This window comes from Spinacia oleracea, chromosome 1 (assembly GCF_020520425.1).
Source record: "Spinacia oleracea cultivar Varoflay chromosome 1, BTI_SOV_V1, whole genome shotgun sequence".
NCBI classification, from domain to species: Eukaryota; Viridiplantae; Streptophyta; class Magnoliopsida; order Caryophyllales; family Amaranthaceae; genus Spinacia; species Spinacia oleracea.
Window position 1 is genome coordinate 68,345,590 of NC_079487.1, and position 72,089 is coordinate 68,417,678.

At 40.5% G+C, this 72,089-nt stretch overlaps 6 protein-coding genes across 6 annotated transcripts; 2 read left to right on the forward strand and 4 right to left on the reverse strand.

The window, feature by feature from the left end:
- Positions 1–1,487: 1,487 nt before the first annotated feature.
- On the forward strand, positions 1,488–2,460 carry LOC110789791 (uncharacterized). The gene is made up of 4 exons (XM_021994492.2): positions 1,488–1,597; positions 1,683–1,775; positions 2,042–2,173; positions 2,296–2,460. The coding sequence occupies exons 1-4, from the start codon at positions 1,577–1,579 to the stop codon at positions 2,452–2,454; spliced, it is 405 nt and encodes a 134-aa protein (XP_021850184.2). The 5' UTR covers positions 1,488–1,576; the 3' UTR covers positions 2,455–2,460.
- An 18,223-nt stretch (positions 2,461–20,683) lies between these two features.
- Positions 20,684–43,874, reverse strand: LOC130465926 (uncharacterized). Its single transcript, XM_056834716.1, has 2 exons — positions 43,676–43,874; positions 20,684–21,753 (listed from the first exon to the last, which is right to left on the reverse strand). Exon 2 carries the CDS (start codon positions 21,666–21,668, stop codon positions 20,862–20,864), a length of 807 nt encoding a protein of 268 aa, XP_056690694.1. The 5' UTR covers positions 21,669–21,753; positions 43,676–43,874; the 3' UTR covers positions 20,684–20,861.
- Positions 28,138–29,735, reverse strand: LOC110791024 (uncharacterized). Its single transcript, XM_021995788.2, has 3 exons — positions 29,259–29,735; positions 29,042–29,146; positions 28,138–28,940 (listed from the first exon to the last, which is right to left on the reverse strand). The coding sequence occupies exons 2-3, from the start codon at positions 29,117–29,119 to the stop codon at positions 28,362–28,364; spliced, it is 657 nt and encodes a 218-aa protein (XP_021851480.2). The 5' UTR covers positions 29,120–29,146; positions 29,259–29,735; the 3' UTR covers positions 28,138–28,361.
- LOC130465419 (protein FAR1-RELATED SEQUENCE 6-like) lies at positions 29,495–30,271 on the reverse strand. The gene has a single exon (XM_056834164.1). It carries the CDS (start codon positions 30,269–30,271, stop codon positions 29,495–29,497), a length of 777 nt encoding a protein of 258 aa, XP_056690142.1.
- Positions 41,315–43,738, reverse strand: LOC110778154 (protein FAR-RED IMPAIRED RESPONSE 1-like). Its single transcript, XM_056834165.1, has 3 exons — positions 43,676–43,738; positions 41,590–43,212; positions 41,315–41,356 (listed from the first exon to the last, which is right to left on the reverse strand). The coding sequence occupies exons 1-3, from the start codon at positions 43,736–43,738 to the stop codon at positions 41,315–41,317; spliced, it is 1,728 nt and encodes a 575-aa protein (XP_056690143.1).
- Positions 43,875–44,767: 893 nt separating the features above from the next.
- Positions 44,768–49,429, forward strand: LOC110789795 (NADPH:quinone oxidoreductase). The gene is made up of 3 exons (XM_021994498.2): positions 44,768–44,927; positions 45,010–45,201; positions 48,992–49,429. Exons 1-3 carry the CDS (start codon positions 44,828–44,830, stop codon positions 49,294–49,296), a joined length of 597 nt encoding a protein of 198 aa, XP_021850190.1. The 5' UTR covers positions 44,768–44,827; the 3' UTR covers positions 49,297–49,429.
- Positions 49,430–72,089: the final 22,660 nt, after the last annotated feature.

Below are 72,089 nucleotides of genomic sequence, written 5' to 3' on the forward strand. Positions count from 1 at the left end.
AATCTATTCCTTTTATAATCTTTCCAGACTGTTGATGTTGTGTACGCGGATCCTCATCCCCTTTACGGCAGGGAGGGTAGACGGTCTCCCGCAGTAGAGGTTGCTGAGATGGTAGCACATATGACTTCTTCAGAATGGAGACGCACCCTAGCTCAGGAGGTCACAGAGATGGTATGGGAAGTAAACGCTTTCCTCAATTTTATGTTGATGTTAGTGATTAATAGCCATAAATGTTTTAGGGTTTCAAATAGTACTCATAAATGTCTTTAGGTGTACCATATGAATGATATTGATGTTGTTTGGTACTCTCTGTAGTGGGATAATTATCAAATATTGATTGTTTGGTATCGTCTCCACTAGATAATCTTGGTGTTAGTGATAAATAGGCATACATGTTTAACTAGTAAAAAAAAGTACTCACCAAGGTCTGGAGGAGTCATGTCTGTGTTTATGAATTACTTTACTTTTTTTTCAGTTTAGGTTATGGGGCAGCTTGCTCCATTATTGCAAGATCGTCGGGGCGTATCCCGTGGGGGGGTCATTGAAAGAGGAATGAGGTCATATCATGCTACCGATCATTTGACGATAGATGTTGATGGTGTGGCTATGCCGGTGGATAAGTCTGTCAATAAGGTGCTTACAGAGTTGGATGCCGATGACGATTCCGATGTGGAGTTGCAACCGTCTGATGGGGGACGTGTATTTGTGGGCCCTCATGGGAGTGTGCCAGTTATGAATCCCCTAGACCCGGTCAGCCACGGTGATGTACCTTTGGTCCACACTGCTGATGATGTTGGTGTAGTAGCAACTGAGCCAGAAACAAGCAAGCACCCGGTCGACCAGCTACATCAGCACGGACAGGTTCAAGCTGGTGACGGGCCACCTTCAGATGGAATGTCATCGGAGAAGGTGGGACAGCTGGGTGTAGGTGAAGACAAAGAGAATGTTGAAGACAATGGTGAGGAGAATGTTGAGGAGCCGGAAGAGGAGGATGGTGGCGTCAAGGATGGGGGGCCGAATAACAGGGATGATGACGATGATGAGGGACCGGCTAATGGTCCTGTGCAAGGAACGGTTGCATCATCGCCCTTGGAGAACATCGCTCAAGAGAACCCCTCTGAAGATAAGAACAGTGAAGAGAACACCAGTCAAGATAACCCCACTGAAGGGAAGACCACTGATGAGAATCTCCAACCTGATGACCAAGAACGACCACGGGAGAAATTGATCCTAAGGATTCCGAGAACAAATCCGAAAACACGCAATCGGCAGACGCGAGTACGAATGACAAAACTTGAGAGAAGTACGTTCTACAACTTTTACTCATGTAACACTTAAGTACGTTGTATACACTAATGTACGTTGTATATTTATGTAATGATAATCACTTGTATCTGTATTTTATGTTTGCAGGGGGGCCATGCTTATCGAGTGTGATGGTAATGATGAAAATCGGATGATGTGCTACTCGGTTGTGCGTACTAGGGAGTACGTGCATTCCCAGTACGTTCGGGCCGTTGCAAACATATACAACAGGGAATGGGCTCTGGAATACCCAACGAATTCTCGCAGAATCATGCTGGACTCCTCATTTGCGGTATGTTTTCCTAATATTCACCATTAATGAAATCAATAAAGTAAGCGTACGAGGTTGCTTAGTTATTGGTTGTTGTGCTTTACAGTATCAGAAATTAAAGACGAGGGAAACATATGCTGGTCTACTGAAGAAGTGGTCCACCCCTCTCCAGAAGATTGTGTCAGCTGATATATCTGTGGTAAGTCTAATTAGTCTTTTTACTCCATGTTTAGATGTCTGATTACTCTGGTTGGTAATATATGCCAACAACATGTGTCTGACTATTTTCGGACTAATAACTACATGCCTTTTACGTTGAATGATTGCTCTCTATTTGGTCAGTTCGGGATCTGTCTTCTTTTTGAGGAACGTCCTAGTACAATTTGTTATTTTAGTTTTTGGTGTATTAATTGTCCGCGACACACAGGTATGCGATTTGTAAGAATTTGTAATTATCATGTCCAGGTCTATGTTCCAGTTGTGGACAACGGACATTGGTGGTGTGTTGCTTTTGCACTGAAAGACCAGAAGATATGGTTCATTGACAGCATGTATACTAATCCTTCTTCCGAGCATTCTGGGGATGTTAAAAAATTGGTATCTAATCATGTGATATGTAGTTTTTACTTAGTTTTTACTTAACCTGGTTTGGTGGGAGTTTAAGAACATCGAGTTCACTCATTTTATTGTACTAACATAATACGGTCTCCTCATTCCAGATAGCAGCTGTGGAGTACGTTCTACATTGGAGGGACACGCAGTATAATGCAGCTCTTGTTTGGAAGTTGAAGCAAATGCATACTTGGCCCTTGGACTCCATTAGCTTCCCTGACTACAACGACAAGTACTGTTTATGCTACCTTTTCATCGTCGAGTAACCACCTTAAGTCTTACTGATATGTTTTGTTTGGCTTTGTAGTCATGCGTGTGTAGACACCTACTTTTGTCCCCATTCCCGCAAGGGAAAGGTTCGATGATGAAAGCATAAAAACTCCACTTGACAACGCATCTCCTATAAAATAAACGAATCTCGATTCCCCATTTCATTTCACCCGAAACCTGCTATTTATGGAAACCTGCTAAAAATAGTAATTGTCGTAAAAGGTAGCTTCTAAAAGTGGCAAAACATAAAAGATAGAAACCTGTCAGAATTAGGTGTTGCATTCCAACATAAATCCTAAATGAGATAGAAAACTGCGAGAATCCTATTCCTAATATGATTCGGAAATAAGAGTTACGTATTAATTAAAATCCTAACGAGCCTAGAGTTCGTAACGGGCCCAGACGCATTCCGTCATAAAATTGATACGCGCTAAAAGACTCGATTAAGTCTCAAACTCTACGGATTTCAGGAATCTGAATCTGACCAAAGAATTCTGCCATACCCTATTTTCAACGCCCAGCCCTGGGCGCCGAAAATTCCAGCGCCCAGAGTTGGGCGCCGAAAGTACCTGGGACGGATTCTTTTCCTAATCCGTTTCGTATTCAAATTCCTGAAAAACTATCTTTTTACGCCACTTTTTCATATAAATAGACCCCTAAATTCGACGTGAAAGAACACACAACAACACACAATTATATTCTGAGTATTGACTCCAACCCTTTAGCCTAAGCCTCTCGCTGCGAAACTGTTCACGCGTTCTGTCGCAATCGATCCATAAATCGAACAGAACGTATCCTGTCCCATAATTGAGATTCTTAAATAAAAAGGAGAAATAGCAAAGTCAAAGTGGTTAGTTTTCTGAGAACCGTGACGCACCTCTCAAGGGTGCGTCGTAATGTGTCCCTTTTCGATGATTTAACTGCTTTCCTCGCCCTTTTTATGAACTGTTAAACTAACCTAATCTGATTGTTCTATCACGCCTAACAAATATAATATTTTTGGGAAATCGGATTATCATGCTAGGTCCTTTAATGCTACTTAAATCAGATAATCACGATCGAATTAGTGTTATACGTTGCATATTGCTAAAATCAACTCAGATTAGTTTAATAGTTAACGCATGTCCCTTCAATTATTTATGCTGAGCTAGTAAGGATATCCTGCCTCTGGAGTTATCGACGAGCGAAGTACTCCTCTCGGTAGTTACAGTCCCCCGAACTCTCAATCTCTACCTTGCGGGTGTATATTGAGAGATCCCCACACCAGGGATCACAAGGGAACCTACGGCCGTCGTGGTCAAACATAATTGCACTCCCTTTATGTCACGATAACCGGGTTTTGTCAGTTTTTCTCATTGTCGTTAAAAACTGAATGGCGACTCCTATATTACTAGTCAATTGGGTGTATACTCACAGGAAATCCAATTACACTTTATTGAATAAAAAGATTCGTCACACCCACGAGGGACAAGGTCACGCATTAGCCTCGCGCTTTTTCGACCCCCTCACAGTGGCGACTCCACTGGGGATAGTGAAGGAAATACTCGTGCTTGTAGATAATCAAAATAGCCGAAGGGTGAAACGATCCTACCCCGCTTTTATTTCCCCATCAAGTTGGGACGACCTGAAAATCAGCATATTAATGTGAACGGGCAGAACATCATAACGAATCTCGGCTCCCTCGGGAGTTGGGACTAAGGATACCTTTTTTCGCCAATAGGGGGGTGCATACGCCGCGCATGTTTCCCACTCGGTACTTGTGCAGGTAGTACACCTATCCCGAACCCAATCGCTCGCCCATTAGGTCCCTCTCGCCTGCATGCCCCCTTGGCTTGCACTTGCGGGTTGGCCTCTTGAGCGAAATTCGTCTGTTGAAGACACTACCTCGACCGTGGCATGTGTTGGATCTACGATAGAAGCGGTACCAAGCCAGGCGCAAATAAACTACCCATAGAAGCCTATCATAAACTACGTGGCATATTTAATTTTCAAATCCATATTTGTAATGTAGTTATGTGTAGCGAAATATGTGATTGTGTGTGACAAACTATCCTAGAAAACCAACGACCTTAAAAATTGCCCAAACATTCATAGACTAATTTGCCAAAGAGTTATACCAAAACACGTGTTCCGCAAACCCGAATGATCGCCACAAAATAAGCGACGCTCGGGATGGCCTGTAACGAATCCCACAAACGCTGTTACGCGTAAAGGGCGTTAATAGGCAAGCACGCAAGTCGAAGTCGCATAAACAGAAGACAGAAAACGAGAACCAGCCAGGGACGCATTTTCAACGCCCCTGGCTGGGCGCCAGAATTTCTCACGCCCCTAGCTGGGCGCTGAAGTTGCTGCCTGGCCTTTTGGTCAGGCACAACAGCCTCGGTGCCCGCGCATGAAAAAATATACGTAGCAAAAAAAAACTTTTCGTAAAAATTGCTGCAGGGGCGTATGAAAAGGCACTCGACTCTAAAAGAGACTAAAAAAAAAAATAACTCTTTGTGTCGTTGTTAGGCCTCCTACGACGACAATGCTCGGCACCAAAACCGAGCACGCTAATTAAACGACCTTGAATGTCACATGGGAAAAATATTCAAAAAATAATGTTCGAATAAAGTCTTCAAGAAAAAAAAAATGTTCAAATAAATCCGAGTCTAGACTAGGCTATGCCAAAATACAATCCAAATCCTAAGTCTTAGTTGTCTCATCCATAGAATCGGTCCTAATGCTTGGTGACGTTCTGCAAGTTAAAAGGTTAAACCATATTGAGTCTCCCTTCCTAACATTGAAATCAATGAGCACCCATATGTAATTGTCATCCCTTGCTAAGAATCCACGGCCTCAATACTCTCTCTCACCAATAAAAATAATATATAGTATTTGCAAAATGGAAACAGTCACATTCTGGAAATCATTCCCCCATGGTCGCACAACCCCGAAAGTGAACCTAAGGTGTCCATACCATTAGCAAAAAATTAATGGCCTCAAGGCTTATAATCACATTGGGTCACGACTATCATAGTCCTCTCGAGCCACTCGCTCCTTGAAATACTACTAAGTACGGACTAAAAGATTTTCCACGAATGCAACATGACCAACCATTAAAATACCCAAATCGGCATACCATAAGGCTACCATTGGGGTAAAGCAATACACACTAAGAGAGAAGCCGCACTAATGATTCTAGTCTTACAAAAATAAAAATTCGATCTCCCCAATTAACTACCTTGCCAACATTAAGCAAAATGGCGCATGACAAATGAACATCCAAGGGTTAAAATCTAAAGTGTCAACCAACGAAAGTTATGGTCCAATTAGCCTAAGTCTGAGAGTCGCTTGGTCAAGTATTATAGGCTTACGCCATGTCATTATTTTGAGCCTAGGCCACCTCCTTGTATTCATACACGGGTTATAATCAGAAAGATTAATGAAAGTTTGAGTCTAAATCACAACTTCCAATTAAATCCCAGAAACTGGAATCTGAAAAGAAGCAAACAATTATTTTCGATGTAATTCTTTCGTTAAATTTCCATAAGGTAAAAACAACATTTTGAATCAACGCTATTTGCATATTTTAAGAAACGACTAAATACGCTTGCAAAGTAAGACAATTTAAAAGGTCTACCCTAGGCCCACTAAAGCTAAAGGTCCACCCTAGGCCTACTAAAGTTAAAGGTCCACTATAGGCCTACCAAACGAGGCTCACTCAGTCTCACCCCGTAACTCAAAGACCACAACCATCTACCTTTTAGCCCAAACAAAAAATTGATTGAAGGATTTATGTTGGGGAGAAATCCCAAGCAAAAAGGAAAAAATAGAAAGAGAAAAGGGAGAGCGAAAAGAGCAAGCCACAAAATGCTTAAAAAAGAGAGAGAAAAGGGAGAGCAAAAAGAGCGAGCCATGAAATACTTAGTCCGTACCTCCCAAAGTGCGGAATTTACCCAAGCAAGTGAAGGAAAAGAATTGAGTCAACCAATCCAAATCATAAAATTCTACGATGTCTACCCTTTCCAATCCTTATGTTCTTAGACGCTTTCTCTCTGGGGCCCCTGTTCAGCTCATTTAACCCATCCATGTTCTCATTGCCATAACCCAAGAAAACATTACCTCGACTCTTGCAAACCATGCACGGCCATTGACACGTGCGTCATACTCATTATTCCCAAAGCCCAAACCTGCTCTTACACCACCATTAGCATAATAACCATATAACTTGTTTGGATACATCCTGTTGATATACATGTGAGCCGTCCCCATGCTGCTCATTGGCCTTGGTTGATGTAAACTCGTGACACTAGCACGAAGCTGCAAATTGTGAGCCCTAGCAGATATAATCCTCATGCTTGACCAACACCTATACAAATTCTCCTATCTCATCCAACCAACTTTCAAGCCGTCTTGAGTCACAAACAAAAAAAAAGGAAACAAATGAAAAGTGCAAAAAATAATAAAATGTGAATAATAAAAAAGAAACTTTGCAAAAGCGCCTCTAAAGTTAGTCTAAAAAGAAAAAAATAAAGAAGCATTCAGCGCACCAAAAAATATCCGCCCAGAAACCATTTTCAGCGCCCAGAGCTGGGCGCCGAAATCTTTAGCGCCCAAGCCTGGGCGCCGAATCTCTCTGCTTGCTGAAAAATTTGTCCAGAAGTGCTCGTCATTTTATCCGCACATGCACGGAAAAATAACGAACACTTGGAGGGGTACAACACGTATTCAGGTATACGTACCAAAAAAAAAACACACATGAAAAGAAAATACATGTACTCAAAAATATAAAACAAATTTTTTGGCTTACGGCAAGGCAGCAGATTTAAATAATAATAAAATTCACTTATTTTACCGTTTCAAATAATATGTTTCCACCTCAGAACATACTTGTTCAAAATCGGCATTCTATGAAACCATTTTCTAGGCTAAGAACTACGCAAGACCTGATTCCAAATTAAATCTATTTAAGGCGGATACGTAGGCAATCCATGATTCGGTCCAACACATTTGCAAAATTATTAAAGCCTATAGAATGACAAGAATAAAAATAGAAGTCCCTTATTGAAATTTAATTACTTGCAACCCAAGTCGAAAGAAAAATTTAAGTCAAAGGAAGAATCCAAGTCACCAAGATGCCAAAATTAATGAGCACACATCGAAAAATAATAAAGGCACGTACCCTTGCCAGAAGGAGCACTCACACTCCTAGGCACTTAGCCAAGACTCAAAAGATCGCTCTGCCTCAATTGAATTTGAATGGGGTCTAGCGCAAGCGTCCATGACCTCTAAAGTACTCGACTTGACCCTCCCTAAAGCGAACTAACTCACTTAAAGACTTTCTTTCACCACTAGACACAGTCATAATCGCCAACAAGTAGTAAAGGCAGTAAGCTTGCAATAAAGAGAATTGTTCTACGGCATTGCCCCATCGTTCCTTCGAACTCAGGGCACCCGTTCATGGTAATTCAAATGCTTGCGAATCCCCTTTGAAAAAAAACAGACATTGTCAATAGGACTTGGCACTTAACCAAGGCTCACCCTACTTAAACGTATGACACGAGCATCTAAAATCGAAATCTAAAAGCATTATTAACGGGAAGACATAATAGCAATTGGGGGCTAAAAATTGAAATGAAAGAGCTAGGGAAAGAACTAAATATACCTTGACCTTTTGTGCAGACATACACCAAGTAAATCTAAGTCTATTTGAAAACGGTTTATATTCCCGCAATCCTGGAAAAGATGGCCCTAAAAGCCTAAAGCATATGCCAAACGGGCATAAGTAATATCTTGACGCCCGCACCCTGGCTTCCAGCAAATCCTTAGACAACATTCCAAAAATCGTAACAGTATTTTGATTCACTCATGTAATCCTGTACGAACCCTTCTATAAGTCAACCTATTTAGGACACCTCGGATTGTACACAGTAGGACTCGGATTTCAAATAATTTTCAAAGGCTTCTTCGAACATAATAAAGTGTCGTTGGTTTAAGCTAAGTATGCGTTTATCTCAATATTGCAAGTGAGTCAAAAGATTTTTAAATATGATTATGGGTAAAGAAAGGCACCTAGCTATTGGTCAAGGCACACTTCGACATGTGACTACCTTGACCATGGCAATGTCGCACAATACGACATTTGCAAGAGAAGTAGCAAAATCACTACTCGAACGTACCTCGCACTAAACGAGTCTGGTTCAAACTATTCATGATCCGTGTCACTATGAATGCATAAAGACGTATGCAAAGCATTAGAGCACCAAGCCAATCCCGTGGCTACAATTGGGGGCTTGAGAAAAACACTCTAAAATGCTCGAAATGACGATTTTATCGCAAATTCTCGACGCTAATGCTATACATACATCATAGGGGCACAATCCTAAGATTTGATCGTGTAAAACGAACCTTAGAATGGCTACAACCCCTCCCAAATTCTAAGCGCTACTTAGAATATATAAAGTCACCCCACTAACAAGGGTAACTGAAAATCGCGAGTCACCAAAACTCGATCAAACCACTGCACATAACGCTCGCCCTATAAAGCGCCCGTTACACAGTCTACATCGTTCTAAAGCAAAAGCGAAATAAAAAAAAATCATCAAAAAAAACTGCCAAAGTTCTGCCCAGAGATCATTTTCAACGCCCAGAGCTGGGCGCCGATATCTTTAACGCCCCAGCCTGGGCGCTGAATATCTCTGCTCGCTAAATCTTGCCCTGATATAAAAACAAGAAAGAAACACCTATGAATCCTCGCATCGAACGAAGTAATAAGCCGTGCAAACCCGCGCAGAAGGTGCTACACTTATTCGAGCACCTGAACAAGGCATGATGAAATACTCCAAATGATATCCCAACACCTGGAAGAATGTTCTAAGACACGCCGTTAGGCCACACAAGCCTACGTCGCACCATAAGTTCAACCGTCCCACGGTACAAGTCTAAAAGAAGAGTAAGGCATGTTGCACTAATGTAGGCACGACCAAGAGCACGTGTAAAAGAGGTAAAGACTACTTATCGCCCAAATTCAAAATGCAAGCCACACGACTTCTACATTAAGGATTAAAGGTAGCAAAATATTACCTACCACGGAAGGGATAGCTCGCACCTACACGAGCGGAACCCCAAGGCATCTTTCTCGAAAGAACCTACAAAAATCGTACGCCAAAAGAAAGCATCCCAACATGCATACTTGGGAGCTCCAAGCTACGAAACAACCATAGCAAAATAAAAAAAAAAAGGTCTCGAAGCAAATGTTTGAACAATCGAAAGGGCACGATGTTCAAGCCCACTTCATGAATGGGCCTGAACCCTATCAAGCTTCTAAGCAAACTATTCAAAATCAGTCAATGCTCACAAAAAAATGATTCAAACAAACTGATTAATGGACCGCACACAACGGCCATTCTATGAACTCTCGTTCGCACATACATATCGTCATTCTAAGTATCGAACATTCACGAACGCGTTCGAAAGGAAAAATATACAACAACAAGAGTGGTCAAAGTCTTACGCCTCAAGGTATGTTCCTCGGGCCAAATAGACTCGCCCAACTATTGCAATAACTGTACGCCTTAAAGAGCAACAGTTCCTTAAAATAATCGCCCCAAAACGACAAGCACCGTAGTCCACCAATCGGCTACGGCTTCTCAAGAAAATCATGACGTTCTAAAAACAAAGAAAAAACAAAAGAAAAGACAATACATAGAACTTCCAAGTGAAATAAACGAATGAACAAGAGGCCAACTGTGTCATCAAAAGACCAGCCCAAACAACACTTTCAACGCCCCACCTGGGCGTGAATTATTTCAACACCCAGGCCTGGGCGCCGAAGATGATTCCAGACTCAAAAAGGCCCTAACTTCTATTGGGCCCGGCCGCATCCATTTGACTCGAAAATTGCCGATTTCCTTACTGAAAGTCGCACCTCACGACTTTGTCAAGAGTAGCACACCACTACAAAGGTCGCTCGCACTTACGAGCACAATCCCAAACACGATCAAAGACATTACAGAATGCGTATCCCCAAAGAACCTCTTTGACAAGAAATGACCGTCAAGCACGAGTGCTTGGGGGCTCGAGAGAAAATATATTATGTAAAGTTAAAACAATATTCCCAGACTAACGTTGTACGACCCGTGTTTGGATGTCTCAAAAAATAAAACCGGTTTACGACCTCAAGACAAAGGTCGACGTTGATACTTATACATAGTCCCCGAATCAAGGACCCAGGTAGTGGCAAAATTGAGCCGAAAAGACTAGCTCAAAACCATGAAAAGGTGATGACCACGAGACTATGGTCCATCTAAACACATTGTCAACCCACATTCAGGTTATAACTAAATCCGAGCATCCCTCGAAAGAATTCGCTCTTGCAAAGAATGAATAAAAAGAAATTCTCAAAAGAAATCACAAAGGGACTTGCCCACCTCAATCAGGCAAGATCGCGCCACGAACCGCGCGAGTCCCCAAATCGAAAAGAAAACGAATTCAGGGACGTCCACCCTCAGCGGACAGGGCTCGCCCACCCTCAGCGGGCGGGGTCTGCGTCACTAACCGCGCAGGTCCTCAGATTTCGAAAAAATAAAGTCTTCAAATTTAAAATAGGCTCGTCATCTTCAGCCGGCGGGGTCTATGGCGCAAACCACGTAGGTCCTTATTTTCAAAAAAGCAAAACAAATTTCAAAATAGATTCGTCCACTTCTATCGGACGGGGTGTCCACCCTTAGCGGACAGGTTCGCCATCTTCAGCCGGCGGGGTCTACGTCACAAACCGCGTAGGTCCTTATTTTCAAAACATCAAAACAGATTCGTCCATTTCTATCGGACGGGGCGTCCACCCTCAGCGGACAGGCTCGCCCACCTTCAGCGGGCGGGGTCTACGTCACAAACCACGTAGTTCCTTATTTTCAAAACATCAAAACAGATTCGTCCACTTCTATCGGACGGGGCGTCCACCCTCAGCGGACAAGCTCGCCCACCTTCAGCGGGCGGGGTCTGCGTCACTAACCGCGTAGGTCCTTAGTCGCTGCAGCGATAACTTTTTTCGGTTTTCCCTTTTTCCAAAAATTAAAGGATTGGTTTTCCGTTTTTCCAAAAAAGAATGATGTGCTGGATTTTCCTTCGTTTTACATCCCATAAAAACAAGGGGGTTTTCTCGTTTAGCTAGCCCTAAAAATGAGAATCTTTAAAAACGTTTTACCTCGTGATTGGGCTTGGCCAGGCCCAATTACACTTTATAGCTTTGATTTCGAAAAACTCTGTAGCTACTCCCAATGACAAAGTGAGGGAGTTTCTACGCACCTTTAGATTCTTCCAATGACAAAGTGAGGAAGTTTCTATACTATCAGTTGACAAATCCCAATGACACGTGAGGGATATGTCGACACTTCAAGTGATGACCCTTAAGTCAAATGTTATCACTCGGGGGCTCGTGAGACCCTCGCAAAACAGGTCACATACACCATGGCTTGTGTGACGCACTCCGTCTAATACTTTGACCATCGTCTTACTCCAAGACTCAGTCAAAGTGGGGGCTAACTGTAGACACCTACTTTTGTCCCCGTTCCCGCAAGGGAAAGGTTCGATGATGAAAGCATAAAAACTCCACTTGACAACGCATCTCCTATAAAATAAACGAATCTCGATTCCCCATTTCATTTCACCCGAAACCTGCTATTTATGGAAACCTGCTAAAAATAGTAATTGCCGTAAAAGGTAGCTTCTAAAAGTGGCAAATCATAAAAGATAGAAACCTGTCAGAATTAGGTGTTGCATTCCAACATAAATCCTAAATGAGATAGAAAACTGCGAGAATCCTATTCCTAATATGATTCGGAAATAAGAGTTACGTATTAATTAAAATCCTAACGAGCCTAGAGTTCGTAACAGGCCCAGACGCATTCCGTCATAAAATTGATACGCGCTAAAAGACTCGATTAAGTCTCAAACTCTACGGATTTCAGGAATCCGAATCTGACCAAAGAATTCTGCCATACCCTATTTTCAATGCCCAGCCCTGGGCGCCGAAAATTCCAGCGCCCAGAGCTGGGCGCCGAAAGTACCTGGGACGGATTCTTTTCCTAATCCATTTCGTATTCAAATTCCTGAAAAACTATCTTTTTACGCCACTTTTTCCTATAAATAGACCCCTAAATTCGACGTGAAAGAACACACAACAACACACAATTATATTCTGAGTATTGACTCCAACCCTTAGCCTAAGCCTCTCGCTGCGAAACTGTTCACGCGTTCTGTCGCAATCGATCCATAAATCGAACAGAACGTATCCTGTCCCATAATTGAGATTCGTTAAATAAAAAGGAGAAATAGCAAAGTCAAAGTGGTTAGTTTTCTGAGAACCGTGACGCACCTCTCAAGGGTGCGTCGTAATGTGTCCCTTTTCGATGATTTAACTGCTTTCCTCGCCCTTTTTATGAACTGTTAAACTAACCTAATCTGATTGTTCTATCACGCCTAACAAATATAATATTTTTGGGAAATCGGATTATCATGCTAGGTCCCTTAATGCTACTTAAATCAGATAATCACGATCGAATTAGTGTTATACGTTGCATATTGCTAAAATCAACTCAGATTAGTTTAATAGTTAACGCATGTCCCTTCAATTATTTATGCTGAGCTAGTAAGGATATCCTGCCTCTGGAGTTATCGACGAGCGAAGTACTCCTCTCGGTAGTTACAGTCCCCCGAACTCTCAATCTCTACCTTGCGGGTGTATATTGAGAGATCCCCACACCAGGGATCACAAGGGAACCTACGGCCGTCGTGGTCAAACATAATTGCACTCCCTTTATGTCACGATAACCGGGTTTTGTCAGTTTTTCTCATTGTCGTTAAAAACCGAATGGCGACTCCTATATTACTAGTCAATTGGGTGTATACTCACAGGAAATCCAATTACACTTGATTGAATAAAAAGAATCGTCACACCCACGAGGGACAAGGTCACGCATTAGCCTCGCGCTTTTTCGACCCCCTCACAGCGTGTGGAATAGTAATGCTTATGGCTATCCAGGAAAGTGCAAGGGCATTTACAAAGACGATGCAAGTGGTAAGTCCTCTACTACTGTAACTGTAAGTGCTATACCCCCACACTATAAACTTACAATTGTCTTTTCAAACTTGTTTTGGGACAGGGGGACATCAATGTAGCTCGGAAGGCACTGTTTTTGTCTCACTTGAATTCAGATTTCAACTCTTGCCGCCCGCTTCTTCCCCAAATCGTTGCAACCCACTGCCCAGTTCGTTGATGTTTGGTCGTGCTTCATCTGCTAACGTTTAGGGTTTTAACCGAAAAAACAAGTGCACACTTATCTGGTCATTTTTTGAAATGTGATTAACGCGTGAACTAAATCATAGTTGTTGTCTTTTGATACTCACATTATTATTCCTAGGAGATGGGATACATTGCTTGCAGGTATGTTTTGTAAGTTATGTGGTATGCTTTGTATCGTGCATTAAAGATCTACAATACGAGTTTGGTACGTGTTGTGGTACTTAATAGGTTGTTTGGTACCGTTATTGGAAAAGTTTGGGTACAATCTACGAGTTTTTGGTACAGCCTGAACTTTGTTCCAGTTTTGCATGGTACCAAGCATAAATTGAGTACCAAACAAGATCAGATATGTACCACTCGAACATTAGTAATTGTTGCTACAAAAGTTGGATTAAGAGTTAGACAAAATAGTATGCAAACACGGTGACCTCAGTAATCAAATTTTGCGGTGTTTATGAATTTAGTCAATAACTAGTTTTCATTTCAGCAGTGTTTATTGTTATAAAGGATAAAAAGGTTATATCAAGTCCTAAGTCAGGTCCGACCCGTTCGACAGGCTGGTAATTTGGTATCGAAATACAATTTTGACACATTAGTTTTTTTTGATACATAAGTACTGGCACACGAGTTGAGATATTAAGAGTAAAATTAACGGTTGCTACAAACGTAATGGTTAACAATAGTTCGATACTTCCGCACGAATTTCTACATTTTGTATAATTCATCCTGTAATCCATCGGACGACTAGGATCTGGAACCTTACCTATTAACAATCCAAAAAAACAAGAGCATTATATATATTTATGCAGATCGTGTAAAGTAGTTTCCATTATTTAAAGCGAAGAGGGTAATACGAATCATGGATTACATTATCCGCCGTTACCATTGGGTAACATGATTCTGGGCGGTTCTTTGTAAATGAACTCCTATTTAATTTTCGGCAACAGGTAATATTAATCATATTAGCAAAATCTATTAATCGAATGTTATCTGGGTTACAGTTTGGTATACTTCTTGTATTTGTTTCGGACTCTTCTGAATACTAATATGAGATAAAAACGTACAATCCCTTGGTTTGGTACATTATCAGCCGTAAATTATCACCCGTTTGGTATCAAGTTCGGTAGTTGGGTTTTTATTGTGGTTAATTCTTGTTAATTTGAATTTGAAAATTGAAAAATGTGATCTTGTGTATTGTTTGTAGAGTAATCTGGAATCAACACATAAAAAAATGTTTAAACTAACCAAATCACACATTTACAATGGCCATATACAACACATAAACATATGTTTAAACTAACCAAATCACACATTTACATTCACATTAACCAAATCAAAGAAAACATTATGCTGAAGGAGGATGTCAAACACACAGGGTAATTAAAAAAATAACTAAAGCAATACATTTGAGAAATATGAAACAATCACACAGCTAACACTATGGCATTGAAATAATAGTATGCAAATGGCCAGACTTCCAGGACATTACATGCCACCACACTGAATCCTCCAAATGTAGTTTGCATTCCCCACACTTGTGTCGAAATTATTGAAATCAATGTCACTCGGTACATTAAGTAGTGGTTCCCTAGGGTTCAAGGTATTTGACCCCTCCCTCCACAGGTCACAGACGCACTTATATTTAAACCTTGTGTAAGTGCCATTTGTTTCTTTGTACTCTAGGGTTTCATAGTATCGAAAATTAAGGGTACGTACTCTTTCGGAGAATTTCCAATCAAAGTCGGGGCGGTAGTATTGATTGATCAATTCCATGGCCCACTTCTTGCATGCGAACACTGAATTAGCCCTAGTTGGCTTGTCCATCTTAGACCATATGACACCCATTATATTAGCATCTCCGGCAACAATTTTGACGCTCTTGGACTGTGCACATCCGTGTTGGTCTGGTTCAACCACCGCATAGCCATTCTTTTCCGCGAGGTCGATCTCGAATTGTTGTATGAGGTCGTGTTTGCGAGCAGTTTTGTGTTGTTTCGTATAATCGAAACGGTAATGGTGGTTAGGACAGACTCTGGGGTAATAATTTGGCGGAATTTCCATTTTCGAATGAAATGCTTTGTGAAGACAATAAAGTTTATGGAAATAACCCTCACAGGAAGTGTTATTTATAGAGCGCCTGTTTTAACCGTCACATAACTGCCACCTTATCCATTTAATAAAAAAAACACCCATATTTCGTTATGCTAACCTTACACTAAACCTTAAATTTGAAAAAATAATACGTTTGGTACCTCTGTCGCAATATAAACAGTACCAAACATGTGTTGTTCATTGGTTTGGTACTAATTTACTCAATGGTACCATATGCCTACGGAATAAAGGTGATCGTAGACCATGACCTCGACGAAATTATACCATGACCTTTGAAACTGTTAGTGTTATTTGTCGTTCGTTATTAAAAACCTAATTATCATTATACAAATTTAATAAAAATACTTCATTTTAGCAATCATAGTTATTAAACCAAATCACACCTTTACATTACAATAACATAATCTAAAGGAGGATGACAAACACATCAAATCACACTTCACACTAGGGCATTTAAATAAAATTAAGCAATACATAAGATGAAAAGAAAACAATCACACACCTAAAACTATGGCATTGAAATAACAGAAGGAAAATGGGTAGAGAATTCCAAGACATTACATGGTACCACACTGAATCCTCCAATTGTAGTTTGCATTGTCCACACTTTGATCGAAATTATTGAAATCAATGTCACTCGGTACATTGAGCAGTGTTTCCCTAGGGTTCAAGGTATTTGATGCTTCCTTCCACAGGTCACAGACGCACTTATATTTAATCCTTGTGTAAGTGCCATTTGTTTCTTTGTACTCTAGGATCTCATAGTATCGAAAATTAACGGTACGTACTCTTTCGGAGAATCTGCAATCGAAGTTGGGGCGGTAGTATTGATTGATCAGTTCCATGGCCCACTTCTTGCATGCGAACACTGAATTAGCCCTAGTTGGCTTGTCCATCTTAGACCATATGATACCCATTACATTCTCATCTCCTGCAACAATATCGACGCTCCTGGGCTGTTCATCACCGTGTTGGTCTGGTTCAACCACCGCATAGCCATACTTTTCCGCGAGGTCGATCTCGAATTCTTGTATGAGATCTGGTTTGCGAGCAGTTTTGTGTTGTGCGACATGATCATAACGGTAATGGTGGTTAGGGCAGACTTTGGGGTATGCATTTGGTGGAATTTCCATTTTGCAAATGAAATGCTTTGTGAAGAGATGTGAAGAGAGAATAAAGTTTTTGAAAATCTCCCTCATAGTAAGTGTTATTTATAGAGGATTTGATGTAACGGTCACAAAACTGCCACCTCTTCGGTTTTATATTATTTAGATAATCAACCGTCACAATATACTCACACTTATTGACGCCAACATTTACACTAAACAAACCTTATATCTTCTTCAAACTGCTGGCGATTCATTGTCAGTTATGATATTCAATTCGCGCGATTTTCAACCTAATACGCTTTAAAATTTCAGCTTTATTAAAGACCCCCAAAGAAATTACCAGACAACGTCCCTTCGTTACACTAAATGTTGAAGAAAAAATAGGATTGTCGAGTATTAAGTAGCCCGTACGAATATTTAGGGTTGTCGAGTACAAAGGCGTTATCGAAAATTACAATAAAATTACCCACAAATGGTAATTACATAATATGGTTCATTAAATAGTTGCAAACACTTAACATAGTTGCAATCACTTATCATAAGACACACTTACAAACATCTGTAAACCCTAATTTCATAATCAGAAAGACGCACTAAAATTCTAATCATGTGTGTAACTCACACAGTTGTACACAATATGGCAATTTTTAAAATAACATTTACAATTTACACTGCGTCACACTAACTTACTATTAATATGTACTACTTATAATGCGTCACACCTTACTTTAGCAAACATACGGAATTGCGTTAATGAAGGGAATAATCAGTCTCACGGAGCAAGTGTAGGGGACTTGATACGCTCAATTCCTATATTAAGATCAATCACCCTTTGTTCTGCGTCATCATATTGCTCAATGATTTCTTTCATATGGTCAAAAAGATCCCCATGACCACCAATACGCAGCGCCTGGTGTAGCGATGTAAAGAAATGACGTTGCATGGATTTGAGTCGATGTATATGTTCTTTGCAATTTCGTATCCCATTCTCCATTACCTTGTTCATTTCATCAACGCCTTGCTCCACATCGTCATAGCTTTGTAGCAAATCCTTGAAAAGGGTCTCAGCCCGATTATTCCCTTCCCACCTCATTCTTATCATTGTTGATTTTATGCAGTCACGTTGAGTTTTTTTCGCTTCCTTGATTTGTTGAACCTTTGCATTAATTTCTGCCATGGAACGTTCTTCCGCCGTGGGTCTATGAGGGACGCCAGACCATCTTGAGTTTGCGGACGATGCCATTTTATTATCGTATTTCTCCAATGCATGCACTCTTTAAACGTGAATGTGTTCTCCTATTTATAGAAGACGATCCCTGGGTCCGTCCTTATCCAAATAATGTGGAAATTAATAACTACCTTTATCATATTAATGAAACTGCCTTTCTATATGTAACTACCCATCGGGGGTATGGTGCGCAATACCCGCCTACCTAACTTAAAAACTACCACGCCAAGTTTGTCATTGTTTTATCCCCATAAAGTACCATTCCCAAGGCTATGCTGTCTCAACCTCCTAAATCCAGAGTCCCAAACAATCCACACTCTCAACGGTTGTTTATTAACTATACCTTTTGTATAAGACATATATGTTTCATGTATTTATGGTCCAAGTGTGATACGGAGTATTTATAAGTGTGTATATGAATAAGTTTGTATTGTTTTGTTTGAGTACATACTGGTAAAAAAAGTATGCGGGAATAAATCATCGTATACCAAACCTAGTTAATTGGTAGTTTGGGGTTCCAAACGTAAAGATTTAAAGTTCATTTACTAACTTACGTAAAAACGTTAGGAAATGTGAGTCACATTAATTACTTTCAACCACTGTAAGTAATGGCTATCAACTACCTGTTCTAATTTAACTTCATTTAATCTTCTCCCTTTATACAAACTTATAGCCATAAGTGTTTTCCCCCTCAATCAATAGCCAATTTCTCATTACTACCTTTTAGCATGAAGAAACTGAAGTCGATTTCGAGTAGGGTTGCGCAAAACCAGATCTCTGGGACTTGCCAAAATTACCTTTCACATCCAAATTGTGTTTTTTATTTCAATCCACCAAAATCAACAAACGTCCCTGAGTTGGACTACAACAACACCTCGTACTACGTCGACATGGAAGACTTAGAAATGCTTTTTCCGTTAGATGAAGCAATTAAGACGGACTTGAATTTTCAAGTTACTGCTGTCATGGACAAATTGCCGTACACCCATGAAAATTTCCCTTGTGCCATCATGGCAACAACTGAAGGGAATGCTGCTGCAGCTCACCGTCCTTTAATCGTAGACCAACCGCACATGCATTTGGGCTTCTGGAGGTTTCTCGACTGGTGCTCCAACCAACTGAGGGAACAACTTGACTGGAAGTTGTACCCAACGGAGCTTCTTGCAGTCGTTGACCCCGTCCCAGACATAGATGTCCAGGATCTACCAATTTATAACATCCCCGCCTTCGACGCACACATTTTCATTGCATCCTACTCAGACACTATTCACATTATGAGGGCGGAGGACTTTTTCTATAGCCTAAATGTCAGAGTGAGCCGGCGATTTTTTTGGGGCATGTCTCGTGCCTACACAGACATTTCTGTTGAGGGACAAAAGAAATTCGAGGGGGTACCAAATACGATCCCACGCGGTTTGATTGTGTCAATATGGAACGCTAAGTCCATGACAAGGCCATCGTCCAAGGCGACATTCTTGGAACTGTTTGCAACCCACCACCCGGCTCTCTTGATTGTCACTGAAGCCAGGATAAGCGACGAACACTGTCAGGAACTGATAAATACCCTACCAGGAAAGTACGAGAGTGCAGTGTTCGATAACATAGATCAGTGTGGAGGGGTGGTTCTTATGTGGCGCGTTAACGATCTATTCGTATCTTATAAAGAAGATGATTCCACGGCAGAAAGCGGCTTGTTCAACTTCACATTTGAGGTAAAAAGCGTACAACACCCCTCTTTCTACATACTCTACTTAGATTAAATGCCCTTTGAAACGACATTGATTACTTTAACATGAAATTTGACCTTAGTCTAAGAGTTTAGTACCGTAATAAAGTCGAAAAGGGTTCCATTCCCGTGCATGTAGTTGTACCTTTCTACTAATTTTCTTAATAACTTTTACGAATGTGGTACCAAACACAAACTACACTAGTATCATCTTTGCAATCCACCTTAATATTTCTGGACACTTTTAGATTGTGCGATGGTCTCTCCAAAATAATGTTGTGGGTAGGTAGCTAAGTAAGTACAAGAGTATATAAGTTCAAATGAAGACCCACCCAATTATATTCAATACGTTTCCTAATTCGACGTCTACTATGTAACTCATACTTACAAAAAGTAGCCCGTACGTCGGAGTTGGGTCTATGAAGATGGCAAGGATTGAGGGTGAGTCAACTACAACAATTATAAACAACTAGGGTTCTTATTATATTGGTTTGTATTCGTAGTCGGCTATATTCTTATAATCAGTGTTGTGTAAGCTGAAGAATTAACTTCCTTAAGTGTTGTATTATGATATATAATGTTAGAATTTGTATTAAATTGAACAAGGTGTATTTATTAGTAATGCTAGACTATCATGACAAGTGTAATGTTAATAACATATTAATTGTGAACTCATATAAATTCACATAAAATACGAATTGTCTATTTGGTACTACCGTGTGTACCAAATACCGATTACATAGTACAAATACAGTCCTAGGGCCTTACTGAAAACGACCAAAAAATACAAGCTTTTGGGAGAATTTTGCAAACCTAGGGCTAAAGTAATAACACTTTTAGAATAAAAAACATAAACTTACCGAGGACACACCCATTACGTAATGTTTGTGTATCCCAAACCGCATCATTTGGTACCCATATTAGCGAAGTGTAGGTACCAATTAGCATCAAATTTCTTCACTTGCGTCGCTGTTAGAACTATCGTACTCATCAGCTGAGTCAGGGTGAAAGTAGACCATGTCCTCGTCGTGATAATATATCTTAGAACATCTCCAAGCGAAGGCCATTTCCATCTGCTTATCGTAATGAGCAGGGTAGTTATGCGTAGAGTAAAAAGGGTTTTCAAGGAGTAAATCCAACTCACTCATCGTCTCCAACCCATTCAGATCTATCATTTCGTTCTTGAAATGGAGGTAGTTGTCTTCATCGTAAGAGAGGTAGTAAAAAAGATCCTCGTTTTCGAAATTCATCCACTCGAACATGGTCTCCCTTTCTTTAAAGCCCATGTATTTCCGACCAAGCACTAGTAGGCCGAATGGACCCGACTCTGTCTCATGTACCTGTAACCTGTAATTGACCTCATCCAACCACCCTTTCAAGGGCTTGAAAATCTCAAAGAATTTGACAAGGTAGCGGTAGAAAAGATCATTTTCCATGCATTTAAGGATGATTTTTTGTTTGTTTAAGTTAAAACTAAAACCCATCTTATACGAATCTAGTAAGTAATATAAAAAACAGTACGCCTCTTTCCTGAAGCGTCTTGCACTAACTATCTTGAGAGGTGTGAGGTACGGCCATTTAGGGTTGAAGTCTATTCCACCTATAGCTTCATCCCCGTTCCTGGACACAGCTGCTAGAAGGTGGGGGAAGACAAGGCTTTCAGCCCTTTTACGTACCGTGTGGATCCCGACGACGTCCTTTACGTCGCGTTGGCCGGAATCAGCCATGACCTTTAACACTTCGTCACTATCCATTACCTTGGCCTTTCCCTTCTCCCTGGCTGTGTACCTCCTAGTCCTTGGTGTTTCTTCCTGTTCAGGTGCCTTGCCTTTTCCCTTACTGCAAATATATTTACACAAATGTACCATACCAAGCGATTTAGTACACACTCCATATTAGTAAAGTACGATCGACATTAATAAACTAAACTAAATAAATGTCAATGGTGTAATATAAACATAAACACAACAAGAAAGCCGTATTTATCACATATTTGTCTTTAACAGAACAAGGTCATACATTAGCAGAAGTTACCTTTTATTTTCTTTCCGAGTAGGACCACCCGCCATGACTGGAAGTAGTTTCTAGTTAAATCTCTATAGAAAGTTGGATGCAAAATGAAATAAAACCTAGGAATGCCTCGTTTTAATTATAGAAGTACAAGATAAGGAATGCAACAATGAATGATTACCTTTGTTGGTGGTTGGGGTTTAAGTCCAAGTACAACATTAATAAATGGTTGTTGGCGTAACTAGAGTATATTAATGAAAAGACATAAAATAAACTTACTTGTGTAATGTACTATTCACATAAAAAATGAGGAAAAAATACAAGGTAAAAGTATCTGAATTTGTATTGTTTATGTTTTTTAAAATTATTAGGGGAAATGCAATAACTACAACGTACTTTAACACCAACGTCCGTAATTAAAGTTACCAGTTGCCCTATTTATCACTAACGACTAACTGACTTGAGGTCCTCCCCTACAATCAAACCCGAAGTCCCCCACTACTGTTTATCAAAGGAAGCCTAATGCCAAAATCACCAACCCAAAACGTTTTAAAACAATGTGTAAGCAATGAAACGTCCCCAACCAGGAACCTCCTATATCATCCTCGCGAAGCAATGTACTTCTCCCCGGCTGCGGGTATGCGATATGAGTTGGATATAAATCGGACCTTTTACTTTCAGACCTATGACGAGATCATAGGGGAAGAGGAGTGGAACCCCGTTGATAGGGACACTATCGTACGGGCAATATTTTCAAAAACATCGGACAGAGAAGGATTTCCTGGTAGGTTCATGCTAACGGAGAACAACCGTGTATTACCATTCCACCTCCCCACTCCCGAAGACTCGGCTGGTCGTATTCCAGATGGTTTGTTAGCTTACATAGAGTGGGAAGCTAGGAGTAGGGTCGAGTTCGAGGCGTTTGAGGTAATCCCTTATAATTACTTACCTTTCATTGATCCCATTCCAGTACTACATATTGACCAAACACCGGTATACACTGTACCAATCAAAAAACCCCCTATATTTTTTGGTTCTTACACCGATGGACTTCATGTCATGAAAAACTCTAACTACATTCACTCAATTGACGTTGATGTCTTCTTTCGTGAAGGGAAGCTGTATAAAAAGGGTTACCACCATATTCACTTGGGATCAACAGAACAATACGTCGGTCATACAACACCGACACTACTGGCAAAGGGATTGTTAGTGGTCATTTGGAATGCTAGAGGTGTAACCAGGCCTTCGTTCAAGGAACACTTCTATCGCATATTTTCCCAACTTACACCGTCCATTATCATCGTGACCGAGTCAAGAATAAATGAACCTCAACTACTGCTTATCGCACAAACACTGTCTGGGACGTACCAACATGACTTATTCGGTCCCGAAGGACGAGCCGGGGGTGTTGTTATGTTTTGGTCTGTCAACCAAGTCCACCCATCGATTACGTACCGGCATGATCCCGTTTGTCGAATGGGGGGAACAAAACCTAAACACCTTGCGTCGTTACAATTTCATGTAAGTGTCTTCCGTTTTACAAAGACAGGTAGTATCAGATAAGGTTCCAAACGACGGTTTGGTACACCAACAATAACTACATGGTGTACCAAACCATTCAGTTTCGGCCATGCATTTTCGATCCATAGAAAACTCATCTGACCGAGAAAACACGTATTTTGGGGTATTACTATACCAAACGAGGGCATATAAAACACCAAATGTTTGATATTGTACAAATGGGGGTTACAAGGAAGGAATGTATGTTTGTGGTTCATTGTAGCTCAATAATGTTTGATAAAACAACTAACAATTTGTTCCTTTTATTCCTACGTAGGCTGTGATCCCGGGAACGACTTCCCGAGCAAAACGACGTCTATTGATGTGCTAAGCTTAGCAGACAAACAGACCCAATGAAAGGTAATAATAGCTTTCCCTAATCCATAAAAACTAAAAACAGTCCCCCAATTAACGCGAAAAAAACTTACAAGAATACGACACACAGATATAATTTATATACGAAAGATATTGATGAAATTGTCCAACTCTTAAAATACGCTTTTTATTGATTATTACGATCTTTTACAAAGGAAACGTCGATTTACTTTGCGAGGAGAAAATACACAAAAACTATAAGACAAACGACGAATAATTTATACAACATCCAAATGCATGATTCAATCTTGTCGAGGCGGTGGAGAACGCGGTCCAGCCCAACATCAACAAGACGCGATGGCAGCATGTTTTCCTCTGTTATTAAATTGTGATCTTCAACCCACCGGAACCACCCACAAAATCGACATTTAAAATATAATTTATGTGGATTTGTGGTTTTCTGTGAAATCCTAAGTTCAGTTATGCAAGTGATGCATGTTGGACAACTAATCGTCTCGCACCAGAGCATCTTCCGGCCATCTACGCATCCCACGTTTGCCGGCGGTGACCTTAGGGAATTAGAACTATGAGACATTAGGAACAACCCGGCGTTATTTGATTTTAAATTAATTAAAATGAGGTAGGAAGTGGCCAATTTCTTGTGGCTTATATAGCTGTGGTGGTCAAAGTCAAAGATTCTTTGACAAGCTTCCAACAGTTTTGAATTTTTACTGAGGGAGGCGGGAAAATTCCCGTTCAATGTTTCAAATTGATTTTGGAATTCTCCTATTATTACGTTGTTTGGGATAGGCCATTTCGTACGTTTGGGAGCTTAATTTAGAATTAGTTTTTAATGTATCGTATTTGTTATTGGTTAATTAATCGTATTGGTTAATTAATCGTATTGGTAAATTATTCGTATTGGTTAAGGGACTGAATGTGTACCCGGTCGAGAAGTCGCCCCAATCTCATCTGGGTCCAGGGTTGAAAATCTAACCAATGACGGTATAAATCCGAACACGCTCACAAACCTTAGTAGTGTTAAGAACCGGATAGTTGATTTCCAAAACCCATTCAATCCGATTACCTTAGATTTACCTAATTCATTCACGTAGGAGGTAATTATCATTTAATAACCACATATGTATATAATTATGTAGTAATAGTCTTACTAAGTGTAATGTATGGTCGTATGCGTACAGATCGTGGTCATCATGAAATCATAAAATTTCAATTTTCGTATTTGCATAAATTAATAACACTTGATATTTTGAATATAAATATCAGGATAACATCATCGAACATCATAACATACGTAAATTAAGACAACCATGTAATCTTACATTGTTATATTGTTACGTAAACACATTTTATTCTAAAACGTGAGAATTTTCAATTTTAAACACTTGATATTTTGAATATAAATATCAGGATAACATCATCGAACATCAAAAAATACGTAAATTAAGACAACCATGTAATCTTACATTGTTATATTGTTTCGTAAACACATTTTATTCTAAAACGTGAGAATTTTCAATTTTAAACACATATTCTAAGACATAAACACATTATATTGTAAGATGTAAACAACTTATTAATGAGGTATTAGTACTAATAAAAGTTCAAAAATGTAATCATTAATTATATTACTAATATTGGGTTTGGAGTAATTTGAAATATGAGTTAACAATGTTCGGACACCCGACCTAGTGTCGAATAGGTCACGGCAAATTAAAGACCTATAATATCCGTCTTTTAACACATTAAAGTACCCTACACCCTATACCTTCAAACATATCACTAACTCGTACATAACCCTAAATTCCGATTCTTAGTAGTCTACTGTTCCATACCGACAATATTAGTGTGCCAAACTACTTATGCTAACGAAACCAAATTTCCCTAAAATCCAATTCTTAGTGGTCTACTGTTACATACCGACAATATTAGTGTCCTACAAGTCATAGTAACGACAACACATAACCCTAAAATCCGATTCTTAGTAGTCTGTTGTTCCATACCGACAATATTAGTGTCCCAAACTACTGAATCAAACGAAAACATCACCAAATTCGGATAAATTGTGTTCAACATTCAAATATTGATTTCACTCAACAATAAGAACAATTATGCAGATAACGTTAAATTGCAGTAGTTTGCATTTAGTGGAAAAGTACTCTGAGCGGTACCAAGTAATAAGATCAGTAAACCTGGTGGTACCAAACGACGTAATAACTTTTTAACCCACCTAGGTTGTTAGGAATTTATTGCACTACGTTTTTTCACCGACAACGTTGGTGTAGTATTCACTTCCCTTTATAGTTGACAACTACTTCCAGTGGGGACTCCTCAAACCAACCCGCTTCATACCATTTCGTTTCTCCTTCTAGCTGTTCAAACCCTAATTATTTCCAAATTCTCCACCGGCAAACCTGCCAAAAATGGACAAAGGCAAATCTATCCTTGTTTGTGATAGCAGCCGAGCACTACTCTGCCACCCAAAAGCCATAATGTACTTCGAGCAGCCAAAATCTTCAAACGGGCCTGAATTGAACTACAACACCACTTACTACTCCATCGACGTCGAAGACGCAGAAATGGGTCTCCGTGTGCCGCATGCAATCAAAACTGACCTGAATATCCAGCTTTATTGTGCCGTTAGTAAGTTGCCTTACCACCCTGTTATTTTCCCTTGTTCTGTGATGGTCACCCCTGCAGGTAAAATCCAGCCTGCACACCACCCTCTAATTACGGACCACCCTAATATGCATCTAGGGTTTTGGGCCTACTTAGATTGGTGTTCCAACCGGCTTGCTGCACAAGGGTCGTGGTTGTTGTAACCGAACAACCTCCTCGTTGTGGTAGACCCTAGACCAGCTGTAGTTGTGGACGACCTCCCTTTGTACAATTTCCCTGATTCCAGGAGCCACGTTTTCATTGCATCCAACGCTCACGCTATTCATGTTATGAGTGTGGAACATACGTTTACTGGGGTGGAAATTACTGTTGTTCCAAGGTATTTTCAGACCAAACCACGGGCTTACACTGAGGTGTGCTTAGAGGGAAAGACTATGGTTGGGACGGAGGTACCCGCCTTGATACCACGAGGTACGGTGGTCATTGCATGGAACGCCCTATCCATGACCAGACCCTCATTCAGAGCCACCTTCTTTGAGATGTTTGCAAGGCACCATCCATCACTCATGGTCGCTACTGAAGCCCGAATAAGTAACAACGACTGCAGGGAGCTAATTAGCAACTTACCAGGAGAATATCAATCCAAATGGTTTGAGAATCAATGCGGAGGGGTAGTCCTTATGTGGCGGGGAAACGACTTGTTACCAAACTACAATGAATCTGATTTGGGTTCGGCCAACCTCCTGTTTACTGTCTTATTTGAGGTACTTCATTTAATTTCTTATTTCGGTTCCCAACGCTTTGTTTTACACCGTCTGGTACTTCCATTAGGGTACCAAACAGGTATGCTTACTGCATTGGGTTGACTCCTTAGTACCAAACAGGTGTACATAGTACTGCATTACAATGCATACCGGTACATTATGGGTGAGTATGGTACCGTTATGGGTGAGTATGGTACCGCTACCGCTATTATTATGTCTCATACAAACTATATAATGTAGACAATTAGAAACCATTTAACTTGATTGTAATCGTTTATTTGATTTATGCAGTCGGTGAAGCCCCAGAAGCAACCACTTGCGCGTAAATTGGAACTGTAAGCGCCAGAGCCTGGAGCTATTATACACAAATTTCCCCATCAGTGTGTGTGTAGTACTTATTATGTAGGGTGGTTTTTACCTAAAGTATAAGAACTTAGTTAGGTACTAGCTTAACTACGGCGTAGTATTTATCGGCATAGTATTCATCACCATGACGTTTTTGGTTATAAGGTTTGGGTAGATTTTTCTATCCTACTTCTATGGCGTAATAGTAACAGGTAAGTTATTTGTTGTTGTTCAGACATTGCCTACCTTTAGCTCGTCGGATATGTAATAGGTGTATTTTTTAGTTTCAACCTAGACGGCGCTGCCTTCCATGTAATATTTTGCGGATGATGCTTTTCGTATTACTAGTCTTATTCTTCTTTATTTTTAAAAACGTATTATTCGTCTTTATTTTTTTTTTAAAAAGTACTGGTGTTACGACAAGATGTAGTACCCCTATAACTTTAACAAATGGTCGTTCTATAACAGGTACCGCAAAAACACTAACACAAATACTGTAAAACATAGCAAACACGAAGTAGGGTACCAAATTACCGAATTATACATGGTTTAGTACATCTTGCATGTACTAATTCAGAGTTCTGTGTCAATAATGAAAATTCAGTTTACGAAAGTATCTAAAGTAACCTTATTTAAGTTACGACATCCTGTAAACCCCAAATTGGGTTACAAATTGAATCATATGGTTACAGAGGAATGCACATATGGTAACACGCCATAATTCGGACTTATTGGATGGAAGTCAATCAACTTCAAATAACGTACCACAAAGGTAGATTTATTGGGTGGATTTCACCATGGAAATCAATTCTAATTCTTCGTAAGGTCATGACAACCGAGCAGGTCTTGAGTGAATACTGGATTACCACTGGCGCCATGTATAGAATGCGTTCCACACCCACCCTCATTGACTAAAAAACCCGGATTGGACTGCAACAAGTGTTTAGTAGTTGGTTGATAACTACGGTGATCCCCATGGGAGGTTTCGTTCACAACCTGGAAACTATGCCGGTGCTGGTTTTGATTTGCAGGCATACAATGACTCCCGGCCTCTTGATAATTTCCACCTCTACTGCTGCTGTTAATGGTGAAGTAACGAATGGAACCAGCATTCTGGGACATTTGCGACATCTGAGATAGTTGCACTCCACTCAAGTTTTGCGACATTTGCACACCATTAATGTTCTGGGACATGTGTAAACCTGATAGGTTTTGGGCAATTGGACCACCAGATATGTTTTGTGACATTGATATACCACAACGGTCTTGGGACAAAAGTACGTCACCACCCTCCGGGGTCATACGAATCCCACCCACAGACATGCGAATTTCTGTCTGTCCTGAGGGAAACAAATTTGTGGCAACAACTCCACTTACTCTTCCAGATGACTGTATACATGTCAAACGCTAATAAATACAAGCTAAATGTTGTTGACGGTTAATAAACATTTAATAACATGAGTGGTACAAAAGGACACGAAAAAAATCACCTGAAACTGTTGAACAGATACCCCATTGTTGTAGTTCTGCTGAGGGTATACCATAGTCCCCCTTACTTGCCCAGCCATTTGAGGCGGGTAATCAGCACTATACCCCTGGAAATATCACAAACTCAAATCAATATTTGTTTAAATAGAATATCACAAACTCACAAACTCACATCAATATTTGTTTAAGTTTAATTTGTAGAGTATGTGATTCACTCACATATTGATCGTGGGATCCCCAACCAGGATGGAAGGTGTTTGGCGGCTACAAGTAGTTGTGTTGAGGAAGGCAAGTGTTCTGACAATTGCTGGTTTCTGGAAAGTCTTGTGGTACAACACTCTTGTTTTTCCTGACTTGCTTCCTTGCGGGGTTTTTATTCTCACCTGGTTGTAAAAATCTTTGTTCACGAGTCCTGTGAGCCTTTAAACCACCGCGCGGAACATGATCTTTAACCATTACAGGGGGGTAAGTGTGGTAGTATCATCCCCAACGCTGTTTGGAGGTTTGTTAACGGAGCCTGGTGTTGTAGGACAAACAATCGCCATCCTGTTCCCCCCGGAAGTCAGTGCACCAGCTTCGTTATCACCAACTGCTAAAAGAGCATCACTCTCATCAAGACGTAACACAATATTCATAATACCTTCTATGACCAAATCCAACTTCTGCTCGGAAAGTGATCCACGGAGGGCAGCAGGTTCCACCGCATGCATAATCCGGTCATAGCGCTTAACTTCTTCTGTTTTCTCAGGATCATGATAAGCAACCTTCACAAGAGTGTGCTTGCGTTGTATATCTTTCCTCCATCGGTCAACTATATATCCAGCAGGCACATTTTCCACATCCTCCACGTCCAACACCTTAATGATGTGCCTACACATAATGCCGTGGCACTCGAAATGTTTGCAGTCACACTTTGCAAATGAGGTCTCCTTGTTGAACATCACGACGTATATACGCTTCCGGCCTACCAAAGATATTTCCTTTCTCAAGAACTTGGACCATACCCATACTTTGTCAGACACCGTATGCTCAACCTCCACATGAAAAACTACTTTCGAAGTAATAGGTGTTACGTAACATACCCGCATACATTGGATCTGGACTTCAACGAACTTCGCATCCGTATATAGTTTCTGGAACTTCCTCTCCACAGCAAACTCTCCAACCAAAGACCGAGTAAAACGACAGCAGTTCACATCAGCAGCTTTTTCATCATTGGCCCTACTTTCCATGGCCTTGCAGTACCTAGGAGCAAACTGATATAATCTTGTATTCTTCTTCAAGTACCCGTCGAAGAAACTATTAATACTCTCTGTGAGGGGGTCGAAAAAGCGCGAGGCTAATGCGTGACCTGTCCCTCATGGGTGTGACGATTCTTTTTATTCAATCAAGTGTAGTTGGATTTCCTGTGAGTATACACCCAATTGACTAGTAATATAGGAGTCGTCATTCAGTTTTTAACGACAATGAGAAAAACTGACAAAAACCGGTTATCGTGACATAAAGGGAGTGCAATTATGTTTGACCACGACGGCCGTAGGTTCCCTTGTGATCCCTGGTGTGGGGATCTCTCAATATACACCCGCAAGGTAGAGATTGAGGGTTCGGGGGACTGTAACTACCGAGAGGAGTAATTCGCTCGTCGATAACTCCAAAGACAGGACATCCTTACTAGCTCAGCATAAATAATTGAAAGGACATGCGTTAACTATTAAACTAATCTGTGTTGATTTTAGCAATATGCAACATATAATACTAATCCGATCGTGATTATCTGATTTAAATAGCATTAAGGGACCTAGCATGATAATCCGATTTCCCAAAAATATTATATTTGTTAGGCGTGATAGAACAATCATATTAGGTTAGTTTAACAGTTCATAAAAAGGGCGAGGAAAGCAGTTAAATCATCGAAAAGGGACACATCACGACGCACCCTTGAGAGGTGCGTCACGGTTCTCAGAAAACTAACCACTTTGACTTTGCTATTTCTCCTTTTTATTTAACGAATCTCAGTTATGGGACAGGATACGTTCTGTTCGATTTATGGATCGATTGCGACAGAACGCGTGAACAGTTTCGCAGCGAGAGGCTTAGGCTAAGGGTTAGAGTCAATACTCAGAATATATTATGTCTTGTTGTGTGTTCTTTCATGTCGAAACTAGGGGCCTATTTATAGGAAAAAGTGGCGTAGAAAGATAGTTTTTCAGGAATTTGAATAAGAAACGGATTAGGAAAAGAATCCGTCCCAGGTACTTTCGGCGCCCAGCTCTGGGCGCTGGAATTTTCGGCACCCAGGGCTGGGTGTTGAAAATAGGGTCTGGCAGTTTTGTTTAGTCAGATTCGGATTCCTAAAATCCGTAGAGTTTAAGATTAATTTGAGTCTTTTAGCGCGTATCAATTTTATGACGGAATGCGTCCGGGCCCGTTACGAACTCTAGGCTCGTTAGGATTTTAATTAATACGTAACTCTTATTTCCGAATTCTATTAGGAATAGGATTCTCGCGGTTTTCTATCTCATTTAGGATTTACGTTGGAGTGCAACACCTAATTCTGACAGGTTTCTATCTTTTATGATTTGCCACTTTTAGAAGCTACCTTTTACGGCAGTTTACTATTTTTAGCAGGTTTCCATAAATAGCAGGTTTCGGGTGAAATGAAATGGGGAATCGAGATTCGTTTATTTTATAGGAGATGCGTTGTCAAGTGGAGTTTTTATGCTTTCATCATCGAATCTTTCCCTTGCGGGAACGGGGACAAAAGTAGGTGTCTACAGTTAGCCCCCACTTTGACTGAGTCTTGGAGTAAGACGATGGTCAAAGTATTAGACGGAGTGCGTCACACAAGCCATGGTGTATGTGACCTGTTTTGCGAGGGTCTCACGAGCAACCGAGTGATAACATTTGACTTAAGGGTCATCACTTGAAGTGTCGACATATCCCTCACGTGTCATTGGGATTTATCAACTGATAGTATAGAAACTTCCTCACTTTGTCATTGGAAGGATCTAAAGATGCGTAGAAACTCCCTCACTTTGTCAATGGGAGTAGCTACAGAGTTTTTCGAAATCAAAGCTATAAAGTGTAATTGGGCCTGGCCAAGCCCAATCACGAGGTAAAACGTTTTTAAAGATTCTCATTTTCAGGGCTAGCTAAACGAGAAAACCCCCTTGTTTTTATAGGACGTAAAACGAAGGAAAATCCAGCACATCGTTCTTTTTTGGAAAAACGGAAAACCAATCCTTTAATTTTTGGAAAAAGGGAAAACCAATCCTTTAATTTTTGGAAAAAGGGAAAACCAATCCTTTAATTTTTGGAAAAAGGGAAAACTGATCCTTTATTTTTTGGAAAAAGGGAAAACCGATCCTTTAATTTTTGGAAAAAGGGAAAACCGATCCTTTAATTTTCGGAAAAAGGGAAAACCGATCCTTTAATTTTCGGATAAAGGGAAAACCGATCCTTTAATTTTCGGAAAAAGGGAAAACCGATCCTTTAATTTTCGGAAAAAGGGAAAACCGATAAAAGTTATCGCTGCAGCGACTAAGGACCTGCGCTGTTAGTGACGCAGACCCCGCCTGCTGAAGGTGGGCGAGCCTGTCCGCTGAGGGTGGACCCCCCGTCCGATAGAAGTGGACGAATCTGTTTTGATGTTTTTGAAAATAAGGACCTACGCGGTTTGTGGCGTAGACCCCGACGGCTGAAGATGGCGAACCTGTCCGCTGAGGGTGGACGCCCCGTCCGATAGAAGTGGACGAATCTGTTTTGAAATTTATTTTGCTTTTTTGAAAATAAGGACCTACGCGGTTTGTGATGTAGACCCCGCCGACTGAAGATGGCGAGCCTATTTTAAATTTGAAGATTTTATTTCTTTCGAAAACTGAGGACCTGCGCGGCTAGTGACGCAGACCCCGCCCGCTGAGGGTGGGCGAGCCCTGTCCGCTGAGGGTGGACGCCCCGCTCGCTGGAGGTGAGCGAACCTAAATTCGTCTTCTCGATTTGGGATTCGCGTGCTGCGATCTTGCCCGATTGAGGTGGGCAAGTCCCCATTTCATTTCTTTTCTTGTGATTTCTTTTGAGAATTTCTTTTCATTTATTCTTGCAGGAGCGAATTCTTCCGAGGGATGCTCGGATTTAGTTGTAACCTGAATGTGGGTTGACAATGTGTTTAGATGGACCATAGTCTCGTGGTCATCTTCTTTCATGGTTTTGAGCTAGTCTTTATGGCTCAATTTTGCCATTACCTGGGTCCTTGATTGGGGGACCATGTATAAGCATCAACGGCGACCTTTGTCTTGAGGTCGTAAACCGGTTTTTTTTTCTTTTGAGATTACCCAAACACGGGACTTTGTACAACGTATTCTGGGAATTAACTTTGCATACCCTTTTTTTGATATATATTTTTTCTTTTGAGCCACCAAGTACTCGTGCTTGGCGGTCAGTTCTTGTCAAAGAGGTTCTTTGGGGATACGCATTTTGTAATGTCCTTGATCGTGTTTTGGGATCGTGCTAGTAAGTGCGAGCGATCTTTGTAGTGGTGTGCTACTTTGACAAAATCGTGAGGTGCGATTTTCGGCAATTTTCAAGTCGAATGAGTATGGCAGGGCCCACTAGAAGTTAGGGCCTTTTTTGAGCATGGGTACATTTTTGGCGCCCAGGCCTGGGCGTTGAAATAATTCACGCCCAGGTGGGGCGTTGAAAGTGTTGTTCGGGCTGGTCTTTTGATGACACAGTTGGCCTCTTGTTCATTCGTTTATTTTACTTGGAAGTTCTATGTATTCTCTTTTCTTTTGTTTTTTTCTTTGTTTTTAGAACGTGATGATTTTCTTGAGAAGCCGTAGCCGATTGGTGGACTACGGTGCTTGTCGCTTTGGGGCGATTATTTTAAGGAACTGTTGCTCTTAAGGTGTACAATTATTGCAATAGTCGGGCGAGTCTATATGGCCCGAGGAACATACCTTGAGGTGTAAGAATTTGATCGCTCTTATATTTTTTGAACGTGTTCGTGAATGATGATATGTATGTGCGAACGAGCGTTCATAGAATGGCCGTTGTGTGCGGTCCATTAATCAGTTTGCTTGAATCATTTTTTTTTGAGCAATGACTGATTTTGAATAGTTTGCTTAGAAGCTTGATAGGGGTCAGGTCCATTCATGAAGTGGTCTCAAACATCGTGCCCTTTTGATTGTTCAAACATTTTCTTCGAGATTTATTATTTTTCCATGGTTGTTTCGTAGCTTGGAGCCCCCAAGTATGCATGTTGGGATGCTTCCTGTTGGCGTACGATTTTGTAGGTTCTTTCGAGAAAGATGCCTTGGGGTTCCGCTCGTGTAGGTGCGAGCTATCCCTTTCGTGGTAGGTAATATTTTGCTACCTTTAATCCTTAATGTAGAAGTCGTGTGGCTTGCATTTTGAATTTGGGCGATAAGTAGTCTTTGCCTCTTTTACACATGCTCTTGGCCGTGCACGTGTTAGTGCAATATGCCTTACTCTCTCTCTTTTAGACTTGTACCATGGGATGGTTGAACTTATGGTGCGACGTAAGCTTGTGTGGCCTAACAACCTGTATTAGAACATTTCTCCAGGTGTTGGGATATCATTATTTTTTGCATTGGAGTACTTTCATCACGCCTCGTTCAGGTGCTCGAACAAGTGTAGCACCTTCCGCGTGGGTTTGCACGGCTTATCACTTCGTTCGATGCGAGGATTCATATGTGTTTTTTTTATTTTTATATCTGGGCAAAACTTGGCTAGCAGAAAGGTTCAGCGCCCAGGCTGGGGCGTTAAAGATATCGGTGCCCAGCTCTGGGCGTTGAAAATGATTTCTGGGCAGAACTTTGACAGTATTTTTTCTTTCGCTTTTGCTTTGGAACGATGTAGACTGTGTAACGGGCGTTTTATAGGGTGAGCGTTATGTGCAGTGGTTTGATCGGAGTTTTGGTGACTCGCGATTTTCAGTTACCCTTGTTAGTGGGGTGACTTTATATATTCTAAGTAGTGCTTAGAATTTGGGAGGGGTTGTAGCCATTCTAAGGTTTGTTTTTCACAATTTAAAGCTTAGGGTTGTGCCCCTATGATGTATGTATAGCATTAGCGCCGAGAATTTGCGATAAAATCGTCATTTCGAGCATTTTTAGAGTGTTTTTCTCAAGCCCCCAATTGTAGCTACGGGATTGGCTTGGTGCTATAATGCTTTGCATACGTTTTTATGCATTCATGGTGACACGGATCATGAATAGTTTGAACTAGACTCGTTTAGTGCGAGGTATGTTCGAGATGTGATTTTGCTACTTCTCTTGTAAATGTCGTATTGTGCGACATTGCCATGGTCAAGGTAGTCACATGTTGAAGTGTGCCTTGACCAAAAGCTAGGTGCCTTTCTTTACCCATAATCGTATTTAGAAATCTTTTGACTCACTTGCAACATTGAGATAAACGCATACTCAGCTTAAACCAATGACACTTTATTATGTTCGAGGAAGTCTTTGACAATCATTTGAAAATTATTTAAAATCCGAGTCCTACTGTGTACAATCCGAGGTGTCCTAAGTAGGTTGACTTATAAAAGGGTTCATACAGGATTACATGAGTGAATCAAAATACTGTTACGATTTTTGGAATGTTGTCTAAGGATTTGCTGGAAGCCAGGGTGCGGGCGTCAAGATATACTTGTGCCCGTTTGGCATATGCTTTAGGCTTTTAGGGCCATCTTTTCCAGGATTGCGGGAATATAAACCATTTTCAAATTGACTTAGATTTACTTGGTGTATGTCCGTGCAAAAGGTCAAGGTATATTTAGTTCTTTCCCTAGCTTTTTCAATTTAATTTTTAGCCCCCAGTTGCTATTATGTCTTCCCATTAATGATGCTTTTAGATTTCGATTTTAGATGCCCGTGTCATATGTCTGAGTAGGGTGAGCCTTGGTTAAGTGCCAAGTCCTATTGACAATGTACCATTTTTTTTTTTTTCAAAGGGGATTAGCAAGCATTTGAATTACCATGAACGGGTGCCCTGAGTTCGAAGGGACGATGGGGCGATGCCGTAGAACGATCCTCTTTATTGCAAGCTTACTGCCCTTACTACTTGTTGGCGATCATGACTGTGTCTAGTGGTGAAAGAAGGTTTTTAAGCGAATTAGTTCGCTTTAGGGAGGGTCAAGTCGAGTACTTTAGAGGTCATGGGCGCTTGCGCTAGCCCCCATTCAATTGAGGCAGAGCGATCTTTTGAGTCTTGGCTATGCGCCTAGGAGTGTGAGTGCTCCTTCTGGCAAGGTACGTGCCTTTATTATTTTTCGATGTGTGCTCATTAATTTTGGCATCTTGGTAACTTGGATTCTTCCTTTGACTTAAATTTTTCTTTCGACTTGGGTTGCAAGTAATTAAATTTCAACAAGGGATTTCTATTTTTATTCTTGTTATTCTACAGGATTTAATATTTTTGCAAATTGGTTGGACCGAATCATGGATTTCCTACGTATCCGCCTTAAATAATTTTAATTTGGAATCAGGTCTTGCGTAGTTCTTAGCCTAGAAAATGGTTTCTTAGAATGCCGAATTCGATACGTATGTTCTGAGGTGGAAACATATTGTTTGAAACGGTAGAATAAGTGAAGTTTATTTTTATCTTAATCTGCTGCCTTGTCGTAAGCCAAAAAAATTGTTTTATATTTTTTTTGATTGAGTACATGTATTTCTTTGGTGGTACGTATATCTGAATACGTGTTGTACCCCTCCAAGTGTTCGTTTTTTTCCGTGTATGTGCGGATAAAATGACGAGCACTTTTGGACAAAATTTGGCAGGCAGAGAGATTCAGTGCCCAGGCTGGGGCGCTAAAGATTTCGGCGCCCAACTGTGGGCGCTGAAAATTATTTCTGGGCGGATCTTTTTTTGGTGCGCTAAATGCTTCTTTTCCCTTTTTTAGACGAACTTTAAAGGCGCTTTGCAAAGTATATATTTTTATTATTATTATTATTTTTGTGAAGCGTTAAGTGTAGAATGTACTTTTCATTTGTCTTCTTTTTTTTATTCGTGACTCAAGACGGCTTGAAAGACGGGTTGAATGAGATAGGATAAGTTGTATAGGTATTAGTCGAGCATGAGGATTACTTCTACCAAGGCCAATGAATAGCATGGGGATGGCTCAAGGGTATATCAACAGGATGTATCCAAACAAGTTATACGGTCATTGTGCTAATGGTGGTGTAGGAGCAAGTTTTGGAAATAATGGGTATGACGCATGTGTCAATGGCCGTGTGTGGTTTGCAGTTGACAACAAGTTCAAGAACAAGAGTCGAGGTAATGGTTTCTTGGGTTATGGCAATGAGAACATGGATGGGTTAGATGAGCTGAACAGGGGCCCAGAGCAAAGGCGTCTAAGAGCATAAGGATTGGAAAGGGTAGACATCGTAGAATTTTATGATTTGGATTGGTTGACTCAATTCTTTTCCTTCGTTTACTTAGGTAAATGTTGCACTACGGGATAAGTATTCCCTGGCCTGCTCTTTTCGCTCTCCCTTTTCTCTTTCTATTTTTTCTTTCCTAACATAAATTCTTCAATTTTTAATTTGGGCTAAAATGTAGAGGGTTGTGGTCTTTGAGTCACGAGGCGAGACTGAGTGAGCCTCGTTTGGTAGGCATATAGTGGACCTTTAATTTTAGTAGGCCTAGGGTGGACCTTTAAATTGTCTTACTTTGCAAGCGTATTTAGTCGTTTCTTAAAATATGCAAATAGCGTAGATTCAAAATGTTTTTTTTACCTTATTGAATTTTAACGAAAGAATTACATCGAAAGTAATTTTTTGTTTGTTTGAGATTCCAGTTTCTGGGATTTAATTGGAAGTTGTGATTTAGACTCAAACTTTCATTAATCTTTCTGATTATAACCCGTGTATGAATACAAGGAGGTGGCCTCGACTCAAAATAATGACGTGGCGTAAGCCTATAATACTTGACCAAGCAACTTTCAGACTTAGGCTAATTGGACCATAACTTTCGTTGGTTGACACTTTAGATCTTAACCCTTGGGTGTTCATTTGTCATGCGCCATTTTGTTTAATGTTGGCAAGGTAGTTAATTGGGGAGATCGAATTTTTATTTTTTGCAAGACTAGAATCATTAGTGCGGCTTCCCTCTTAGTGTGTATTGCTTTTACCCCAATGGTAGCCTTATGGTATGCCGATTTGGGTATTTTCATGGTTGGTCATGTTGCATTCATGGAAAATCTTTTAGTCCGTACTTAGTAGTATTTCAAGGAGTGAGTGACTCGAGAGGACTATGATAGTCGTGACCCAATGTGATCCTAAGCCTTGAGGCTATTAATTTTTGCTAACGGTATTGACACCTTAGGTTCACTTTGGGGGTTGTGCGACTATGGGGGAATGATTTTCAGAACGTGACTGTTTCCATTTTGCAACTACTATAATATTATTTTTATTGGTGAGAGAGAGTATTGAGGTTACATATGGGTGCTCATTGATTTAAATGTTAGGAAGGGAGACTCAATATGGTTTAACCTTTTAATTTGCAGAACGACACCAAGCATTAGGACCGATTCTATAGATAAGACAACTAACACTTAGGATTTAGATTGTACTTCGGCATAGCCTAGTCTAGACTCGGATTTATTTGAACATTTATTTTTTCTTGAAGACTTTATTCGAACATTATTTTTTGAATATTTTGCCTATGTGACATTCATAATTACTAGCATGTTCGGTTTTTAGTGCCGAGCATTGTCGTCGTAGGAGGCCTAACAACGACGCAAAGAGTTATTAATTTTTTACGAGTCGCTTTTGAAATTGAGTGCTTTTCTTACGCCCTCGTAGCAATTTTTTCGAAAAGTTTTTTTTTGCTACGTATTTTCTTCATGCGTGGGCACCGAGGCTGATGTGCCTGACCAAAAGTCCAGGCAGCAACTTCAGCGCCCAGCAGAGGGTGTGAGAAATATTGGCGCCCAGCCAGGGGCGCTGAAAATGCGTCCCTGACTGGTACTCGTTTTCGGTTCGCGTATATTCTTTTGTTTTGTGCGACTTAATTTTGCGTGATTGCCTAATAACGTCCTTTACGCGTTGTGCGGCGTTGTGGGATCCGTTAAAGGCCATCCCGAGCGTCGCTTATTTTTGTGGCGATCGTTCGAGTTTGCGGAACACGTATTGTGGTATAACTCTTTGGCCAATTGGTTTATGAATGTTTGGGCAGTTTTTAAGGTCGTTGGTTTTCTAGGATAGTTTATCACACACAATCACATATTTCGCTACACATAACTACATTACAAACATGGATTTGAAAATTAAATATGCCACGTAGTTTATGATAGGCTTCTATGGGTATTTTATTTGCGCCTGGCTTGGTACCGCTTCTATCGTAGATCCAACACATGCCCCGGTCGAGGTAGTGTCTTCAACAGACGAATTTCGCTCAAGAGGCCAACCCGCAAGTGCAAGCCAAGGGGGCATGCAGGCGAGAGGGACCTAATGGGCGAGCGATTGGGTTCGGGATAGGTGTACTACCTGCACAAGTACCGAGTGGGAAACATGCGCGGCGTATGCACCCCCCTATTGGCGAAAAAAAGGTATCCTTAGTCCCAACTCCCGAGGGAGCCGAGATTCGTTATGATGTTCTGCCCGTTCACATTAATATGCTGATTCTTCAGGTCGTCCCAACTTGATGGGGAAATAAACGCGGGGTAGGATCGTTTCACCCTTCGGCTATTTTGATTACCTACAAGCACGAGTATTTCCTTCACTATCCCCAGTGGAGTCGCCACTGTGAGGGGGTCGAAAAAGCGCGAGGCTAATGCGTGACCTGTCCCTCGTGGGTGTGACGATTCTTTTTATTCAATCAAGTGTAGTTGGATTTCCTGTGAGTATACACCCAATGGACTAGTAATATAGGAGTCGCCATTCAGTTTTTAACGACAATGAGAAAAACTGACAAAACCCGGTTATCGTGACATAAAGGGAGTGCAATTATGTTTGACCACGACGGCCGTAGGTTCCCTTGTGATCCTTGGTGTGGGGATCTCTCAATATACACCCGCAAGGTAGAGATTGAGGGTTCGGGGGACTGTAACTACCAAGAGGAGTACGTAATTCGCTCGTCGATAACTCTAGAGGCAGGATATCCTTACTAGCTCAGCATAAATAATTGAAGGGACATGCGTTAACTATTAAACTAATCTGTGTTGATTTTAGCAATATGCAACATATAATACTAATCCGATCGTGATTATCTGATTTAAATAGCATTAAGGGACCTAGCATGATAATCCGATTTCCCAAAAATATTATATTTGTTAGGCGTGATAGAACAATCATATTAGGTTAGTTTAACAGTTCATAAAAAGGGCGAGGAAAGCAGTTAAATCATCGAAAAGGGACACATCACGACGCACCCTTGAGAGGTGCGTCACGGTTCTCAGAAAACTAACCACTTTGACTTTGCTATTTCTCCTTTTTATTTAACGAATCTCAGTTATGGGACAGGATACGTTCTGTTCGATTTATGGATCGATTGCGACAGAACGCGTGAACAGTTTCGCAGCGAGAGGCTTAGGCTAAGGGTTAGAGTCAATACTCAGAATATATTATGTCTTGTTGTGTGTTCTTTCACGTCGAAACTAGGGGCCTATTTATAGGAAAAAGTGGCGTAGAAAGATAGTTTTTCAGGAATTTGAATACGAAACGGATTAGGAAAAGAATCCGTCCCAGGTACTTTCGGCGCCCAGCTCTGGGCGCTGGAATTTTCGGCGCCCAGGGCTGGGTGTTGAAAATAGGGTCTGGCAGTTTTGTTTAGTCAGATTCGGATTCCTAAAATCCGTGGAGTTTGAGATTAATTTGAGTCTTTTAGCGCGTATCAATTTTATGACGGAATGCGTCTGGGCCCGTTACGAACTCTAGGCTCGTTAGGATTTAAATTAATACGTAACTCTTATTTCCGAATTCTATTAGGAATAGGATTCTCGCGGTTTTCTATCTCATTTAGGATTTACGTTGGAGTGCAACACCTAATTCTGACAGGTTTCTATCTTTTATGATTTGCCACTTTTAGAAGCTACCTTTTACGGCAGTTTACTATTTTTAGCAGGTTTCCATAAGTAGCAGGTTTCGGGTGAAATGAAATGGGGAATCGAGATTCGTTTATTTTATAGGAGATGTGTTGTCAAGTGGAGTTTTTATGCTTTCATCATCGAACCTTTCCCTTGCGGGAACGGGGACAAAAGTAGGTGTTTACACTCTCAACCCTCTGAGTCGTCTGCATCCCCGCCCAAAAAATATGCTTCACATATGCAGGTATCCACATTTCTCGCTGATTATACAACCCTATACATTTAAAAAAGGTCATTAGGTAAATTAACAACAAAGGAATAGAACATGAAAGACATTCTCACCAAAGACAATGCCATATATGAAATACCTACCACATTGCACATGTAAATCAAATATTTATTGCAGTTTGGTACATAATTAAATGAAAACGTGTACCAATCCAAAATGTTATCGCTGTTTCGTATGATTATACTTTACCATATCACGATTAGAATTAAAAGTAGTACCAAACCATGATAAATACCTACTAGCCACTTGTCGCTTTCCTTAGCCTCCTTCAGCTTGAAAGTTTCCACCACTTCAGCCCAACCTTCTTCGAATTCAACAGGGGTCAAACTGTTGTATATGACATTCTGTAGGGCAACTTTTATTTGGGGAAAATCAGTCATCGAACCCAATTTTCGGCTGAACTTCTGCATAATATGCCACATACACCAACGATGTCTGGTTTTAGGCATTGGCATTGCTATTCTAATTGCCTTCCTCATAGCCGCATCCTGGTCGGTCATAATAGCAGCGGGAGCTTTACCCCCCATACAAGACAACCATGCCCTAAAGAGCCAAACGAACGTTTCCGCGGTTTCATGAGACACTAATGCACATCCAAGCAAAATTGTTTGCCCATGGTGATTCACCCCAACAAAGTTCGAAAATGGCAACTCATACTTGTTTGTCAAGTACGTGGAGTCAAAACAAACGACATCCCCAAAATACTCATACGCGGCTCTGCTACTAGCATCAACCCACATTACGTCCTGCAACTTCCCTGTTTTATCAAGCCGGTGGAGATGGAAAAAATTTCGATTATCCTTTGTCATATTATCTAAATAATTTATCATTGCAACAGCATCCCCATCTCGTAGCCTCAATCGCATCCTCCTATTCAAAATATTATGCACGTCTTTCTTCGTAAAACCAATATTCTCTACACCATTCCTTCTTCCCGCTAAGTTATTGAAAATCTGAGCCACAGGTGCACCTGAATCGTGATCATTTTCAATCTGTTTCAGGATTGTCTGAGTTATTTTCCTGACCCGGAACATGGATATATGGTTGGACTTGGTAGGAGTGGGAATGTGGTTCAAATGTTTTGTAACAACACTCTTCACAACCCATAAATTCTCTTTGGTCCGAGCACCATATAGCATAACAGGGCAACTACACTTCTTCGTCTTCCTCTTAAGAATTGGTTCCTCTACGCAGGTAACTACCCTTCCATTCACCATCCTCCGGTATTTTGGCCGTCCATGACACTCACACCTCCAAACATAGGTCCTCAGGGAATTCGATTTGCCCGTTTCACTGTCTTTTACCCCGCTCTTATTCCCTCCCATACACACTACACCAAAACCTTGTTGCTCCCCATAGGATCGAAAATAGTTATTCAATGCTTCCCAATTAGGAAAAGACATTCCAACAGAAGGGGTCGGTAGAACGGGACCTTTGTTCCGCTTCGTAGGAGTTGTATACATATCTGCGTTAATGGTTGAAACCCCATCTCCATCACCAGGGCCGCCAATGTCTTCATCCTCCATACAAGTAGTGTTTCGCCCTACTCCCATTTCTCCGAATTCATCATAATTATCATCATTAACCTCATTCAGGTCATCATCATTTTCAATACACAATTCTTCATCTAATTCATCTCCGTCATCTAATGCTTCGTCATAATCATCCACAACATCATCCTCGTCATCTTCCCAACGTTCTTCACCAACTTCTACGTCCCCAACTCCCCCATCTTCAGACTCTACACCATCACCTACCCCATCATCTTCGTCAAACCCATCATCACTACAATATTCCCCTACATCATCCAACAACTCTTCCTCCCCATCCAATTCAAGAACCTACATAATGAAATTTATTGTGTTTAATTTGGAGTATGGTACAGGCTTCCGATACCAAACCTTAAAAATGTTTACCAATGAGTTCGTGTTCCCCATTGCCTTTTCCTCTTTTAACAAAATGTTTTCCGTAATTTCACAATTTATCAATAAACAATACCCTAAATTTTATTCCAATCATCGTTGAAATCCTAATTATTATTCCAATCATCTTTATCCTAATTTTTTCCCCCATATTTCGTAACCAAATTCAAACCGTAATTTCAACATTACTCAAATTTATAACATGGATAATCAACAAATTCATACCATAAATAATTCTCAGTCTCTACTCACTGAATTGAATGACTTCATTTAAATAAATATTTCGAATTTATTTTTCCACTAATAGTTGAATGCATTTATTGTATGAATAAATGAAATATTTGGTTTAGTTACAACTAATTACGGAAACTTGGAAACATACCTGGTTTAATTGCAACCTCCTTTTGCTTCCAACCACTCCTTCACCCTCCTTAGAAGTTCTCATTACCGCCGCCTACCAATTTTTGGCCAAATCGCCAACTTATCCACGCCTACTTCATGACAAACACCATACACAAGGTGAGCCCAGCTTCCACATTCGAGGGCTTCATTCATACGGATTTCAAATTTTTAATCAAACAAACCAGATCTGAAAGATAATTATGAAATTGGGGGAAGAAATTAAACAGAATAGAAATTAAAGTTTACGAAAAAAAATATGCAAATTATTTCACCATTTTTGCCGCCTAAATTTTCATCAGTGACATTGGCGCAATTGGGGAAATTTTCACTCTCTCTCTACAATTTCACCAAAATATCATGGCGCTTACATTTAACCCCCATTTCCATTTTATTTTCTAACTTTTTTTTTTTTTGCAAGGTAAGATGAATAGCCTTACCGGGTCGGAACCCCGCACGGGTCAACCCGCCCGGGTTAGCAGGCTAGACACTTTGAGAGTGGGGGGAGTGATAAGGGGAACCCTCCCTCAAAGTGCCCCTAGTGGGGATTGAACCCCCAACCTTTTGGTTGGAAGGTGGAATCCTTTCCACTAGGCCAAGACACATTTGGTTTCGTTTCTAACTTAAATGACCCCACTTCTGATTTTACTATTATTCTATTGCTAGTATACCATTTAAATGGTATACCTAGTATACACAAAGAATTCCTCGACATAGACAGTGAGCAGCAGGAGGTTTTCTGAATCTATACTGGGTATACCATTAAAATGGTATACTAAGGTCAAAATAGTAACTTCAGTCGGTATATTAAGGGCTAAATGGTAAGTTCAAGTAAAAAATTGAGTCTGGCCCACGAAAAATAACATTTATCTTTGACTTGTGAGTACCAAACTATGTTGTTTGGAACCAAATAAAACTGAAACCACGTTAGCAAACTATATTGTTTGGTGTCGCATGAGAAAATACAACTGCTTTTCTTATATCAAACTATGTGGTTTGGTACTAAATAAAAATGCAGAATATTAGTATACCATTTCAATGGTATACCCCAGTATAGATTAAGACTTCCTCGAGCAGCAGCGAAGGTGTCTATCCCAAGATAAAAACACCTTCACAATTCCAAGAGCTAATAATAATGGAGGCCGCAGCAGCAGCACTTAAACCAGTCATCAATGTTGCCGCCATTTGTGGCTCCCTTCGCAAAGCTTCCTACAACAGAGGTCTCCTTCGAGCAGGTTCCCTCTCTTTATCTCTCCTCTTCCACAAACAAATTCTGAAATCAAATTTTAATGGCAGAATTTTAAATTTTGAAATCAGCGATGAAGTTAAGTACGGAATCAATCGAAGGAATGAAGATTAATTACATCGATATTTCGCCGTTACCGTTAATCAACACCGATCTCGAGGTCGACGGTACTTATCCGCCCGTTGTTGAAGCTTTTCGCCAGAAAATTCTGGAAGCTGATAGTATTCTCTTTGCTTCTCCTGAGTACAATTACTCTGTTGCTAGTATGTTTTTCTATTTCCCCCCATTTTTTTATTTTATTCTTTATCATTAATTCTTGCAATTTTACCAAATGTTCCAGTGTTCTATCTCAAATTGATACAATTACTTGATGGTTCTATATTTTAAGTCTAGTAAATGTGTGTTTGGTGAAATTTTGATTTTAAGATTAGTGCCAAAGTTGGTTGAGTTGGGATGATTAATCTGCATCATGGCTTCACTGAAACATTGTGGCTCCCTATAGAATAAAAATTTGCCAAAAATGATTATGTTCTTTTTTTTTTCTCTGGTTATTCCACTGAAACATTTTTAAGGGTTTAGTATTCATGACTTATGATATCATGGAGCTTTGGAATTTCTTTGGTTGATCGGTAATCATGAAAGGGCGTTTATCATAATATATTTTTTGATGATTTCCTTACAGTGCTGGATTAGTGCTAATGAGTCTTTTATGGATTTACTTATCAATTGGCGTAGGAATATCAGCATTGTTTAATTAGTTGGTGGGAAGGTTTTGTTTGACCGATACTTTTACACTATAATTTTGGATTATATATGTTACTTTTGCTTGTCTGTTTCTTTTGTGGAATAATTTTTTCCGATTCTGTTTAGTGATAACAGCTAATGGGCTAGGATAATGGTTAAAATGATTAGAAATCTACATTAATATTATTCTTGATAATGGTCAAGTTTGTTAAGTTGTCCATTAGGTAGAGCAGAAAGTTGGAAGATTACTGGTGATGCCATATGATGGGGCCTTGGTCAAAATGGTATGAGAATATTATGTAAAATAACTTTGGATGGAGATATTTGAGTAAGAATTCAACATTCCATCACTAATCCTTTAGTAAAATGCAATGCATTATAACTGGGAGGCGGCTTAGACTTTGGCACCAAGAATGTCACAAAGGTTAAAATTCATGTGCAATTTGACAGCATAGTAATTTGAAAACCAGGTTGTTTGTTTTACACTAAACTAGTTTTTGTTCCCGTTCTACGCACGGGCTATATTAGGAAACTCAATTAAAAAAAAATGGTAAATTGACGTACCAAAATGATTAAGATATAAATGTATAATAATTCACTGAAAACTTTCACTAATAATTTTGATAGTACGTAGACAAACTAAAATTTTCAAGATATATTGGGTGGAAGCGTTACTTTTATGGAATATATTATGAGCTCCCATAAGGCCACAAATACATTCTTAATTAGGAGTATATCTTTTTATCCAAAGAGTTTTTAAAAAATGAGAATAAGAGAAATATGCTAGTTGGAGTAACTAAGTTAATCATATGTATTCTTTGTATTAAACCAAAGAAATCCACGAATCTTCAATATGCTAAGAAATTCACCGTTGTTGGTTGTTGGATTAAAAATTATGTTTCGGTTGCCAAGTATACATGGAGTTTCGCACCCTAACCTTTGCATCACAAACAAGAAAACTACCAAAAAGGAAAATGACCTAAGAATTAAGAGTTGTTGATCAAGCTAATCAAACATGATATGTCAAAATTCTGGAAAATATCAAAGACTAAACCAATTTTTTTAAACTCGAAATTGTGCTTATAGAGTTAGTTGTATGGTAGTAGTAGATGTCATATAGATTTCAAAAAAAAAATGCATCCATGTTTATCGGTTTTTAAGTCGTTTGTAAAAGAACTTGAAATATGATGACGATTGAGGCAAGTCAAGCAACGGGATGCAAAGAAGATGCACCGTTGATTTAAATGGGCTAAGAAATTAATATAATGATAACATTAACTAATACCAACCTCATTAGCAGAAATATTTTTCCAGAAAACAATCGGGTGGGCATGATTAGAAGTTCATAACATAGTTTTAACTTCCACCCATCTATAGGAAAATAATGAAATTCTTCACAATGAAGAAATTTAGCAAAATAAGTCACGGAGGAATGTCAGTCTATCAAAAATTGTAAACATGTAGGTTTAATAAATAGTCAAATTCTTGGCTATGTATTCTTGGCCACGTGTCTTCTAAGTGGTGATGATTATGTGTTCTCCACGTGTCTTCAAAATAGTGTTGCTTACGTGTCATTAAGATGGAGTTGGTTTTCTTTTATAAATACTAGGTATTGATTATATGAACTCTAGTTCTATTGCTTTTCTTCATCAACAAATACCTTATTACTTCTTATAAGATTCCCATATTTAATTAGTGCTTTGAGAAATAATTTTAGAAGTTATGCCTCATTATTTTCTGGGTTCTGTAAACACGTTGTTTAATAAAGGATGGATGAAATGCTTCAAATTTATCGTTGTCAGCTTGTCACCATGTTAAGGGGCTCGATTACGTCTGTGCATGACACCGCTGTTTCTCTTCTCTGCAAAGTGCAAACATAAACACCCTTCTTTCTGCAGCTGAGTATTAGCTTAAACAAACTCTACTCAAACCCTTAGACTTGGATACATCTAAACTAACTTTGTCAATCAGGCATTAGAGTGTCTCTGTTCCTATTCTACTTGAGTCACTGCTGGAGTTCCATAAAAAATGTTGATTCTTGGAGATTTCTTAACCTTCCTATCTCAGTCATGTACGTACAACATATCTGAAAGACTGAAACTTCTGTAGCTGGAGAGTTTGTCGCCTATTTTCCTTTTGGCTGTAAGATTGTATTGACATGTAGGGGGTGCAAAATTGCCTTCTGTAGTTCTTTGTAAGCCCAATTGTTTTTCTTAGTTTGCAAATTGCCGTAGATGTTCTATCTTTGAGCGATGCAAGCTAGGAGTTTATTCACCCATATATCTTTTTTGTATCACTGAGCTGGTTGCTCAATTTCAAACTTTGAATAGTGGTTTTATCCACTTACATAATTTTTCAAACCCATAATGCCAATTAATCAGGGGCCTGACTTTTTCTACCTGACACGACTGGTCCGTTTCCCTATTGACATTCTAGCAGTTTGAAAGCAAATCCAAATTTTTCTGACTTCAGTTTAATTCCGCAGACAAATGATACTGATATCTGACGAAGCACTCTATAGTCCATAATTTACAAGTTTCTAGTTGTTGTAGAAACTTTCACAAGTATAGATTGGCACATGTTTTACTTACGTGGTAGTTCATTCATTGTTAAACAAATTGATACACTTCCTACTTTGAGATAAAATATGCATACTTCAATAAACTTCCCAAACAACTATTGGTTTGCTGCAGCATCTTGCTCTAAATGCCATCTTTTTACTTCGGAATTCCTTACTACTGAGTCACCAAATCACTGGAGTGATGACTGGTGAAATTCTAGATTTGGGATTTATTATTTAGTGGTTATAACTTTTCAGTTTTTGTATGCGTAAGTGCGTAACTATGCCGAATATCTGCATCTTTCGAGAGGCTTGATTCTTTATTATTTAGTGGTCTAGATGAAGTTTGATTGATTGTGATTTGGAGATACAGAAAAGTAAAGATATTCAAGCTTTCGAGAGGTTTGATTCTCTGCCAATTAAACAAATAAAAGCTATTAACCACTTAATATGCTGCTTCCTAAAGTGACCCTACTCATAATGATGCTTAGCACTTTCATCTATTCCAGATTCCATCCCCTGATTTTTTTTTTCAAGTACAAACTTACAGGGGTCTAGAGGGAAGGTTGAAATATTTGAACCCCCCCCCCCCCGCTCTACCCACTACTAATTTCTTGGAATTGGTCAAAGATTACGATGGCCAAGGAATAGATTTTTGGATCATGGTTTATGCAGGCTCCGTCACAATGGTGCTGCAATTTTCCCTTATTGATGCTAAAGTTTTGGCATACCTTTATTCATGTTTTCAGCTCCTTTGAAGAATGCAATAGATTGGTCATCTAGACCACCAAATGTGTGGGCAGGTAAGCCTGCTGCAATCATAAGTAGTGGAGGAGGTTTTGGTGGGGGTCGAGCTCAATATCATCTGCGGCAAATTGGAGTTTTTCTTGATCTTCACTTCATCAACAAGCCGGAGTTTTTCTTGAATGCATTCCAACCTCCTGCCAAGTTTGACATTGAGGGTAATTTGATTGATGCAGATGCTGAAGAAAGGATAAAGAAAGTTCTTTTAGCGTTGCAAGCATTCACACTACTTCATAAAGGGAAATGCTGAACATCAATTGTACTTCTTTAGTTCTCTTAATTTAAGTGTATAACTGAATTCATTTGGAAGTGTGTTGTTATCTGTTTTACGAGTAACATGAGAATGAAATTTATTTGATGCAGTTTGAATGCCGAGTTGCCTACACCAATCTAGTTTAGTGTCTTGTACAAGTACCCATTCTAGATTGAAAAAAAATGCACTAATTAATTGTTATTTTGAACACTGCGCCCGATGACATTCATCCGGCAGGTATGGGTTGATATTGGGAAGGTCAAGACATTAAGAGCATCAATAGTGGTGCTATCTCTTATTTTCCCACTCTTAGTCTATCTCCTCATCCACCTCATTACCACTCTTATTAAAAGTTAGCTATTAAAAATCCCAAGAAATACACTAACTCTTATACACTACCTCTTATTTAATTTTTTCACATTTTAAATTTACTTTTATAACAAAAATTCAAAAAATTAAGCATGATATCCCACAATGTGCCACCTCAACCCCTTCTTATTTTCTAAGAGCTACCTCTTATTTAGAGGAAGTCTCCATCAACCTCTAAATAAGAGGAAGCTAAGAGTTACCTTGTTTTTTCTAAGAGGTAGCTCTTAACATTTCTCTCTCCTTAAGAGGGGGTTAAGAGTCATCTATAATTGATGCTCTAACATAATTATCTTAGGTGGGGCTATGACAGGAGTGGTGTTATAGGAAGTTACGGAGTTACGAAAGCTGAATAGTTTTCTTCTTTAAAGCCAGACCTTAAAATTGCTTATTAGAGCATCTTTAATGGTAAGCTAATTTGATAATTAGCTTGTTATGCCACATAAGATTTCAAGCTATTTCATTGTTTAGCTAATTTTTACTCCAATGACTAGCAACTACTCCCTCCGTCTCTTTTTGTTTTTTACGTTTCCTTTTTTGGTGTTTCAAAATGTTCTTTACATTTCCTTTTATATTATTACATAAATGATTTAATATTATATCAAAATTTGTACCCAATTATTATATTAACCAATTAAATCAATTGATTCATTTAATCCCTCACACTTTTTCCATAAAGACATTAACTTTTTCTCATTTTCCCCATATCAGAATTTTGATAAGAGTGAAAACATTATAAATAAACGTAATTTTCCTCGTTTACATGAAAAACTTAGAAGAATCTCAATGCACATTAATTAGTCGTTAAAACGCGTATTAAATACCAAACGTAAAAAACAAAAAGAGACGGAGGGAGTAGCTTGTTATTTAAATTGGTCCCATTTGACCCACTTGTCAATTAATTACTTGGCAACATTTGGTAGCTAGTTGTCAAGCAAATTAGCTTGTTTAAACTAATTTGCTTGGCCAGACTAATTTATTATTTTCACTTCAATGGTCTAGCTATTAGCTTGAAACTTTTATAAATTTCAAGTTAGTCCCTAGCTACAACCATTGGAGATGCTCTTAGTGCATTCTGTAACTGCCATTTATTTAATACTCTATACCTAGGATTGTATATATATATATATATATATATATAGCAAGGCAACAGTCCTCTAATTCTCTCTTAATTTTAACATGGTATCATAGCAATAAGGCTACAGATCCATCTTTTCTCTGCCCCTTTTTTTTTTTTTTTTTTTTTTTCTTTTTCCTTTTAATCTCTCATCCATCTTTTTTTTTTTCTTTGGCTCTTTATACAAGGTCCCAAATTTCAGTTTGGATTCAACTTTCAGATAAATAAAATGGCTGGTGGGAGCAACACAAAGGCACCGATGTTGATTCATAACACCTCATCAATATATTATCTACACCCATCAGAAGGATCAGGTATGTCAATTACCAAATACGTTTTTACGGGTGACAATTTTGATGTATGGGATAAGGCTATCATGAATGGTTTGGAAGGAAAGAATAAACAAGGTTTTGTTAATGGTGAAATTTCTAAGCCTACTGATGAAACATCTGCCGAATTTGTTGCTTGGAGATCAAATAACTCAACAATTTGTGGATGGATGTTTAATTCTATTGATATATCTATCCAACCTAGTGTTGCTGGGCATAAAATTGCACTTGAGATGTGGACTGATTTAAAAGAACGCTATTTTGTTGTCAATGGACCACATATTCATCAACTAAAAACTGAATATACTACTCTTCGTCAAAAGGGTATGACTGTTGTGACTTATTACAACAAGTTTAAAGCCCTTTGGGATGAGTTGTATAGTGGAGAAGACATTACTTGTGGGTGTACTTGTGATGCAGCAGCTAAACTTCGTGCTCGAATGGAACGCGATAAGACCCATGACTTTCTTATGGGATTAGATGATGAACAATATGGTCCAATTCGGGCTTAGATTTCGGGGATGGACCTATTCTCAGAACTCAACAAGGCATTTGCTTTGATTACTCAAGAGGAACGTCATCAGAATATCCGTTGCCGTGACGAGAAAACAGAATTGTTGAGTTTTACTGTACAATCCACCACAACCCCTCTGTCACAACCCACTATCGTAACACCGCAGTTTGCAACCTGCAAATCCACCTCACATGATTGGTGATTATTGCGGTAAGCAGGGTCATACTTATGATTATTGTGATCAAAGAATCGGTTATCCTAATGGAGGGGGGCAGAGGTCGAGGCAAGGGTCGAGGTCGCGGTAAGGGGGGAGGACGCAGTCAGGATAACAACAATAACACAAGTGGCACACCAAGAGCCAATGCAGCCACTTCATACATCAGTTGCATTTCTTCATCCAATGCTGCTATTTTCACTCAAGATCAAGTGCAACGTCTTCTCACCTTGATTGATAACTCTCCAGCATCCGACAAGTTAAATGGTAAGACATCATTTGACGATATGTGGTTATTGAAGGAAATAATGCCCTTGGTCCAAGTATGCATTTAATGTTAAGTCTAATAAATGCGGTTCAGTATTAATTAACAAGTTAATAATTCAGTGAGATCAAGTGAGCTGAATGCCTAGCTAGAGGCCGCTTCAGTTCAAGTGGAATTAATTATATTAATCCACAACTTACTCTTGGCTGAACCCTTAGGGTCAAACAAATAGTACGTAAACGGATCAAGTATTTAATGGAATTAAATACTCCATCTATGATATTCGGAATCGACGGATCTTGGTTTCAGTGGGAGCTGAGATCGTCAAAGGCAAGAAATGAATACTCCGGAAACGATGATATTGCCGGAAACGGAAATATGGATCGTACCGGAAATATAAATATTATCCAAGTCGTAGATATTGCCGGAAACGGAAACATGGTACGTATCGGAAAATATTATCGGAAATGGAAATATTGCCGGAATCGGAAATATTACCGGAAACGGAAGTATTGTCAGAATCGGAAATATTATCGGAATCGGAAAATAATTCCGGAAACGGAAATATTAAATATTTGTTCGAAACGGAAATTAATTCTGGAATCGAAAATATTAAATATTGTTCGTATCGGAAATGAGACTTGCTAGACGAAGGCCCAGCACGAAGCCAGGCCTACGCCCAGCAAGCCAAGCGCCCAAACACATGCTGCCAAGCCACGCCAGGCCCAGCGCAAGGCCAGGCCCAGCAATGGCCTTGGCCCGCGCGGAGCTGCGACATGGGCTGCGACGAGTGGGCTGGGGCCGTGCGTGGGCCGTAAGGCCTGCGTGCGGTGCTAGCGTATTACTCGAAGTGTGTTACTCGAATCCTAAGGCTACCGGGATTCGTCATATGATTAAATCTAATCCTAAAAGATTTAGTTTATTTAATTAGAGTCCTAGTAGGATTATAATTAAATAAAATTAGTATCCTAATAGGATTCCAAGTCCTTTTCCATAACTCTATAAATAGGTGACTAGGGTCACAATTTACAAGATACAATTTCAAGTATTCAAACAATAAAAAGCTAAGATTTTTAAGTAGAAAAATCAGCCATATTCTTGCCCTATTAGCCGAAAATATATAGTACCTTAAGGGCGATTCTAGTTGGTCAATCTTAAGGCGGATCCGGACGTGCTGTGGACTATCTACGGAGGGACGACACTTGGAGTCCTAAAGACTTGTTCTTGTTCGGTTCGGGCGCAGCTAGGGAGGGCACGCTACAAAGTGTATGCATCTGAATTATGCTAAATGATTATGTGTAAATAATATGTTTCCTGGCATTAAGGTTTTCCGCATGATTTATGTTTTGTCATATGTATCATAACCTAACAGTTATTGGATAGTGGCGCATCCCATCATATGACTGGTACTCTGTCATATATATTCGATTGTGTTGATTTACCTTCTCAACCAGTGAGTCTTCCTGATGGGGTGCAAACTGTTGCTATTAAGCAAGGGAGTGTCTGTTTGAGTGCAGACTTGGTGCTCAAAAATGTATTATATGTTCCAAACATTAAATGCAGCTTAATTTCTATTGGCAAATTAATTTTGGATTCGAATTGCACCGTAAAATTTACTAACAAACTGTGCATTATTCAGGACCGCAATACGAGGACGCCGATTAGAACGGGTGAGCTTAGAAATGGGGTGTATTATTTTCAGCCTGTGGCACAAGACGTTCAAGCTCATGCAACTACTGCGGATACTACCTTGCTTCTTCATCAGCGTCTTGGACATCCTTCAAGTTTGATAATGTCTTTCATTTCTAGTTCTAGTAGAAATTGCAAAATAAAGAAGATTTTAGATGCTTGTGATGTTTGTTATCGTGCTAAACAAACTCGTACCGTCTTTCCCATTAGTGATAATAAAAATCCTGAACGTTTTGGTTTGATACATTGTGATCTTTGGGGTCCATATACAAAATCTTCTTCTACTGGCTCTCATTATTTTCTCACTCTTGTTGATGATAATTCTCGTGCTGTGTGGGTATATTTAATGAAAGAAAAAACCGAGGTACCAGGTTGCTTTCGTAATTTTTTTGCTACGGTTAATACGCAGTTTGGCAAGATTATAAAATTGGTACGATCTGATAACGGAACAGAGTTCAAGCCATTACTTCCATTCTTTCCTGAACAAGGAGTAATTTTTCAAACAACACGTGTAGGAACTCCTCAACAAAATGGACGAGTAGAAAGGAAACATCATAACATTTTAGAGGTGGCTCGAGCACTAAGTTTTCAAGCATCGTTGCCAATAGGTTTTTGGGCAGACTGTGTACAAGCTGCTGTACACCTTATAAATAGAACACCTACTAGATTGTTACAAGGTAAGACCCCATATGAAGTCTTATTTGGTTCTTTGCCTAATCTGGATTTATTGAAGGTGTTTGGGTGCTTGTGCTATGTTCATAATAAGCAACGTCCCAAAGATAAATTTGGTTCTCGTAGTAGAAAATGTGTGTTTTTTGGGGTACCCTTTTAGTAAAAAAGGGTGGAAGTTCTTTGATTTAGAGACAAAAGAATTTTTTGTATCACGTGATGTTCATTTTCATGAAGATAAATTCCCCTTTGCTCATGTATCTGCTGATACTTCTACACTTCCTACTACTGGTAATGTATATGATTTGGATGTTGGTTTTGGGTTAGTCGACAAGGGGAGTACTTCTACTACCCAGTTTTTGCCCACAGTGGAGCTCACGACTGCATCTCAGCAACAATAACACACTAATGTTCAGCAGCCTATAAGTCCAACCAATCAGTCTAATAACATGCCAGTCCATCACAATAACCCCACACAACAAGTAAGTCCCCAACGCACAACATCAAATACTTCTGCTCTTGACAATGCTACTACCTCATCTAATCTACATAGTACACCTATTGATACTAGAGAACCCACTTCAGTTGATGAGAGTCCAATTGATGATCTTCCTCCTTGGGTTCGACGTCCGCCTTCTTGGTTGTCAGATTATATTTGTCATCCTCGGCTCGCACTACAAATCCCATTTCTACTTCAACAAATCTTCCTCCTTCGGCTTCCTCAGGTATGCGTTATCCTATCGCCAATTATGTTTAGTATAATAAATTTTCTGATAGCCATAGAAAGTTCTTAGCTGTTGTATCTACTAATGAAGAGCCCATAAGATATTAACAAGCAGTATGTGAATCTTGATGGCGCCAAGCAATGCAAGCTGAGATAGATGCTCTTGAAAGAAATCACACATGGGACATTACTAAATTACCTCTTGGCAAGAAATCCATTGGTAATAAATGGGTTTATAGGACCAAATTTCACTCCAACGGCAAATTTGAGAGATATAAACCTCGTCTAGTGGTTCTTGGTAATCATAAAAAACCAGGAGAGGATTTTGGTGATACTTACGCTCCTGTTGCTAAGATGGTCAGTGTTCGCACCTTTCTTGCAGTGGCGGTTGCCAAAAATTGGGAGATTCATCAACTTGACGTCAACAATGCATTCTTACACGGTGATTTACAAGAAGAAGTGTATATGAAACTACCCCAAGGCTTTTCTCATACTTCTTCTAACAAAGTGTGTCGTCTCCGAAAGTCTTTATATGGTCTTCGTCAGTCCCCTCGTAATTGGTTTGCAAAATTATCTTCCGCTTTGTGCAGGTATGGTTTCCAGCATTCTCATGCAGATAATACCCTGTTCACGTTACAGAAAGGGCATGATATTTTGACAGTTTTGGTATATGTTGATGATATTTTAGTTGTTGGGAATACTCCTGATCTTTGCACTTCGTTTATGCAATATTTACATGATTGCTTTCATCTAAAAGACATGGGTCCCTTAAAGTATTTTTTAGGCATCGAGTGTGCACGATTACCGGTGGGATTGTTTTTATGTCAGCGCTAGTATACACTTGACATTCTTGATGAGACAGGGTGGCCTCTTGTAAACCCGCCGATATCCCTTTGCATCAAAATCATAAATTGGCACTCTCTACAGGCCCGTTGTATTCAGATCCATCACAATACAGACATATTATTGGGCGTCTAATATATCTCACTAGCACTCGGCCATATATTTCTTATCCTGTTCACATATTGTCACAATTTATGCAAGCTCCTAGACAAGAACACTTTGATGCTGCCATTCGTGTCTTAAGGTATCTTAAAACTCATCCTGGTCAAGGAGTCTTACTTCGTGCCAATAGTAATTTACAACTATATGCTTATTGTGATTCGGATTAGGCGAGTTGTCCGATTTCTCGTCGATCTATTTCGGGATACTTTATTATGCTTGGTTCTTCAACTATTTCTTGGAAAACGAAAAAGCAAGTAACTGTTTCCCGCCCTTCTACTGAAGCGGAGTATCGGTCTATGGCTTTCACTTGTGCTGAGATCAAGTGGCTACGTAACTTTCTAGCATGTCTAGGCATATTTCACCGTCAACCGGTTCGCTTATTTAGTGATAATCAAGAGGCTATCCACATTGCCGCTAACCCTGTTTTTCACGAACGTACAAAACACATTGAGATCGATTTCCATTTTGTCAGAGAACTCCTAGTTGCTGGTATCATTGTCACAACCCATGTGCATACGTCTCTTCAATTTGTCGACTTCTTTACTAAGGCTCTAGGGGTGGATCAATTTCTATTTTATTTTCCAAGTTGGGTTTTCGTGACCCTCACGCTCCGACTTGAGGGGGAGTATAGGAAGTTACAGAATTACGGAAGCTGAATAGTTTTCTTCGTTAAAGCCAAACCTTAAAGTTGCTTATTAGTTTGAGACTTTGTGCATTCTGTAACTGCTATTTATTTAATACTCTATACCTAGGATTGTATATATATTCCTATACGTTTAAATGTTTAATGAGAAGCAAGGCAACAATCTCTAATTCTCTCTTAATTTTAACATGTGTCTTCTTCATTTCATGCGAAAGCTCTGGGTTGCCTTCATAGTCTCAAGTGGCTTTACAAGCTGTTAGGGGGAAAATATTCCTCAAGTGGCGTGGCAAAGTATCGTCATCTGACAGTCATTGAGACGATGACGTGGCGAAAAATAGATCATTCAAACGTTGAGGCAACGTATGCAAGACCACGTCTCCGAGTAGCTGAGAGAAAATTGGACGTGGCCTAAAATCGTGGGATTGAGGTATCCTCCTCAACAGCTCTCTGGCGGAAAAATCACACAACTTCGTTAACCTAACCATTATGTATAAATAATGTACTCGACGTTATTGTAAAACACATGTTTTCTTATGCTCAAGCTATCAATTATTAATAATATTATCGTTCTCGCTCTCATTGTGTTCTTATTGTTCTCAAATTATTTTGCTTATTCGGATTGTTAGTACCACTCTTCAACGAATTCAACCTAGGTAGAATTTGTCCAAAACAATTTGGGCTCAACGTGGGGCCGACGGTCAAGAATAGCCTGATAATCATCACCAATTTATGAAAATAACCTACTTTCACCATGGCCAAATACCCATTCACTGCTCAAGATATCAACCGGCGTTTTTAGATCATGGAGAAGCGCACCAGCCTCATCCGGATGAAGAACGAAGCCTTGTAGTCGCAAATCCGCTCCACTGCCTCTCTCCCCACCAGTTCCAGGAGCCAATAACATCGTGATACTATCTGGCTGACCCGACTTGACCTAGGAGGCCAAACCACCGTCCGTGACAACCCTCTGTTTGAGAGTTTTTGCCATCCCAACGGTCTTGGAACGAATTCCTGAAGAGGAGTAACTCGCGCACGGAGCAACCTAACCAAGATGCTGGAGGAACAATGCCAAGGAGGAACCAGACAGTGTCGTTCAACATCCCAGGGACGTCAACTGCCTCAACCGCTGTCAGATCAAGACAATGGGGTCAAATCCTACACACGCCTCAACCAGCACCGCGTCACGCACGCCGCCGCCTCCAATGACTCCAACTCTGACTCCATCGCAAGCGATGACACCAGCTCAAGGCCCCTTGCCACTTCCACCTCCAAAGGTCCAGTCTCAGATGATGTGGATCCAGATGCCCGCATAACATACCACTCCTCAGTTCATGAACCCGTCACCAACTCCAGCTCCGACAACCTCCACTCAGTTCACTGCATCTCCCGCACCAACGACTTTCTCTTAGTATGCAACGACCCCTCAAGCCTTCCAAGCTTCGCAGTCGACTCCATCATACACACTGTTCCGCCTAGACTCCACGAGAAACTACACCATCTAGAACACTCTCCTCAGGTCATCCATTCCTGTAACACCCTAATAATTCCTTGCTTTTAAAAACTATTTGGTTTAATAAAATAAAAGGAATACCAAGGCATTACTACCACCATAAGAATGATTAAGGCTATTTTCAGAATTTTGCAGTGGAACTTAACTACTACTAATTAACATGCATACTTTGGAAAGCCCAACGTGGAATTAAAGTCCATACAACTTGGAACCATTAAAGGCCAACAAAACCATAAATTCAAATCCTTTAAAATTCTTTAAACACCTAAAATAAATACTTGAAATAAAAGAGTTCGAAGCATAAACGATCACTCACATTAAAACCTGAATGAAATGATAAACTGGAATGATTTTTCACTTAGAACACTTGTGAGATGCTCACCATAATCACAATTGTAAATTATGGATCATCACGGGGTCATTAAGGCACAGGCCATGACCAAGACAATTAAAAAAGCAACTAAACATGCTTAACTTGACAACTGAAATGATCACTAATAACTTATACTTGACAATCCATCATGCATACATCATTGAATTAATAAACAACACTCTTGACTTTACTCTCGACTTTACTTTTGAATTTACTACTACTCATTCCGTCCTGGAATACTCGCTCCACTTTCCTTATAAAGCCATCCCGAAATACTTGCACCGTTTCTATAAATGACATATTTTCCTAATTTTATATTGTTTATTTCACTTACATAAGGTTCCACTTATATTTCTAATATCTAAAAAAATATTAAATAAATCACCCCTACTGTAGACACCTACTTTTGTCCCCATTCACGAAAGGGAAGGTTCGATGATGAAAACGTAAATCTCCACTTGACAACGCATATCATATAAAATAACGAATCTCATTACCCCTTTTCATTTCACCCGAAATTTGCTATTTATGGAAACCTGCTAAAAATAGTAACTGGCATAATAGGTAGTTGTTAAAAGTGGCAAGTCATAAAAGATAGAAACCTGTCAGAATTAGGTGTTGCACTCCAACATAAATCCTAAATAAGATAGAAATTGCGAGAGAATCCTATTCCTAATATGATTCGAAAGTAAGAGTCACGTATTAATTAAAATCCTAACGAGCCTAGAGTTCTTAACGGGCCCAGACGCATCCCGTCACAAGGTTAATACGCACTAAAGGACTCAATTAAATCTCAAATACTCCGGATTCTAGGAATCCGAATCTGACTAAGAAAAACAGCCCAGACCCTATTTTCAATGCCTGGCTCTGGGCGCCGAAATCTTCGGCGCCCAGGCCTGGGCGCTGAAAATACCTGGTACGTGTTTTTTCCTAATTCCTCGTGGATTAGAATTCTGCAATTCTATCTTTCCACGAACTCTTTTCTATAAATAGAGCCTTAAGTTCGACGTGAAAAGAACACAACAACACACAATTATATTCTGAGTATTGACTCTAAACCCCTAAGCCTAAGCCTCACGCTGCAAAACTGATCACGCGTTCTGTCTCAATCGATCCATAAATCGAACAGAACGTATCCCGTCCCATAATTTGAGATTCATTAAATAAAAGGAGAAATAGCAAAGTCAAAGTGGTTAGTTTTCTGAGAACCGTGACGCACCTCTCAAGGGTGCGTCGTAATGTGTCCCTTTTCCATGGTTTAATTGCTTTCCTCGCCCTTTTATGAACTGTTAAACTAACTAAATCTGATTGTTCGATCACGCTTAATAAATATGATATTTTTGGGAAATTGGATTATCATGCTAGGTCCCTTAAAACAATCTAAATCAGATAATCGCGCTCGATCTAGTCTTATATATTGCATATTGTTAAAATCAACTCAGATTAGTTTAATAGTTAACGCATGTCCCTTCAATTATTTATGCTAAGCTAGTAAGGATATCCTGCCTCTGGAGTTATCGAAGAGCGAGTACTCCTCTCGGTAGTTACAGTCCCCCGAACCCTCAATCTCTACCCTGCGGGTGTACGTTGAGCGATCCCCACCACCAGGGATCACAAGGGAACCTACGGCCGTCGTGGTCAAACATAATTGCACTCCCTTTATGTCACGATAACCGGGTTTTGTCAGTTTTTCTCATTGTCGTTAAAAACTGAATGGCGACTCCTATATTACTAGTCAATTGGGTGTAAACTCACAGGAAATCCAATTACACTTGATTTGACAAAAAGAAGCGTCACACCCACGAGGGACGAGGTCACGCATTAGCCTCGTGCTTTTCCGACCCCCTCACAGTGGCGACTCCACTGGGGATAGTGAAGGAAATACTCGTGCTTGTAGGTAATCAAAATAGCCGAAGGGTGAAACGATCCTACCCCGCGTTTATTTCCCAATCAAGTTGAGACGACCTGAAAATCAGCATATTAATGTGAACGGGCAGAACCGCATAACGAATCTTGGCTCCCTTGGTGTTTCATCTCGGGAGTTGGGACTAAGGATACCCATCGCCAACCGGGGGGTGCATACGCTTCGAATGTTGTCCACTCGACACTTTCCCTAGTAGTACACCCGTCCCAAACCCAATCGCTCGCCCATTAGGTCCCTCTCGCCTGCATGCCCCCTTGGCTTGCACTTGCGGGTTGGCCTCTTGAGCGAAATTCGTCTGCTGAAGACACTCCCTCGACCGGGGCATGTGTTGGATCTACGATAGAAGCGGTACCAAGCCAGGCGCAAATAACTACCCATAGAAGCCTATCATAAACTACATGACATATTATTATTGCCTCATGATGGAATGTTAGTTATGTGTAGCGAAATATATGATTGTGTGTGACAAACTGTCCTAGAAAAACCAACGACCTTAAAAAATTGCCCAAACATTCATGAACCAATTAGCCAAAGAGTTATACCGAAACACGTGTTCCGCAAACCCGAACGATCGCCACAAAAATAAGCGACACTCGGGATGGCCTGTAACGAATCCCACAAACGCTGCACAACGCGTAAAGGATGTTATTAGGCAAGCACGCAAAATCGAAGTCGCGTAAACAAAAGTAGACGCAAACAGAAAACGAGAACCAGCCAGGGACGCATTTTCAACGCCCCTGGCTGGGCGCCAGAATTTCTAACGCCCTACGCTGGGCGCTGAAGTTGCTGCTTGGCCTTCTGGTCAGGCGCAGCAACCTCGGTGCCCGCGCAAAAGGAAAATACGTAGCACAAAAAAAATGTTCGTAAAAAGAATTGCTACGAAGGCGTAAGAAAAGCACTCAATTTCAAAAGCGACTCGTAAAAAATTAATAACTCTTTGCGTCGTTGTTAGGCCTCCTACGACGACAATGCTCGGCACTAAAAACCAAAGAATGACCAAAGAATGACCAAAAGAAAAAAACTAAAAAGTGTACCAACAAAAGAAAGAGTGAAAAACCAATAGAGAGAGTCGAAGTCTAGACTAAGTAATACTTGAAACTTTGGGACCTAAACTTTAGCTTATCTTATGCATAGGACTGGTCCTGCCACTTGGTGCCGATCAGGAAATCAACGGTTAGTGCGCCTCGAAGATACATCGCCAACACCAGGTTTAGTGACTCCAAGCTCCGTCCGTCATCCCTCATTTCAAGGATCTCCGCTTCCCCAACCTCGATTCGCACCCTCAAACATGTCCATCGAAGAATTGCAAGAGCAGATGGCTCAAATGACCCAACTCATGGGCCAACTGAAAATGGAAAACGAAGCCTTAGCGGCTGCACAAGCCAAAAATGACCTCGATAACGAGAAGAGGATTGAAAAAATGGTCCTACAGCAAACCATGGGGAGCAAGTACTTCTCCCTCGATCCTGAACCTTTTCCTGGCAAACTACCAAAAAATTTTAGTTCATCTGACTTACCAAGTTTAAAGCCACGGACAATCCCCGTGATCATCTATTGAGCTTTGTGAATGCCATGAAGTTGAAAGGCGTGGACAAGTCCATGTATTTACCTGCCTTTCCTTTGTCCTTGGAACCTGTGCCGCTCAAATGGTACTATCACCAGGACCCTAAGCTCTTCCCCACTTGGGAAGACTTTGTCAATGTCTTCATCAAGCAATACTCGTCGAACATGGATTTTCAAGTCACCATGCGCGAGCTGGAAGTTCTCTTCCAAAATAAAAATGAGGGTTTCACAACCTACTTTGCTAGATGGAGGGATCAGGCAGCCCAGCTAATCAATAGGCCTCCCGAAACAGAATTGGTCCAAAAATTCATTGACAACCTGGACCCGGCCTACAGACAGCACCTTAGGTACCTGGGACTTGACACTTTCAAAAGAGTTTATGATGTGGGAATAAAGATCGAGGATGATCTCGCAAAAACAATACAAAGTAAACCCGCATATAAAAGCAATACCTACAACAGGGGCAACACATCCCAAGCCCAAGAAGTCCATGCTGTAGAGGAGACTCCCGCCCGAAGAAGCCCTGGAAGATGGGTCCGAGACCGAAAGTTTGCCCCACTCGGGTCGACTTTGGTACAAGCCTTTGAAAGGCTAACCAATCAAGGAAAGTTGAGACCTATAGGCCCCACCCGCGACCCTCCTGTCAAGAACAAATATTGGGTCGAAGGTACTTACTGCAAATTCCATCAAGGAAATGGGCATGACACCGAAAACTGCTGGAATCTAAAACATACGATCCAGGACATGATAGAGGATGAAGTGATACCTCTCCCTAACTTTGGAAAACTCAACAACAACAAGAGCCCACTCGGCTCTTGTCACATCTCTCTCGACCAACCAGAAAATGAGAACTTCGACCCTACGGTGTACATTACACCCCGAGGTGCACCACCCGCTGTGGTCCCTATGGATCGAATCGAGAGAGAAGTATGTGGTGTGTGGAATGATGATGCTGAAGATATTTACCTATCTCAAGTGTCGGGCTAGGACCTCTTTACTGAAACTTGGCCCGGGTATGCTCTCAATGACACCACCTCTCAGGAGCCCGAGGTCGACAACCTCACCCGATCCGGAAGGATATACCAACCGGATATTCGCCCACCTCCTACGGACGATATCCCAGTTAGGCAAACTCCTGAGAATGGACGGCACGCCACCGTCGCAGAACTCATTGAAAATCCTCTCTTGAAACAACTAAAAAGAACTAAAACCGAAATTACCATCTGGGATCTCATGTGTACTTCAAAGGAACATCGCGAAAAGCTTATTCGCTCACTCGACCTCATCTCAGTACATACAGATATCACACCTGACTCACTGGTTAGCCATGTCACGAGAGATGCTGGAGAAAAGGCCATAGTTTTCACTGACAAAGACTTGCCCAAAGAGGGGGGTGCTCACAATAAAGCCCTTTATCTAGTGGTTGGATGCAAAGGACAAAACATCCCCCTAGCGCTCGTAGATAACGGTTTGACGGTCAATGTTTGCCCATTGCGAACCGCCCATTGCTTGGGGATAGGAAATGATGACTTCCAAACCTCCACGCAAGGGGTACGAGCTTATGATAACTCCCGAAGGCATGTGTTGGGAAAAATCAACCTCACCATACAAACCGGGCCTGTGGCACGCACCACGGAGTTTCAAATAATTGACATCAAGCCCACTTTCAACCTCTTCTTGGGGCGACCTTGGCTCCATGACTTAGGAGGTGTGGCTTCTACCTTGCACCAAATGGTTAAACTTAACCATAACGGGGTAATACTAGAAATCCGTGCCCCTCCTCTCGACGTCAGTTGTACTATGGTTGGAACGACCGAAACTGCAGACGACCTTTACGGGTTTCAAATGGAAGAAACAATCCAGTTCATCGAAGATTATGATCCAGCATTCCTAGACCCGCATAGATCCCGAGTCATCCCTAGAATGCTGTTAGCTCAAGGTTATTTCCCTGGAACCCCATTGGGCATAAGGAAGAAGGAATGCACATTCCATCCTTTATCCAACAAATCTACTCCCTTTGGCTTAGCCTATGAACCAACGGAGGAAGATATTGCTGACCGCCTGTCTAGGCTACGCCTTAACAAGGCCAAACAAACCACCCTCCTTCCCCCATATCAAAGAACCCTTAACGGGATGTTCGTTCGGGAAGGAGAAGGACACCCATGCTGTGATTTCCCTGAACCCTTCGTTCAAGATGGCTTGCTAAAACCAGGATTTGAAATCTTCCATGACTGCCACACCTTGGATGAGGCACCCCACCTCACCAAGACTAAAACAACTGAAATATTGGACGACCAGGCTCTATGGACATTGTTTAACGAATCGAGACCTATGGAGGACGAGACTGTGACGACTACCCTAGCTTTACAAGATGAAGGTTTCGATCCAACCCGGTTAATCGCTCCTGCATCAACACTAGAAGAGATCGAGAACGGATGGGTGAAGACATATCAGTGGGTCAATGCAAAAGGAATAGAATTCAAGATGAGTACCGGTGAAGGACCAAAGTTTTACGAGACTAAACCCAAGGCTTGAGCCACATAGAGCACCGTAGTAAAAAGCGCCTAGTAGTTCTTTAGATTGGTAGAAAAATAATAAAGACTTTAGATGGTCCTAAGACCCCTTAGAATATAGGTCAAGTTTGTTTCAATGTGTTTTCCTTACTTTCCAAATTAATAAAGGCGTAATATTTCTCCTAAAATTTTATTCTAACACTAAGTAAACACCAAATGTATTTGCAAAATACAAAAATAAAGAGGCGGCCCACTCTAGGTCCAACAAACGAGGCCCACTCGGTCTTGAAATAGTGCTATGGGAACCAGTTCCCGAAACCCACAAAATAAACCGCACCATCCCATTCATATCCCCAAAAACCTAAAAAGTCAACCAGTGTTATCACAAGAGTCAATCCATGCAACCCAAAAAATCAAAGGAAATCAAAATCCAAAACGATGCAAATGTTACCAAAAAACAGTTTCATAAAACATAATTCCATCATACCCTTCACTAACAACGCGCACCTCAATCCACCCAAAAAGCCTACACAAAGATTTTCATATCTTCCACACCCTAACTCCATTTTTAAAACCGTTTCAAGTCACGGATAGAAAAAATTAATCCGGACAAAAATGCATCTCACGCTAACAGTCAAAAAAGCCTCCGAATTAGCCTCAAAATCGATTTTAAATACGAGCAAAATCAAAGCACTAAAAAAAAGGAAGAGAAAAAAAGAAGGAAAGGCAAGAACACGTGAAGCAAAGCGTCAAAATTGACCGCCCAAGTCATTTTCAGAGCCCAGGGCTGGGCGCCGAAATCTTTGACGCCCCAGCCTGGGCGTTGAAACTCTCTGCCTGCCAAAATGTTTTTTAGAAGTGCTCGTCATTTTATCCGCACATAACGGAAAAATAACGAACACTTGGGGGGTACACACGTATCCAAATAGGCTCACTAAAAAATATAGCCATACAAAAAGTAGTCGAATTTCATTTTTTTTACTCGACTTACGGCAAACAAAAAACGGCAGACGAAAATAATGATAATACTTCACTCATTTGACCGGTTGAGTTATATGCTACCACCTCAGGGCATATCTATTAAAATCTTGCATCCTAGAACTTATTCTAGCCAGAACTACGCGCGACCTGATTCTGACAAGATACGTAGGCAATCCTTACCAAGAATTCGGTCCAATCAAAAAACAAACATACATAAATTGTGCAAAAAGTGTTAGACATGTAAAAATATAAAAAGAAGGAGAAACAAAAAATGAAAATGAAAAAATAAAATACACCTTTATTGAAAAATAATAAGAAGGAAAACAAAGTGCTAAGGAATGAAAAAAACAAACACAACTGAAATAAATAAAGGGCACCTACACCCTAGCAAGAACTACACTACTCTAGTTCTTCCGGATCATCAAATAAAGTCTTGTAGAGGGCAATGTTCGCAGGATCCACCCCCACAGTCTTCTGTGCTGCCCCAATATCAATCTCCATAAGAACCGGCTCCTGGACACTAACTTCCAAAGATGCCAAGGCTTCAGAAACATTCTCAGTTATAGCCCGCTCAGCCTCAAGGGCACAGACAGTGGTGGGAGAAGGATTATTATCATCAACTAGACTAGCCACTGTTTCTACAGGCGGCTGAGCCTTCCTAACCCATACATTGTTCCGGCGACGATCTCCGCGAGAGCTTGCATTTCTTTTAACAACAGCAGGCCCCTTCATGTTAGGCATCTTTTTAGGCCTGAAACTGGAACGGGGAGGAACTTCCTTTCGCTTTCGATCAGGACGAGCTTTCACAATCTTAATACTATGGGTACGAGGTTTGGCAGAATCAGGACCCTCATACTTAACACGAATACGAGGTATCAAAAGCTCAGCCGGCTCCTCATTTCGAGCCTCGGTCCTCACAGCTTTATCATCGGAGCTCATCCACAACTTGTAGTTTTCAGAAAGACCCACAAAGCCATTTGTAGCTACGGCTCACACGGGAGACCATCATAATACTTAGACCACGCTAGAACCCGTGCTGTGAAAAGGCCGCTACCTTAGGTGGTACCGTATCAGAAAAGGGGATAGTCTGCCTTAAACCATATTGACGCATGATTCGGTAAGGGAAAATATAAATGGGACGAGATAGCCCCAACAAAGAAACATAAACCGATACATCAGAACCCCCCGTCATAGTAGTCAAACCCCACCATGGTACCACCCATTTAATAGAACAAATGCCATAAGTAAAAAAGGAGGTCCATTCGGCCTCGTCCTGGCCTTGGTGCAAGTATTTTCGGTTACCCAAGGCTATAGGGCGATAATGTTTAGGATCGGCAGGAGCTTCCAAGGGTCTAAGTCGTTCCGCGAGCCAAATCTGCAAAAAACGGGTACGATCAAAAAATAATAATAAAAGAAAACGGTTCCTGGGGCGCAGTTTCAACGCCCAGGACCAGGCGCCGAAAATTCCAGCGCCCAGCCCTGGGCGCTGAAACTCAGCCCCAAGGCATGACGAATAAAAAATGTGTACGCAAAAAAAAACGTGTATACGTGCGCAAGAAAAAATCGATTACCTGCAGTAATAGGGGGCTTCCCTTAAAATGTTCAGATTTGGCATCCTTCTTCAGCTCATCCGCACTCAGCAAAGTCTCGGCAACAACCAACGGCATAATGGAATAACAACTTTCCATCTGGCTAATCAAGGGGATCAACCTTATGTCACCGAACTCACCATTGTTATTCGACAGGAAATAATGATTCAACAAGCAAAATACAAGGGCTCGAATATTCAATTTCTGTTCGGTCATATTCTTACTAGGCCTAAAGTGGTGTTTTACAAGTTTTGCCAAATTAACTTCATCACCTACAACAACTTCAGCAAGCATGTTAGCATCTAGTCCTAGGAAAGCCCCTATGGTTGTTTTACTCTCGTCAATAGTGCCAGGAGTGGCAGGGGTAGCATTAGTAGGATAACCAAGGATCGCAGCAAATTCATCTGGCAGAGGACATATTTCGTTGCCCCGAAAGACAAAAAATGATGATCGGAATCCCAAAAGCTTAGGGCTGCGTGCAGAAAATTATAGTCAATGTTAATTTGTTGTAAGCCTAAAAGTGCCTCTAAGTGGTATTCTTTCAATAAAGCCTTTTCTGTAGGATTAAGGGCCCGTAGCCAATGCCTAACAGCCCGTTGGAGTGAGAAAGTGGGAATTGACATGACGAAAGCAAGGAGTAATTAAAACACAGCAAAGAAAGAAGGAAATTGAGAGTGATGGAAAATAAGGGACGTATCTAGCCCCTATATATAGGTGAACGCATTAAGTGACATCCTGATCCCATTCGGAAACGCGTTAAGAAATCCGAAAGTCAAAATTCGCCAGGAAAAGACTTTCAGCGCCCGAAGCTGGGCGCCGAAATATTTAACGCCCAGCCTTGGGCGCCGAAAATGCAGCCCAAGGCCCATATTTCACAAAACGCGGAGCAGGAAAAGACTTAAAACCGTGTTGCTAGACACAAGGCCCTATGAACAATTAAGATCAAGCCCAAAAGCACCTTTAAGCTCCCAAATAGCAAAAATGAATGGTAAAACTTGGTCAAAACTTAGACTTATATGTACACTTTTCAAAATAAAAAATATCAGGGTCATTCTTCGAAACACCAAAAAATTTTGTTAAGTCGTTGGTTTCTCAAAAAAAATGTTTGTCTGCCAAAGGATTAAATCGGGCCAAGCTAAACCGAATGATATTAAACTTTGTCGCCCGAAGACTGAGGTCGCACCCCATGACTTCGCCAAAGTAGCACGTCACTATGAAAGGTCGCTCGCACATACGAGCTCGACCCCAAACATGATTAAAAGACGTTATGAAGTATGCGAAAAATGACCACCAAAGCCCGAGTGCTTGGGAGGCTCGCGAAAGTATACTCCAACAGAGAGCGCGCAATCAAAATCACATTCCCGGGCTGCGCTATACGCCCCCCCATGTTTGGATGATCTCAAAGGAATAGGTTCGACCTCAGAAAAGGGTCATCATTGACATTTGTACATGGTCCTCTGATCAAAGACCAAGTAGCGGCAAAAATCGAGCCATAAAGACTAGCTCAAAACCACGAAAGCGGACGGTCGCAAGACAAAGGTCCATCTGAACACGTTGTCAGCCCACGTTCAGGTTACAACTAAATTCGAGCATCCCTCGAAAGAATTCGCTCTTGCAAGAATGGATAAAAAGAAATCCTCAAAAGGAATCACAAAGGACAAAAGAAATAGGAACTTGCCTATCTTCAGTTGGCAAGATCGCGTCACAAACCACGCGAGTTCCCAAATTGAAAAAAACGAATTCAGGGATGTCCACCCTTAGCGGACAGGGCTCGCCCACCTTCAGCGGGCGGGGTCTGCGTCACTAGCCGCGCTGGTCCTCAGTTTTCCAAAAAACAAAACTTTCAAAAATTCAAAATGAAACAGGCTCGCCATCTTCAGCCGGCGGGGTCTACGGCACAAACCACGTAGGTCCTCATTTTCCAAAAAATAAACACAAAACAAGTTTCAAAATAGATTCGTCCACTTCTATCGGACGGGGTGTCCACCCTTAGCGGACAGGCTCGCCATCTTTAGCCGGCGGGGTCTGCGTCACTAACCGCGCAGGTCCTTAGTCGTTGCAGCGATAACCTTTATCGGTTTTCCCTTTTTCCAAAAATTAAAGGATCCATTTTCCCTTTTTCCAAAAATTAAAGGATTGGTTTTCCGTTTTTCCAAAAAAGAACGATGTGATTGGTTTTCCGTTTTTCCAAAAAAGAACGATGTGATTGGTTTTCCGTTTTTCCAAAAAAGAACGATGTGCTGGATTTTCCTTCGTTTTACGTCCCATAAAAACAAGGGGGTTTTCTCGTTTAACTAGCCTTGAAAATGAGAATCTTTAAAAAAAAAAAAAAAACATTTTTACCTCGTGGTTGGGCTCGGCCAGGCCCAATTACACTTTATAGCTTTGATTTCTAAAACATCTGTAGCTACTCCCAATGACAAAGTGAGGGAGTTTCTACACTTCTTTAGATCATTCCAATGACAAAGTGAGGAAGTTTCTATACTATCCGTTGACAAATCCCAATGACACGTGAGGGATATGTCGACACTCCAAGTGATGACCCTTAAGTTAAATGTTATCCCTCGGGGGCTCGTGAGACCCTCGCAAAAACAGGTCGCTATGGCTTGTGCGACGTACTCCGTCTAATACTTTGACCATCGTCTTATTCTAAGACTCAGTAAAAGTGGGGGCTAACTGTAGACACCTACTTTTGTCCCCATTCCCGAAAGGGAAGGTTCGATGATGAAAACGTAAATCTCCACTTGACAACGCATCTCCTATAAAATAACGAATCTCATTACCCCTTTTCATTTCACCCGAAACTTGCTATTTATGGAAACCTGCTCAAAATAGTAACTGCCGTAATAGGTAGTTGCTAAAAGTGGCAAGTCATAAAAGATAGAAACCTGTCAGAATTAGGTGTTGCACTCCAACATAAATCCTAAATGAGATAGAAATTGCGAGAGAATCCTATTCCTAATATGATTCGAAAGTAAGAGTCACGTATTAATTAAAATCCTAACGAGCCTAGAGTTCGTAACGGGCCCAGACGCATCCCGTCACAAGGTTAATACGCACTAAAGGACTCAATTAAATCTCAAATACTCCGGATTCTAGGAATCCGAATCTGACTAAGAAAAACAGCCCAGACCCTATTTTCAACGCCTGGCTCTGGGCGCTGAAAATACCTGGTACGTGTTTTTTCCTAATTCCTCGTGGATTAGAATTCTGCAATTCTATCTTTCCACGAACTCTTTTCTATAAATAGGGCCTTAAGTTCGACGTGAAAAGAACACAACAACACACAATTATATTCTGAGTATTGACTCTAAACCCCTAAGCCTAAGCCTCACGCTGTAAAACTGATCACGCGTTCTGTCGCAATCGATCCATAAATCGAACAGAACGTATCCCGTCCCATAATTTGAGATTCGTTAAATAAAAGGAGAAATAGCAAAGTCAAAGTGGTTAGTTTTTTGAGAACCGTGACGCACCTCTCAAGGGTGCGTCGTAATGTGTGCCTTTTCCATGGTTTAATTGCTTTCCTCGCCCTTTTATGAACTGTTAAACTAACTAAATCTGATTGTTCGATCACTCTTAATAAATATGATATTTTTGAGAAATTGGATTATCATGCTAGGTCCCTTAAAACAATCTAAATCAGATAATCGCGCTCGATCTAGTCTTATATGTTGCATATTGTTAAAATCAACTCAGATTAGTTTAATAGTTAACGCATGTCCCTTCAATTATTTATGCTGAGCTAGTAAGGATATCCTGCCTCTGGATTTATCAAAGAGCGAGTACTCCTCTCGGTAGTTACAGTCCCCCAAACCCTCAATCTCTACCCTGCGGGTGTACGTTGAGCGATCCCCACCACCAGGGATCACAAGGGAACCTACGGTCGTCGTGGTCAAACATAATTGCACTCCCTTTATGTCACGATAACCGCGTTTTGTCAGTTTTTCTTATTGTCGTTAAAAACTGAATGGCGACTCCTATATTACTAGTCAATTGGGTGTAAACGCACAGGAAATCCAATTACACTTGATTTGACAAAAAGAAGCGTCACACCCACGACGGACGAGGTCACGCATTAGCCTCGTGCTTTTTCGACCCCCTCACACCTACCCCCCACCATTGTCAAAAGGTTGGCACATTTCCCACTAACTATATTAAAAAATATATCAATATCAACTACCACCTAATTAAATATAATAAGTCAATTAAATTGTCTTAAACTATGTGCCGGTCAAACCGGTGCGAGTATTACGGGACGGAGGGAGTACTAAACAAGTTTTTTTCTTCTTCTTGATGGAACATGAAAATTACAGAATTTGGATTAAGCAATGACCGGGGTTTACTACTAATATGTCCACAAAGGGACGGTGATGAGCGACATTTATGTCGCTCTTAGCTTAGGATTTTATGTTAGTTTTTATACTTTTTTATAGTTTTTGTATCTTTTTGTGTGAATTTTATAAGTTTCGTTCCATCTTGTGCTTTATAGGTGATTATGATGAAAAGTGATGGAAAACAAGTAGAATCAAGCCAAAACAGGACTTGTGCGATCGAGTGATGGTTTGTGCGCCCGAAAAGAGGAGTGCAAATGAGTACAAGGAATATCCAGTTCTGTGCGATCGGACGTGCTCTGTTGTTCGGTCGCACATGATTGATTTTTGGAGTCAGAAGGTTTCTAATTTGGGATGCGATCGCAGAGCCTACTATTCGACAGCACAGGTTTTGTGCGACCGAACGTGCTCTGTTGTTCGGTCGCACAGGTTTGGTTTTTGGAGGCAGAATGTCCCTAATTTGGGATG

Excerpts from the sequence above, each read along its gene's own strand:
- LOC110789791 (XM_021994492.2), top strand. The coding sequence starts at position 1,577 with ATGCTGGACTCCTCATTTGCG. Across the intron at positions 1,598-1,682 it reads TGCTGGACTCCTCATTTGCG|TATCAGAAATTAAAGACGAG; the intron begins GTATGTTTTCCT and ends TGTGCTTTACAG. Across the intron at positions 2,174-2,295 it reads CTGGGGATGTTAAAAAATTG|ATAGCAGCTGTGGAGTACGT; the intron begins GTATCTAATCAT and ends TCCTCATTCCAG.
- LOC130465926 (XM_056834716.1), bottom strand. The coding sequence starts at position 21,668 with ATGGATAGTGACGAAGTGTTAAAGGTCATGGCTGATTCCGGCCAACGC.
- LOC110791024 (XM_021995788.2), bottom strand. The coding sequence starts at position 29,119 with ATGGCTGGGCAAGTAAGGGGGACTATGGTATACCCTCAGCAGAACTAC. Across the intron at positions 28,941-29,041 it reads TATCTGTTCAACAGTTTCAG|TCATCTGGAAGAGTAAGTGG; the intron begins GTGATTTTTTTC and ends ACATGTATACAG.
- LOC130465419 (XM_056834164.1), bottom strand. The coding sequence starts at position 30,271 with ATGGAAAGTAGGGCCAATGATGAAAAAGCTGCTGATGTGAACTGCTGT.
- LOC110778154 (XM_056834165.1), bottom strand. The coding sequence starts at position 43,738 with ATGAGAACTTCTAAGGAGGGTGAAGGAGTGGTTGGAAGCAAAAGGAGG. Across the intron at positions 43,213-43,675 it reads GGAGGTTGCAATTAAACCAG|GTTCTTGAATTGGATGGGGA; the intron begins GTATGTTTCCAA and ends TTCATTATGTAG. Across the intron at positions 41,357-41,589 it reads TAGGTATTTATCATGGTTTG|GGTTGTATAATCAGCGAGAA; the intron begins GTACTACTTTTA and ends TTAAATGTATAG.
- LOC110789795 (XM_021994498.2), top strand. The coding sequence starts at position 44,828 with ATGGAGGCCGCAGCAGCAGCACTTAAACCAGTCATCAATGTTGCCGCC. Across the intron at positions 44,928-45,009 it reads CAGAGGTCTCCTTCGAGCAG|CGATGAAGTTAAGTACGGAA; the intron begins GTTCCCTCTCTT and ends TTTTGAAATCAG. Across the intron at positions 45,202-48,991 it reads GTACAATTACTCTGTTGCTA|CTCCTTTGAAGAATGCAATA; the intron begins GTATGTTTTTCT and ends TCATGTTTTCAG.